At 35.7% G+C, this 60,948-nt stretch overlaps 1 protein-coding gene across 1 annotated transcript; it reads left to right on the forward strand.

Moving 5' to 3' along the window:
* Positions 1 to 47,876: 47,876 nt before the first annotated feature.
* Positions 47,877 to 60,695, forward strand: LOC136038965 (ets DNA-binding protein pokkuri-like). The gene is made up of 3 exons (XM_065722485.1): positions 47,877 to 48,142; positions 49,568 to 49,698; positions 57,662 to 60,695. Exons 2-3 carry the CDS (start codon positions 49,578 to 49,580, stop codon positions 57,877 to 57,879), a joined length of 339 nt encoding a protein of 112 aa, XP_065578557.1. The 5' UTR covers positions 47,877 to 48,142; positions 49,568 to 49,577; the 3' UTR covers positions 57,880 to 60,695.
* Positions 60,696 to 60,948: the final 253 nt, after the last annotated feature.

Consider the following 60,948-nt stretch of genomic DNA (forward strand, 5'->3'; position numbering starts at 1 on the left):
TTGAGGTCTTATTAATAGAAGTTTTCTTCGAAAATAAATTTGTGGCAATTTCAAACATAGCCAAGAGGCCCTAAAAATGGTCTTGAATAGCCAGAAAAACTGAACCATTTGTCAGCATATCTGGAAACCCTAAGAACTAAAGTCCTATAGATTTATAAACCCTAAGAATACCTGAGCAACAAGGAAAATCAATTTTCCGCATTTTTTCGGAAAAAATAAATGCGGAAACTATTTGAATTAGCATATCTGAAAACCCTAAGAACTGTAATCTTTATGAATTATAAGCCCTAAGAATTCCTTTAATAACAGGGAAAATCTATTTTCCGCATATTCATCTGAAAAAAGAATTCCTTCATTTGCGGTCTTATTAATGCAAGTTGTCTGGGAAAATAAATTTGTTATAATTTCAAACATTGCCAAGATGCCCTAAAATGGTGCTGAACGGCCATAAAAAATGAAACATTTAATCAGTATGTCTGGAAACCCTCAGATCTATAGTTCTATAAATTATAAACCCTAAGAGCTCCTTGAACAACAAGAAAAAAAAATCAGTTTTCTGCATTTTCCTTTGAAAAAAGAATTCCTTCAATTGTGGCCTTATTAATAGAAGTTTTCAACGAAAATAATTGTTTGCAATTTCTAACATTGCCGAGAGGCCCTAGAAAATAGAGTGGAATGGAAACAAAAACTGAACCGTTTCATTTAGTATATCTGAAAACTCTAGAACTATAGTCCTATAGAACTATAAACCCTAAGAATTCCTTGAGCAGCCAGGAAAATAAATTTTCAGTATTTTCCTCTGAAAAAAGAATTCCTTCAATAGTGGTCTTATTAATAGAAGTTTTCTGGGAAAATAAGTTTGTGGCAATTTCAAACATTGGCAAGAGGCCCTAGAAAATTGGTGTTGAATGGAAATAAAAACTGAACCATTTGAATTGGCATAACTGAAAACCCTAAGAACTATAGTCCTATAGAATTATAAACCACAGGTATTCCTTGAGCAACAAGGAAAATCAGATTTCCACTTTTTTGTCTGACAAAAGAATTCTAGCATTGCAAACATTGCCTAGAGGCCCTAGAAAATGGAGTGGAATGGAGACAAAAACTGAACTATTTGAATTAGCATATCTGAAAACCCTAATAACTATAGTCCTGCAGAATTATAAACCCTAAGAATTCCTTGAGCAAAAAGGAAAATAAATTTTCAGCATTTTCTCTGAAAAAAATTCCTTCAAATGTGGTTTATTTAGTTGATTTTTTTGCGAAATAAATTTGTGGCCATACCAAACATTACCAAGATCCCCTCAAAATGGTGTTGAATGGTCACAAAACTCAACTATTTAAATTGGCGTACCTGATAACCATAAGAACTATAGTCCTATAGAATTATAAACCCTGAGAATTCCTTGAGCAACAAGGAAAATCAATTTTCCGCATTTTCCCCCGAAAAAAATCATTCTTTCAATTGTGATTTTATTAGTAGAAGTTTCCTGCAAAAATAAATTTGTGGCAATTCCAAACATTGCCAAGAGGCCCTAGAAAATGGTATTGAATGGAAATAAAAATTGAACCATTTGAATTAGCATATCTGAAAATCCTATGAACTAAAGTCCTATAGAATTATAAACCCTAAGAATTCCTTGAGCAACAAGGAAATTCAATTTTCCGAATTTCCCTCTGAAAAATGAATTCCTTCAATTGTGGTTTATTTAGTGGAAGCTCTCTGCGAAATAAATTTGTGGTAATTTCAAAAATTGCCAAGAAACTCTATAAATGGTGTTGAATGGAAAGACAAACTGAACCATTTGAATTAGCATATCTGAAAACCCTAAGAACATTAGTGCTATAGAATTATAAACCCTAAGAATTCTTTGAGCAACAAGGAAAGTCAATTATCTGCATTTTTCTTCTGAAAAAAGAATTCTTTCAATTGCGGTGTTACTAATAGAAGTTTCCTAGGAAACTAAATTTGTGGCAATTTCAAACATTGCCAAGAGGCTCTAGAAAATGCTGTTGAGTGGAAACCAAATTGAACCATTTGAATCGGAATATCTGAAAACCCTTATAACTAAAGTCCTACAGAATTATAAACCCTAAGATTTCCTTTAGCAACCAGGAAAATAATTTTCCCTATTTTCCTCTGAAACAAAAATTCCTTCATCTGTGGTCTTATTAGTAGAAGTTCTCTGCGAATATTAATTTTTATCGATTTCAAACATTGCGAAGAGCCGCTAAAAATGGTGTTTAGTTGGCACAAAAAGAAGCCTTAGATTATAGTGTCGAACGGAAAAAAAACTTAACCATTTGAATTGGCATATCTGAAAACCCTAAAACATATATTCCAATAGAATTGTAAACCCTAAGCATTCCTTGAGCAACAACGAAAATTAATTTTCCGCATTTGTCCGAAAAAAGAATTCCTTCAGTTGTGCTCTTGTTGATAGAAGTTTTTTGAGAAACTAAATTGTTGGCAGTTTCAAACATTACCAAGAGACCCTAAAAATGGTCTTTAATAGAAACAAAAGCTGAACCATTTGAATGAACGTATCTGAAACCCTAAGAACTATAGTCCTACAGAATTATAAACCCTAAGGATTCCTTGAGCAACAAGGTAAACCAGTTTTCCACATTTTCCTTTGAAAAAAGAATTCTTTCAATTGTGGTCTTATTTATAGAAGTTTTCTGCGAAAATAAGCTTGTGGCAATTTCAAACATTTCGAAGAAGCCCTAGAAAATGGGGTTGAGTGGAATTATAAAGCCTAAGAATTCTTTGGGCAACACGAAAAATCAATGTTTTACTTTTTCTGGTTTTACTAAGGATCTCTTTTGCCGGGTTGATAATGCTCGGGCAATTACTTGTTGTCTAGCAATTACTTATCAGTATATACAGAGGTAGACAATGGAGTATTTTGCAATATTTCTAATAGTCCGGACACTCTTTTCGTCTATCAGTGGTAGTGAAAAGTATCTAATTAAGATACTAAAAATGTTGAAGAGCCATCGCCTTATAGAATGTTTTGTTAATTATAAAAAAAAGGAGATAGAGAATTTTTTTTTAAATGAGCAATTCAACAGTTTTCTATGATGTTCCAGTGCCCCCTAGCATTGGAGGGAAAACAGGAAGACAAAAAGAGGACAAATCACATGCAAAAATGTGGCGTTGCTTGTTGTTCAAGCCAAGGGACTGTGACTTTCCTTTACAGGGTTTTTGGCCATAAAGGTTTCAACGGTTTATTTTTTCTTTCGATCCAACGCCCTTTGGATAGGGGACGGGGATTTCAAAACTGTTTTTCAAAATTTCCATGAAATTTGTTTTTGAAATAACTTTTTACCATTAATATTAATCGAAATACCAGCTATCAATCTCGATTCAGCTAGAAATGGAATTTTCTTTTGTTTCTTTAAAACGTGTTTTTTGTTTCTAGTTTTTATTACCATTAGCCATGGTTCTTTCTTTACTAGGTTGCAGCAATCACTGCAACCATGATCATGCTAGAAGTTGAAGATCAAACTTTCTTTTGTTCGGAACAACCACACTAAGAACAAGAGCTAAGAGCTCATATGGCACTTGTGACGAGGCGGGAAGAGCTAAGAGCAAAGAGATCATATGGTATGAGCTCTAACAAAATTCTGTGAATCAATAGATTGATTTAAAAAGGAAAATAAGAGGCTTACTGCTGGCCAGGATTTAAAATAAGAGCTCTGAGTCACGATGTCCTTCTAAATATCAAAATTCATTAAGATCCGATCAGCCACTCGTAAGTTATAAATACCTAATTTTTCTAATTTTTCCTCTCCCTTTAGCCCCCCAGATGCTCGAATCTGGGAAAACGACTTTATCAAGTCAAATTGTGCAGCTCCCTGACACGCCTACCAATTTTCATCGTCCTAGCACGTCCAGAAGCACCAAACTCGCCAAATCACTGAACCCCTCCCCCAACTCCTCCAAAGAGAGCGAATCCGGTGCGATTCTGTCAATAACGTATCAAGGACATTTGTTTATTCTATCCACCAAGCTTCATCCCGATCCCTCCACTCCAAGTGTTTTTCCAACATTTCCCCTTCCAACTCCCACCAAAGTCAAAAGATCTGGTCGGGATTTGAAATAAGAGCTCTGAGACATGAATTCCTTCTAAAAATCAAATTTCATTAAGATCCGATCATCTATTCGTAAGATAAAACTACCCCAATTTTCCCGTTTTCCAAGAATTCCGGTTTCCCCCTCCAACTTTCCCCAATGTTACAGGATCTGGTCGGAACTTAAAATTAGCACTTTCAAGCACAAGCTCCTTCTAAATATCAAATTTCATTAAGATCTGGTCACCCTTTCGTAAGTTACAAATACCTCAATTTTCAAAATTACTCCCCTCCCAATTCCACCAAAGAGAGCAGATCCGGTCCGGTTTTGTCAGTCACGTATCTTACACAGGTTTCTATTCTTCCCATCCAGTTTCATCCTGATCTCACCGCTTTAAGTATTTTTTAAGATTTCCGGTCCCCCCAACTGTCCCTCCCCCCAATTACGCTTGATCCGGTTGAGATTTAAAATAAGAGATCTGAGTTACGAGTTACGAGGTCCTTCTAAATATGAAGTTTCATGAAGATCTGATCACTCCTACGTAAGTTAAAAATACATAATTTTTTCTTATTTTTCAGAATTAACCCCCCCCCCCCAATAGAGCGGATCCGTTCCAATTATGTAAATCACGTATGTAAGACTTCTGCTTATTTTTCCCAGAAAGTTTCATCCCGATCCCTCCAATCTAAGCGTTTTCCATGATTTTAGGTTCCCCCACCCCAAACTTCCCCCAATGCCACCAGATCCGGTCAGGATTTAAAATAAGTGTTTTGAGACACCATATCCTTCTAAATATCAAATTTCATTGAGATCCGATCACCCGTTCGTAAGTTAAAAATCCCTCATTTTTTTCTAATTTTTTCAGAATTAACCCCTCCCCCAACTACCCCAAAGAGAGCGGATCCGTTCCGGTTATGTCAATCGTGTATCGAGGACTTGTGCTTATTTTTCCCACCAAGTTTCATCCCGATCCCTCCACTCTAAGTGTTTTCCAAGTTTTAGGTTTCCCCCTCCCCCCCCCCAATGTCACCAGATCCGGTCGGGATTTAAAATATCAGATCGTGTCTCAGAGCTCTGAGACACGATATTCTTCTAAATATCAAATTTCATTGAGATCCGATCAACCGTTCGTAAGTTAAAAATACCTCATTTTTTTCTAATTTTTCAGAATTACAAACCAATAAAAACAGAAAAATATGTTAAGCGTGTCTGAGAAAGTTGAATATACCCAATAGTCCTGCTTCGGGCCCTCAATTTTATGTATAAAGAATCTTCGGAGAAAATTGGATGGAGATTGGCGTTGGGGAGAGGTGTGAGGCCTCATCCTCTGCCGTTCAATAGTAGAGGTGAAAATATTCATTTATGAGCATAATTTCAACCAGGCGCGTTACATCCACATTTTTCATAGTTAGGGCATTAGCGCTGCCTAAGCAAAGAGCGGTGTGGGCACAAGGTACTATTTATTTATTTATTTTTTTTGTTTAGACCAGTACATTTCGTATCGAAGGAATTGCCGTAGAAACATTAGAAAGGGCTAATTCGATTGAAAATTAAAAGGGCTAATGCCTTTTTTAATAGTCGAACTCCCCTGCCATACCCACCATTTCCCCAAACACATTCAATAAAAATTTTGAGATAGCCGATTTTTTCAGCGTAATTTAAAGATCCAAAAATTATGTCTTTGAGGATGAAAAAACTACCCCCTCACACACACTGCCCTCAGGGCAATGTTTCTTAGCTATGCCCCTGGGTGCATTTAACGTTTATATAGAAAGGCTGATCGCATAAACTTCGGAGGAGGCTAATTGGATTGCTAACCAGAAGTCTAAGTGCCCTTTTTGAGATTTAGAGTGATCGGGGGCCCATTTGTTGTCATAATAGCTTCAAAAAGATTCAATCGATTGAAAATTGAAAGGTTTAGTGCCCTTTTTGATAGTCAAAAGTGATTGGAGGGCAACTAACCTACCTCCCACGCCCACCGTTTTCCAAACCCGTCCAACTAAAACTATGCCATTTTGTTCACCGTAATTGAAAGGCCCGGAAATTATGTCTTTAAAAATGACAGCCCCCCCCCTACATCTCAAGGCAAGGGTTATAAGTTATGCCCTGGGGGCAAATAACGTAAATATAGAAAAGATGATCGTAAAACCTCTGGAGAGGGCTCATTTGAATGGAAAACAGATGTTCTAGTACCTTTTTTAAGATTCAGAGTCATCGGAGGGTGGATGTCCCTCCACATACCTCGTATTTTCCCGAAATGCGTCTGATAAAAATTTTGGGATGGTCATTTGTTGTCATAGAAACTTCAAAAATTGCTCATTCGATTGAAAATTATAAGGACTAGCGGTTTTTAATTTTCGGAAATGATTGGAGGGCAACTAACCCCTCTCCCATGCCCACCATTTCTCCAAAAACATCCAGTCAAAATTTTGAGATAGCCATTTTGTTCAACGTAGTTGAAAGGTCCGCAAATTCTCTTTTTTGGCGGACAGCCCCCTTACAGCCCTCAGGGAAGGGTTGTAAGTTATGCCCTGGGGAAGATAAGGCATATATACAAAGGATAATCGTATTAACTTTGGAGGGAGCTCATTGGATTGATAATCAGAAGTCCTAGTGACCTTTTTAAGATTCAGAGTGATTAGAGGGTGGATACTCCCCCCTCCGACACCTCGTATTTTCTTAAAATACAACTGGTAGAAATTCTGAGGTGGCCATTTGTTGTCATAGAAACTTCGATAAAGGTTCATTCGATTGGAAATTGAAAGGTCTATTTTTTAATGGTCAAAGTGATAGGAGAACAAATAACACCCCTCCCAGGCCCACCATCCCAAACACATCGATTCGAAACTTTGAGACAGTCATTTTGCTCAATGTCAAAATTGCTCAAAACAGCTCATTTGATTGAAGATTGAAAGGGCTAGTGCCCTTTTTTAAAAGCCCAAATTGACTGAAGGGCTACTAATGCACCTCCCACGCCTACCATTTCCCCAAACACATTCAGTCAAAATTTTAAGATGGCCATTTTATTCAACGTAATTGAAAGGATTCGAAATTATGCCGTTGAAGATGACAACCCTACCCCACAGCCCTCAAGGGAAGGTAAGTTATGCCTGTGGTCATATAATGTATATAGAAAGAGTGATCGTATAAACTTCAGAACGGGCTCGTTGGATTGGTAACCAGAAGGTCTAGCCCTTTTTAAGATTCAAAGACATGAGAGGGTGGATTCCCCCCCCCTCACACCTCGTATTACCAAAACGAGTCCGATAGAAAATTTGAGATTACCATTTGTTGTCGAAATAACTTCGAAAACAGCTCATCCGATTGGAAATTGAGATTGCCAGCGCCCTTTTTAACAGCGGAAAGCAATTGGAGGGCAACTAAACACCCTCCCGTGCCCACCGTTTCCCCATACACAGCCAATAAGAATTTTGAGATAACCATTTTGTTCAACGTAAAGGTCCAGAAATTATGTCTTTGAGGATGACAACTCCCCCACAACCCTCAGGGCAAGAGTTGTAAGTTATGCCTTGGGGGTATATAAAGTATACAGAAAGGGTAATAGTATAAGCTTCGGAGGGGCTCATTGGATTCGTAATCAAAAGTTCTAATGCCCTTTTTAAGGTTCAGAGTGATTGGAGGGTAGATAACCCCCCTCCCAACCTCGTATTTTCCCGTAATGAATCTGATATACTTTTTATAAGACCGTTTTTTGTCGTAGAAACTACAATAAATGCTCACTTGATTTGAAATTGAAAGGGCTAATGTCCTTTTTAAAAGTCAAAAGTGATTGGAGGGCACCAAGCCCCCCACCACGCCCATGTATTCCCAAAACACATCTAATCAAAATTTTGAGATAACTATTCTATTCAGTGTAGTTGAAAGGTCTCAAATTTGTCTTGAACAACCCCCATACTTTCTCAAGACCAGAACATAATTTATACTTTAATGAAAAATAAAAAATGGCTGTGGATTGTCAGTTTAGTATACATATACCGATATATATTCCTTCATTTTTTAACAATTTCGAATTTATTAAAGTTAAAAAAAAACGTTTTAGACGTATTTTGTTTATTTGAATTATATAATAAATAACCGAGTCAAATCAAAACCAGGAAAAATTAACATTAGTAAGGCTGATAACGCCAATGCCTTTTCAAGACAAGAACATAATTTGCACTTTACTGAAAAAAACACATTTCAAATATTTTCAGTTTCCTTTTACTTGCTTAAAATGTATTTACTAGATATATGAAGGGGAAAGTTCTCCCTCCTGCACTCCAATTACATTACGAGTGTCTGGCGTCTTTTTTAAGAGTGACAAGAGATTGGAGGGGAATCAGCCCTTCTTTCAATCCCATTTATTTTGTAAACGCATCCAATCAAAATTTTGAGACAGCCATTTTGTTCAGCATAGTAGACGGTCCAGCAACTATGTCTTTAAGGATATTAGGTATGTCAACCCCCCACAATTATGCAATTGGCTCATAATGCTTCAAAACTGAATTTTGCTTTAAAATAAATCAAAAGGCATTGTGTTAAATGGTTGCCGATAAGACACCTCAGCAGTATATCGAGAACGACTGGGGGTATCAATTTGAAACCTTTGGGGATACTGCTATTACTACCACCAAAAACAAAAAGAACAATAGGGAATTCTTTTCGCAAGACAGTGGGGCTGTAATTAAAATGAATATTTGGCTCCTTTGTCCAAGGGCCGTCATCAGCAAAACATAAATATATAGAAAAAGAAAAACTTACAACAAGTTACGACCCATATAACCAAATCGAATAATAAAAAAAAAAAAAAAAAAAAATCCCAGCATCCCTTCTTCAGCGAAGTTCAACCAGGACTAATAAATAAAGAGAGATGAAACGAGGCAATTCAGCAGCCATGTGTTTGTACATCCTAGCCACAAAATACTTCTTTGAAGAATCCACCATTATTAGCAATACCTAGGTATAAAGCAGGTAGTTCTAGAAGCAATTGAAATCAGACTTAAGATTAATAATAATATTTCCGTAAATAAGGATTTGGGAGAATATTCACTAAATGCTCCATACACAAATTTAATTGAAAACGATCTTACAAAATATTAAAAAAAAACAGAAGATATTAACAAAGAACCAGTCACAAATAGACCTTTGAGTTCAGCTGCCAAAAAAGCAAGATTGGTACTAAAAACGTGTTAATAATCAAACTCCTTTCATTTCATTTAATTGCCTCTTTTCATCTCACTTTATTTTTCAGCGCTGGTTGAACTTCGTTGAAGTAAGGGTGCTGGGACTGTTAAAAAAAAAACATTTTAGTTATATTGGTAATATCTTTCTTCTTCTATCTTTCTTCGTAAGTTTTTCTTTTTCTATATATTTATGTTTTGCCGAGGACAGCCCTTGGACATAGTGCTTAAATATTCATTGAAATATTAGATTGAAATATTCATTGAAATATATGAAATATTAGATTTCCAAAAGAGTGTAAAGAGTGAAAAGAGTGTAAGTGTATCCAGGTTGTTAAAGAGCATATATAGAATCTCTTAGGAATGATATCAAGTTTTATTTTGTAGGTTAACTTCAGAAGCTATAAAATTAAAATAAAAAAACACTGTCTGTGTCAGGATTAAAACATACAAATAGAAACCCAAGCTAAGGATTCTTATAGTCAAGCTAAGGATCACAATATTTTTTTTCCATGAAAAAGACTATGTCTATAAGAAACCTACAGATATTAATTAAAAAAACTTCTTCCACAAGATAAGTTTTTCAAAGAAAAGTAAAGAACTCCATTGAGCCAAGAAAAAGTGAAAATAAAGTCAAGCAATTTTCACTGCATAAAGCTACCACAAATTATAATCATTGAATAAATGAAACTATAAATGAACAGAAATTACAATAAATAGCCGTGTCACACTCAAAATAAGTAACAATTAACATGGGTAGGACTGATAAACCCGTATGCCTTCTCAAGACAAGAACACAAATTGTGCTTTACTGAATACAAAATATGTTTGAAATGCTTTCATCTTTCTTGCTTTCATAACTGAAAAATTATCAAAACCTTAACGAAGAAATGTCAGTATATGTCAACTTAAAGAAGAATCCCCAGTAATTTGTTAGTTTAAAAAAACAAATTTGAAAAAGTTTTTAAAAATATTTATATTAAAAAGAGGCGATTATGAAGTCTCTGTTTTATAAATTTTATTTTGTTTAATTTGAAACCCTTTCACATTGAGAAGGGCACATCATTTTATTCATGGAGGCACATCTCCTGGGCTTTTCAATTTCCATCTTTCTTTTTAATGTGAACCTTACTGTATTATCATATACAAGTTGACTTAACACACGATTGACGTCACATGTGGTAGGATTTGTCTATGGTGAAAGAATCAGATGAGCAATAAAGATTTTGTCTTGCAAAACACAGAAAATGACTAAGAAGGAACTAAGCAAATGAATCTCCTGCACACACACAAAAAAATTTAATACTCACAAAACCAATTACCGCGATACAGACTACCTCTAGCCAACCCATTACCGTAGACCAATACAAAAGTTGTTGAATTTTATGGACCCTTTGGTTAATACGGCTTTAAAGGCAACGCAATAAGGCAACGCAATTCATTAGTAGTTTTAAGTTCAGCCAACAATTAACAGCTATGCTACTTAGATAATTTCCTTAGTTCATAAATGTATGATGATAATATACCAAGTATTTGCATAGATTTTGGAAAGGAAAGAATTCACTTAATAGAACCAAATTGCTACAAGAAGAAAACTATGGAAACTGTTAAGAAAAAAATAGCTTCTGTTAGTTCTCAGTCGGCACGTTCAGTATGTAAAATTGGATCAAGCGGTTATCTATCAGGGTAAGAAATTTTGCCTATGGTCAAGCATATATCACATTAAGCAGATTGTGATCTTTAGAAGGATTGCAAATTAAAGAACGGGACTGTGACAACCTTCCAGGAAAAATACTTTGCAACAAAGAACCGAAAAACGAAATATATACAATCTGGAATTACAAAACTCAAAATTAAATATTATTGGTAACACTTTTGGTTTATTCTCTCTTGTTTCACCCACTGATTTTCTTCATTTTTTTTCTTTGATTCAGTATTATTTCTGTTTCTTTACTTTTTTCTATGTTTGTTAATTGTTTTTTTTTCCAATCTGTTTTTCCTGGACGGTCATATAGATTTACGGCCAATAGCTGCAACCTAGTAAAAAATAAAGCAGGGTCAATAGTAATCAACAATTAGAACATGAGTTTAAAGAACTGTCAAGTAGGAAATACTGTCATTTGTAGCTGATTCAGCAATGGTTACAATTATTTTGATTGGTCATAAAAACAAAATGTTATTTTTGAAACAAATCTGTAGGAATTTCGAAAAACAGCCTGAAATTCTTCGACAATGGTGCCTTGAAAAAAATTACTTATTTTCTCATTATTCTTTTTAATAATACTAGAAAATCCTGCGCCCCCTTCATGGAAGGTCTCTTCCCTCATGATAAATTACTCCATGGAAAGATCTTCCAACGAGACCCCTACCTCCGACAAATCGCGCCAAAGGTATGCCTCTCCTACCTTTGTGATTGCTGGTGACTTTAACCAAACAGCAGTGGGCTTCCAGTGTCTTGAATTTGCGGCAATTCGTCGTAATACTGACCCATCAGTGTCAGCATATTTGACTTGATCTTAACGAGCCTTAGTGACTTTTATGATGCACCGCGGTCCTCTCCAGAATTCTGCAGAACCTTGCCAGAATTGGAGAGTTATATTATTATTATTGGAGTTATTTCATAATTTTCTGGGTAGCAAATTTAGCCAGCCCCAAAACCGAAAATGTTGAAACTACTATAATACCATTAACAAGAGATTTGATTTCTTCATTCGGTCGTTGGATCGGCAAATACAATTTTGATAACATTTGATCCGAGCCGTACATCCACTTCAAGTCAGTAGGCTAGACAGCCAACTTCAGGAGAAGTTCCATGCTGGACTCCCGACTAATTACTGGTACAGATACTGATAAACCATGGATCACAAGTGACGTCAAGGACTTCATTTAGACTCGCAGCCACTTTCACAGCAACGGCGATTCAGTTGTTTCAGCCAAGTTACCGAGCCATATTGTCAAACTGAATTGGTGAGTGGAGAGATAATTTGTAAAAGATAAAATTATACCCTTACTTACGACAGATCTAGACAAATGGCATTAGTCAGCAAAAAGATTTGCTGGTGAAATGACACCCAGGGCCTTAAGGGCATTAAAGAGGATGGTACCTTGCTATCGGCGAAGGAAGTGAACTCATTTTTTGTTGGCAGCTGTACCGCTTTTCTGTCAGTCACCGGTCCATAAATTGAATCTCTCCTTATTGAAGGAGAGATTAATAACTTAGGTGAAATTTCTGAGTTGGCTGTTAACAAGGAACTTCAGAAGCTGAATAAGAACTGTGCGTCCTACACTGGTGAGCTACCTTTAAAGTTGTTACGTGAATTCCCTTTTTCCTTGTCAAGTCACTCGCCTCCATTTTTAACCGGTATTTCCTAAAGCTAGTACCGAGATATTAATCAGAAGAGAGCGTAAGTTCGCGTCATACCTAAAGTGAAAGTTCTCAAATCTTGAAACCAACTCCAACCTATCTCAATAACCCTGATATTGTAAAAGGTAGCAGAAACACTTATTCACCATGAGGTAATGTCACAGGTTTCTCCTTCTCTTGACCTAGATCAGTACCTATTCTTGAAAGGAGGCAGCACAACTGCTTAGTTAGTGAGAATCCATCACCTCATTATCGAGTGACTTGACTGTGGAAGTGTGATTGTGATATTCTCCTTGTAGATTACCAAAAAACCTTTTATTTTATTCACCAATTTCATAGCTATGAAAAATTTAGGCGTAATGAGAGTGTGCAAACATAATCTCCTTGAAATGATCTTTTTTTTTTGTAAGACCGTTTCCAGTGCCTAGAGCCTAGTTTCCACAGCCTTTTCCCTAAAGATACCTACTCCGAATGGGCTGAGCTCACGTGTAGTGCTCCACAAGGCGCAAAACTTGTTTAGCTGCTTTTATTTATAGCTGTTATAAACTTTGTCCTTTCTGAATTTGAGGACGGATTTAAGTACGTAGATGAAACGTCAGCTCTTCTGAAATATCTAATTTAAAACATTAAGGTGGCTCCCCAGTTCTGCGATACAATGATGAGCGATTTTAAAGACCAATGTACAATCAACAGCCTTCCAATCAAAGAAGAAAAAACCAAAATCCTTCGCTTTAATCTTCTTAAGAGGCACTTTGTCAGTCCTCCTCCTTATCCTAGTGTATCTTCGGCTCTTATTTACGGTGTCACTTTTAGCAGCTACTGCTCGTTTATCATTCATGTTGATGCAATCATTGAAAAGGCGAATGGTGCGATGCATACCCTTATCTTGCTACGTCGTTGAAGAAGCGAAAAAGGAGATTCAAACAATCTGGAGTTACAAGGCTCAAAACTAAATATTATCGGCAGCACTTTTGGTTTATTCTCTCTTGTTTCACGCTCTGATTGTCTTCATTATTATCTTTGTGTCAGTTTTAGTTCTCTTTCCCTACTGTTTTTTCTATGTTTGTTCATTATTTTTTTTCCCCGATGTGTTTTTCCTGGACAGCCATAGAGACTTACGGTCAATAGCTGCAACCTAGTAAAAAATAAATCGGGTCAATAGTAACCAACAATTAGAAAACGAGTTTAAAAATCTGTCAAGTGGGAATTATTGTCACTTATAGCTGATTGAAGAATGGCTACTATTATTTTGATTGGTCATAAAAAAAAATGTTACTTTTGAAACAAATTTGTAGGAATTTTGAAAAACAGCCTGAAATTCTTCGACAATGGTGTCAGATCAACTTGAAAATTACACCATTAAAACTCTCATCGCGCGCAATAGCAATTGTACGCTTAATGCTTGCGAAATGTCATTACAATGCTGAATGTTGAAAAATAGAACTATGTTTAATTTAACTGTAATTCTTATCTCTTAGAAACAAAATCGTAATACAGAAAATATATCACCAATAAGAATTCAACAAAATCGGTATTTGAAAGAAATTAGCTCCACTTAGCTTTTTTTTACGAGGGATTAGTAGAAAGAGCCATTAGAATGAACTCTTCTTGTAAAAATAGTTAATTTTGTTAAGTAAAAATGAAAAACACATCTGTAGCTCTAATGTCTTCTGCGGCATCTATCACAGCCGTTTATTACTTTGAACGGAAGAAAGGCTACGCCATTCTAGATTCTATTGAAGTTCTTTGGAATAAAGTCAAAGAAGGTTTCCAAGCTTCCAGGGCTGTTTTATTAGAGCCGTCACTGCATAAATTCAATTACCCAGATGAGGACCGACCTCAACAAGAAAACAAAGTTGAAGAAGACTTAAATATAGAAAATCCTAACGCAGACAAGGAAAAAAGCAAGCAGGTGATCATAAATGAAACGAAGGATGCTGAAAAGTTGGTCAAAGTAGTAATTAGTGATAAAAAAGGTTTTAACACTGATGAACGCTTGGAGCTAGAAAAAGTTGAAGAAAAAAGCAAGCAAGAAATGAAAAACAACGCTGAAAAAGATTTGGACCTACAAAACATTGATCCATATATTTTACCCTCTTCTCGTCCATCAGCTTCTCAGCTTTCCAATGAGCAGTCATCCTCTCAAGCCAAAAAATTTTCTCAACGTTGGCTAAAAGAAATTGGAGGCGAAAAAGGTAAACAATGGTGCAGGAAATTTATAATCAAAAATATCTTCAAAAAAAGAAGTCAGTTCATGCTCAGGCTACCAAACTAGCCTGTCTACCAGGCCAACCCCCAACCAAACCTCCCCAAACATATGCTCCACAAGCACAACCAACCATCCCCCTTTCTGGCCGTACTCCCCACAATTTCAAATACCAGGAAAGTCAATGATTTCAATGCCAAGAAAGGCATGGATGCTGTCATTGAAGAATTAAAAAAGAGATAGAACATGAAAAAAAGAACTAGTGAGGAAATGCTGCAGTCTTGGTTGTGTTGTTTGTTTTCTTAGTCGTCTTATTTGTAATTTTGTTGCATTGAGTTATTCGTAATGTTGTTTTTAATGTTATTAATGAAAACAAGTTTTTTGAAACTGAAAATAAAGAGCAACATTTAAACTTAAAACGAACAGAAATTACTCCTTATATGAAAGGGGGTGTTCCCTCCTCAACGCCCCACTCTTTACGCTAAAGTTTGACTATTTTTCTCAACTCTACTTTTTAAAACAGCAAAAACCTCTAGCGTTAAGAACGGGGCGTTGAGGAGGAAACATCCCCTTTCATATATGGAGTAATTTCTGTTCGTTTTAAGCTTTAATGTTGCTCCTTACTTTCAGTTAAAAAAACTTGTTTTTCCTTAATTTCTGAACATTTTTTAATTAATGCATGTTTTGATTTTGGCTCTCTACACATGAATAATTAAAACACAATTTGCATTAAAACACAATTTGCATATTTAATTTATTTTTTGGCTAAATGGCTTTCTCATAGTTTTGATCAAACGATATTGAGAAAAACAGGATCGTGGGAGGAGACCTAGTTACCCTCCAGTTCTTTGGTTACTTAAAAAGGCAACTAGAACTTTTAATTTTTTTAAACGGTTTTATTAGGAAAAATATACGTAACTTACGAACAACTTACGTAACAAACTTTTATATTCGTGTGTTTTTATCACGTACTAGCTGGGGCACGATGGCTTCGCCGCGGGGCCCCAGCACTCGGCACGTGGCAGGCTTCTATATATGGATTCTCATTGTCCCTTGTGTTCTAACCGCAGACAATTTGCTGTCTTTTCATATTGCAGTTTTTCAGAGATATTTGACTATTAAAGCAAGTCCAATTTCTAACAGTGATATCTAAGCAAGCCCAGGTTCGCGTTGCTCTTGTAATACATCGACACGCTTTCTTTTGGTAATTTCTTTCCGAGCCGCAAGCCTAACCCCTACCCCCTTCCGCTAAAGCAATACTTATGCAAGGTGCTAATTTTTAACTGCGTTAAAGTTGTTGTTATGCAACATTCTTCGCAGTCCCTTTGTCTGTGCAAATAAATAGATTGCCCGGTTTACCGACTCTTGAGCATACAGCATATAATTGTCCATAGGAAAAACGATCCGTATTAAGATCTAAACCACATTTTTCTAATGATTGCCCTTGAGCTTTGTTGATGGTGATTGCAAATGCTAATCAAATTGGGAATTCTATGAAATTGAAAAGGCAGATCTGTTGGAATCATGGGAATGCGAGGAAATAAGAACAGCCTCACCCTCGGAAGGCCCTGTCAAGATTGTTGCCTCTATTGCGTTTTCCATTGTTTTTTTTTGCGGCAAGTCGCGTGCCGTTGCAAAGCCTTGGTGGGTTAATATTTCGCAACAGTATTATTGGTATGCCTATTTTTAGTTGACCTCGGGAGAAATTTGGCAACTTGCATTCAATTCAGCATTGCTATCACTGATGCAATACAGTTACAAAAATTTGTGATGTCCAACTGAGAATGGTAGAAGGGAGCCTCCTCTATGATAGTTGCCATTTTTACTTTGAAAGTAGGTATAAAATGACCTTGATCTTCGATTTGGGCACCAAACGACGTCATTTGGAAACATGAGTTATATTTCCTGATGTTTGTTAAAAAACGCTTCGATTCAGACGTATACCCAGTAAGCAAAATGTTCAATGGTCCTGGTGGTGCAGCCAGTTGAGGAAGCTTAACTTTTCCTGAGGTGCAACACATTCCTATTGTTTCGCCTTTAAATTTCAAGGCCTTGTAATAGGGACAAATTTCAGACATAGCTCCGATTTGAACATCTCGATAATCATCGGAAGGGTAGTACTTGAATGCCAGGCGATTATACACACATTGCTTTTGTAATACATCGACACGCCTTCTTTTTTTGCTTTCTCTTTCAGCAGCAAGTCTGGTTTCGTGTTGTTCTTGTGGTTCCTTGACACACCTTCTTTTTTTTACTATCTCTGTCAACTGCAAGCCTGGTTTTGCGTTGCTCTGGTGAATCCTCGACACCTCTTCTTGTTTTACTTTCTCTATCAACCGCAAGTCTGGTTTTGCGTTGCTTTGGTGGTTCCTCGGCATGCCATCTTCATTTACTATCTCTGTCAACTGCAAGCCTGGTTTTGCGTTGCTCTGGTGAATCCTCGACACGCCTTCTTTTTTTACTTTCTCTTTCAACTGCAAGTCTGGTTTTGCGTTGCTCTGGTGGTTCCTCGACACGCCTTCGTTCACGTAAGTTGGACATTGCTAATCTGGCCCTTTTTCTTTGAGCCGTAAGCCTTGTTTTGCGTTTCTCTGGTGTTTCCTCCCGGTGTGCTCTTTTTGGTGCCATTGCAGGATTAGTGGTACTTTCTCTTTGAGCCGCAATCATTTATATTGAGTAAGACGTCATATTGAATAAGACGTCAAATTGAATAAGACGTCGTATTGAATAAGACGTCATATTGAATATGACGTCATGTATTCACATGAAAGCCTCCTTATATTGCAATGACGTATTTTTTAATATGACGTCATATATAGATTTTTTTTTGTTTTTTAATTTTTATTTATTTTTCTGAAATTTCTTTTTTGTTTTTTTAATTTTTTTGTTTTAGTTTTTTAGTTTTTTTAGTTTTTTCTTTATAAATATAAATATTATAATAAATATTATTTATATTTTAGATTTTTTTCCTCTTTTTATTTTTTTAGGTTTTTTGCCTTTTTTCTTTTTAGTTTTTTTAGTTTTTACCTTTAGATAGTGTAACGGACAGATGAACAGTGCATTTTTATTTATATAGAATAAGATATGAGGGGGTTTGCCCCCTCGTTAATACATATCCCTTTAAACTAAAGCTTAACTTTTATCCCAGTTCATTAAGAATGACCCCTGAATCACAAATGCCGTAGAATAAATAGTTGAAAATAATGAAAAATACTTTAGCGTAAAGAGCGAGGTATTAGGAGGAGGTGAACCCCTCATATGCGTAATAATTTCTGTTCGTTTTAAATTTTAATGTTGCTCCTTACTTTCAGTTGAAAAAAAATTCTATCTATTTTTTCATTGTTTTTTTTATAAATGCTAGAAAATCCTACACCCCTTCATGGAAATTCTCTTCCCCCACGACAAATTTTTCCATGTAAAGTCCCTCCACATAACCCCTCCCCTCAACCCCTCCCCTTCAACTAAAAAAAATATGAAAATGTCTGTACACTTCCCAATAACCATTACTATGTGGAAACACTAGTCACAGTCTGTAACTTGTAGCCCCACCCACGGGGACTGTGGGGGGTGTAAGTCGTCCCTTAAGACATAATTATTAGGTATCTCAGCTATGCTGAATAAAATGACCATCTCAGAGTTATGATCCGGTGACTTTGGGAAAAATGAGCGTGGGAAGTGTCATAGGGCCCCTCCAGTTTTTTAGTCACTTAAAAAGGGCACTAGAACTTTTAATTTCCGTTAAAATGAGCCCTCTTGCCATATTCTAGGACCACTGGGTCGATATGATGACGCCTGGGAAAACAAAAACAAAAAAACAAAAACAAATAAACACGCATCCGTGATTTGTTTTGTGGCAAAAAAAAAAAAATTCTATATTTTTGTAGATAGGAGCTTGAAGCTTCTACCATATGGTTCTCTGATACGCTAAATATGATAGTGTGATTGTCGTTAAGATTCTATGACTTTTAATGGGTATTTCCCCCTATATTCTAAAATAAGGTAAATTTTCTCAGGCTCGTAATTTTTGATAGATATAAATACACTTGATGAAACTTATATATTTAAAATCAGCATTAAAATGTGATTCTTTTGATGTAACTATTGATATCAACATTCCATTTTTTAGAGTTCCGGTTACTATTGAGCCGGGTAGCTCCTTACTACGGTTCGTTACCACGAACTGTTTGATTTGTAATGTGGCTGTAATAGTGCTTAGATGCATTATTTGTTGTCTTAGTAGCCTTAGCCGTATTGTTTGTTGTCTTATTTTTAATGCTGTTGTGTTGAGTTATTCGTAATGTTATTATTGATGCTATTTGTACCGTTGTGGTATTGTCTTATTTGTAATGTTGCTGTAATAGTGCTTAGTTGCATTATTTGTTGTCTTAGTAGTCTTAGCTGTATTATTTGTTGTCTTAGTTGTCTTACTTGTAATATTGTTGTATTGAGTTATTCGTAATGTTATTTGTGATATTATTTGTAAAGTTGTGGTATTATCTTATTTGTAATGTTGCTGTAATAGTGCACTATTTGTTTTCTTAGTCATATTATTTGTTCTTCTAGTTAGTAGACTTATTTGTAATATGTTTGTATTGATTAAGCCTCCTATAAGGTCAACTTTTGGGCCTGAAATATCAGTTGTATTTGTTCTCTTTTCTGTTTTTGTTTTTTATATTTTTGTTTTATCGTTTTATTCTTTCGTTTTATATGTATATTGTTTGTATAGTATGGCTTAGGTGTTTTTGTTTACCTGTGTGTGGTCGAACCGATGGGTACAATATGTCTGGTTAGGTGTGGTATTTGTAGTTAGGTGAGTGGATGTTTTGAATGGATATGTGGGGGTTTTGTGGGTAGGTAAGTTGCGCTAGGTTAGTTTGAGGTTTCTTGGGTGGGTTGATTAGATTAGGAAGGGGTTGGGCGGTTGGGTTTATAGGTTAGGTATGGCTAGGTTAGGCTGGGTTAGGATGGGGTTGGGCGGCTGGGTAGGTTAGGCTAGGCCTGGTAAGGCTAGTTTTAGTTAGGCTAGGTTAAGTTAGGTTATCTAGTAATAGCTGTTAGGTTAGTCTGGGTTAGGATAGGTGAGGCTAGGTCAAGTTAGATTGGTGTTGGGCTGGTGTTTAGGTTAGGATTGGGTTAGGTTAGGACGAGGCCGGGGTTTGCATGGATGGGTGTTTTGTAGATGTGTAGGTTAGGCCAGGTTAGATTGGGGTTATGTGGGAGGGTAGGCCAGGTTAAGATGGGGCGGGGGGGGGGGTAGGTTACTAGGTTAGACAAGGCTAGGCTAGGTTATTGTTTGGAGGGTCGGTAGGCTAGGCTTGGCTTAGCAAGGCTATGTTTAGTAAAGCTAGGTTTAGTTAGACTTTATTTGAGCGAGTGGGTAGGTTAGGGTGTTTTTTTTTTAATAAGTAAGGCTAGGTTTTGCGGGTGGGTAGGTTAGCTTACAATGGGGCTGGGTGGGTGGGTTCTTAGTTGGGTGGTTAGACTATGTTATGATGGTCTTGGGTGGCTGGGTAGATTAGGGTGGATTTTCAAGTCAGGTAGGGCTAGGTAAGGCTAGATTTTGAATAGTTCGGGTGGCTGGGTTTAGTTAAGTTTTTTTTTAGGATGGAGTTGTGTGGATGAGTATGTTAAGTTGGGTTTTTAAGGTTCGGTAAGGCTAGATTTTGCGAATGCGTATGATAGGCTAGGATAGAGTGAATTTATAAAACGCATTTCTTATTGCGTTTTTTCATAAACCGATACAAAACACTCCACTGAATCAAAAATACCGTTATCAGGTGATAATTCTCTAAGAAATAAATTAGAGTCCTGTTGTCCTGTGAGCTATCTGGCAAAACACTTTCGGCTCAGCCGAATTGGCATACGAAGTTGAATTGGGATCGTGCTAATGTCCCACTATACCTTGCTACGCTAACTGCTTTACTCTCGACCATAAAAGTGCCATATCACCTGCTGCAAACGTCAGTTTCCTCGCGTTCAAGTACAGTTGACCTAAATTTCCATTATTGTCAAATCGTCCATTGCCTTAAATCAGCTTCCAAAGCTGCAGTGCCTGTGGATAAAGTTAGGATTGGTACAAGAAAGCCTAATTGGAACGTTGATCCTGAAGTAAAACGTGCTAAGCAAAAAGCCAAATTTTGGCTACGTATATGGATATCATGTGACCGACCATCTTCCGGAGCTGTTTTCTCTGTGAAACAAAAGTGTAAACTTGAATATAAGGCCAGTTTGAAGAGGGCACGCTTGAATGCATGGCCAGGCCCCACCGATAAGGCCTCCTGGAATAAGGTTATTAATAGTGAGAAATGTTTCCCATCTACCCTATCTTGTCTCCAGCTAGCTAATTTTGTTGATCATTATAAGCGTGTATTCAGTGTATTTAATAGTTTTCTTCAGTCTTTTTATTATAAGTTGCTTAAACCGCTTTTACCATACCGTCTCCTGCAGGCTCATGTCCAGCCTGTAGCAATATCTGAAATTCGCCGGGCTTTAAGAAAAATTAAGCGTTCAAATAGCCTTGATGGTGACGGCCTTTCTTACCGATTTTTTGCTTATGATTGTCCTGCTCTACTTAACCATCTACAAATATTTTTCCAGTCTTGCTTAGCACAGTCGCTTGTTCCTGATAGTTTCCTTTGTGGCCGTGTAACGTCTATCCAAAAGCGAGGCAAGGACCCCATGTCATGTGTGAATTATCGTCCCATTACAGTATCGTGTTTCTTAAGTAAGTTGCTTGAACATTTGTTACTACCAGAAATTGAGTCGCTTATAGTTTTTTATACGCTTATAGTCTCTTTACGCTATAGTTTGACTCTTTCTCTCAACTCTTCTTTTTAAAACAGTAAAAAACTTTAGCGTAAAGAGCGGGGCGTTGATGAGGAAGCAGCCCCTTTCATATACGAAGTAATTTCTGTTCGTTTTAAGTTTTAATGTCGCTCCTTACTTTCAGTTGAAAAAACTTGTTTTTTTTATTTAATTTCTGAACATTTTTGAATCAATGCATGTTTTCATTTTGGCTCTCCGCAGAGAAATAATTAAAACGAAATTTGCATTTTTTTTTTTTTTTGGCTAAATGGCTTTCTCATAATTTTGATTGAATGATTTTGAGAAAAAAGAGCGGGGGAGGAAGCCTAGTTGCCCTCCAATTTTTTGGTTAATAAAAAAGGCAACTAGAACTTTTAATGTTTTACGAATCTTTTTATTAGTAAAAGATATACGTAACTTATAAACTAGCTTACGTAAAGAATTTTTTATTCTCATGTTTTTATTACACATGTGAGAGGGTTCGTCCCCTCGTCAGTACCTCTCTCTTTCCACTAAATCTTAAATTTTGGCCCAATTCATTAAGAAACATTACTAAAAATACTTTAGCGTAAAGAGCGAGGTATTAGGAGGAGGTTAGCCCCTCATATGGGTAATAATTTCTGTTCGTTTTAAGTTTTAATGCTGCTCCTTACTTCCAGCTGAAAACAACTTTTTCATATTTATTTTTTCATTGTTTTTTTTTTTTAAGAATAATGCTAGTAAATCCTGCGCTCCCTTCATGAAAATTTTCTTCTTCCATGACAAATTCCTCGATGAAAAGTCCCCCCAGTATATCCCCCTCTTTTCAACCCCTCCTCCAACCAAAAAATCCTCCTGAAAATACCTGTACACTTCCCAATAACCATTACTATATGTAAGCACTGGTCAAAGTTTGTAACTTGTAGCCCCTCCCACGAGGACTGTGGAGGAGTAAGTCGTCCCCAAAGACATAGTTATAAGGTTTTTCGACTACGCTGAATAAAATGGCTATCTCAGAATTTTGATCCGTTGACTTTGGGAAAATAATTAGCGTGGGAGGGGGCCTAGGTGCCCTCCAATTTTTTTGGTCATTTAAAAAAGGCACTAGAACTTTTCATTTCCGTTAGAATGAGCCCTCTCGCAAAATTCTAGGACAACTGGGTCGATACGATCACCCCTGGGAAAAAAAAAAAAAAAAAAAAAAAATAAAAATAAACACGCATCCGTGATCTGCCTTCTGGCAAAAAATACAAAATTCCACATTTTTGTAGATAGGAGCTTGAAACTTCTACAGTAAGGTTCTCTGATATGCTGAATTTGATGGTGTAATTTTCGTTAAGACTATGACTTTTAGGGGGTGTTCCCTCCTATTTTCTAAAATAACACAAATTTTCTCTGGCTCGTAACTTTTGGTGCGTAAGACTAAACTTGATCAAACTTATATATTTAAAATCAGCATTAAAATGCGATTCTTTTGATGTAGCTATTGGCATCAAAATTCTATTTTTTAGAGTTTTGGTTTCTATTGAGCCGGGTCGCTCCTTACTACAGTTCGTTACCACGAACTGTTTGATTTCTGGAGCTTTCGATAATATTGTGCACTCTCAGGCTCTATTTTCCCTTGCGTCTTCAGGTGTTAATCTTTCCGTACTAAGTTTATTGTCTTCTTGGTATTCAAAGTCTAAAATTCAAGTTACCTGGAATGGCCAAATATCTGACCCGGTAAAAATTAATAAGGGAATTCGGCAAGGTGCCGTATTGTCTCCTAGTATATTTAAATGCGTGCTTGCATCGTGCCTGCGCCCCCTTAGAAGTTCTGTTTTTTACGGTAATACTGGTTTGTCTTCTATTGCATATGCAGATGACGTTCTTCTTGTTGCCCGGACTCGCCGTGGATTGCTTTCTAATTTTACTGAATTAACCAATGAATTATCTAAGATTGGACTGTCAGTTAATGCGTCTAAATGCGAGTTTGTTTGTTTTAATAGCCCTTATGCGGTCGCTCCAGTCGTTGCTGGGACTGTAATTCTGCCATGTTCTTCTTTAGTTAGTTGGCTTGGTCTGTGTTTCGGCCCAACACTTTCCACTACCTGTTCATCCCTAGTGAATCAAGCCGTGAAAAACCTACGCGTCGCTTACGGAAAAATATCCCCAAACAAAAGCCGTTACAACCGCAACGGTTTGTGCATGATTTATAACGCTTATTGCGCCACTCTGCTGTTGTTTTTATCAGGCATGGCTCATCTGTTTCGTAAGAAAGATCGACATACTCTACGTACGGCTTATTTCAGATATTGCAAATTCCTCCTCCGGCTTCCTAGATGGCACCGAAACAAAAAAATAATTGCTCAATTTGGTATAGTAGATGTGCCTTCTCGGATTCGGTCTTCCAGTGACGATTTATGTAAAAAGACTGTCAACTTTATTCACGTTTATGACCCTCTGCAGCCTTTTTTCCATATTGTTACTGGTTGATTAGTCCATGTTGTCTTTTGTTAGTTTGAATTTTGTTTTTCTTCGCTGTTTATCGTATTTGTTTTTATTTATTTATTTATAATACTTCGTATTTTGTGTTTTTTATACTTTATGGGTAATAAAGTTCATTCATTCATTCATATGTAATTTAGGCTATTTACTTTAGGCTATATACTTGCGCTATACTTTACTACTAAAGTAAAGTGTACAAATTTGTTACTAAAGTAACAAAGAAGCCGGTTTGTTGAGTGAGTGGCGTGTAATACACAAGTATCGAAATTTTTCTTGGAGAGAGAGAGCCAGATTTCATGGTATTATTTAAAAACGATCAGATATTAAATTAAAAAAACAACATTCTTCAACTGGTATTAAGGAGCAACATCAGAACTTAAAACAAACAGAAATTATTACGTATTTGAAAGGAGTTTCCCCTTCCACAAAACCTTGCTCTTTACGCTAAATTTTTGAATTTTCGTTCTAATTTCTTAAGAACGATTTAAGTTCAAGCTTCATTTATCTCCATAAAATAGTAATAACAAAGAAATATCCTTAAGCGCCCAATGGCCCGTCATTTGGGAAACGACATGGAATAAAGAAAGAATGTTAAAACTTGGCCTAAACATACTAAACAATGTCTAAATATAAATCTATAAGGAAATAAAATTAATTCACTGACAGTCCCCATGAAACAGGGACCCTCCTATCACCCAACAATAAAAAACAATTAAAAAGTTCTCTACGTCGTCGAGGATCCAACTCCAAAAACCAACAACCCCAAAAAACTAAATAGTAAAACAACTAATATTTACTTTTAATAAGAAACTTTCAAGTCATTCTCGTAAGGAGCCAAGTGTTCATGACTGCCAGATCTCAGCAAGAGCCAATTTCCAAGCACGCCCCACGGTCACGGCCAGACCGAAGTTTGAACGAACCGAGGGAGTAACCGAAATCATTACATCTTCCCAGTTTCACTATGTACAAATTTATTTCTACTCCTAGCTTAGGTAGTCCAGAAAAGCAACATGGGAGATCCCCCGGGAGGTATTGAAATGCCAACGAAAATAGAGATAAAACATAAATATCTTTAATCTTAAGAAGGTCAACAGGAGTTTGCGTAGTCAGAGTTCAGAGTTTTATTCACCAATAAATTCAAAATGAAAATACAATACTCTTATTCCCCCTCGAAAGGCTCCATGGCCAGGAATACAAGGGGGATACAAAAAATACAATATAAGCGACAACCAAAAAAAGAACAATAGCCAAATAACATATAAGATGAAAAAGAGAAGATACCTGAGGCCTGGGAGTCAAAGCGCAGAGAGGACAACCATACACCATGAACAAACACTCAGGGGCCATCAGGACCTCAGAGGAAAAGGGAAAAAAAACAGCACAAAACAAAATGCTATTCTGTTTGATTCTTTAATAATGATCACTAAGAATCCTTTTAAAAGTCCCAAACTAGTGGCATCTCAACTGAAGAAGGTAGTAAATTCCAGACCTGTTAACAAGCAATGAGGGGATTGAATACAGATATTATATGAAGAGCGTAGGCTATGTGGAACTGAATCAGAAATAAACACAAGATTTTATTTGAAGAGATTTTGGAAGATTGCCGTGAAGCCGATGAAAGACAAAAGAAGCACAAGAAATAAATGTAAATAGACTGTAGACTTCAGAGCAGTGTTGGTGAGGAACGGTTGGTGTCCATAACCAGACGCCGTGCTTTATTATGCATGACAGAAAGTGACCGCAGTGTAGACGGAAAAGTAGACATCTACACAATAGGACAATAAGAAACATATGACTGGACACTACTACTACTACTATTACTACTAATAACTCACTGCAGCACCAAGCCGCCTGAGGCCAACGCAGCTACGCACGCTCCACTCCCAACCTAATCTATTCAAAGCCTTTCACTCGGAAATCAAACTGGAAATCATGCAAAAATTCTTTTGCATCCAGAAAACTAAGTAGCCTGGATAGCATAGTCGACTGGAGAACTCTTGCCGATTGCTCATGAAGATCGTGAATAGGAGCAAACACAGAAGAAAAAGTAGACATCCAGACAGACGAACAATAACATATATAAGGATAAATAAGAGAGAAATATAAAAGACGGAGGATAGGAAAAGGAAATAAACGCTTTAATTTTCGAATGGTTCCTAGTCTACAGGAAATTTTCACTCTTATTATTTGAACATGTCGCTTAAATGATAAATTTGTATATAAAAGACGGATGATAGGAAAAGGAAATAAACGCTTTAATTTTCGAATGGTTCCTAGTCCACGGGAAATTTTCACTCTTATTATTTGAACATGTCGCTTAAATGATAAATTTGTATCCAAAAGAACTCCCAGGAATCGCAAATATCGGTCCGGGATGCGACTTATGGAGCCTCTTGGTGTAGAAAGCTCAGTAATTGTGGGGCAGCTCACACCTGTACGAGAAAAATAAGAAGGTATGACTCTTTCACATTTGAAGCTGGTTGATTTATGTCAAACCAATTGAGTATCTTCTCGGTCATTGCTTGAAGTCAGCTTACATTCGGATCCGTTGCTCCATTCGCAAGTTATACTGAATTCAACAAAATCTCGATTTTTTTTCAGCACTTAAAACCCACTACCTCTCGTTCTATTTGACCTAGGGTTTTCATCTCAAAAGCTGATGCCTGTCATAGTCTTAGGCATCTTTGGTTTAGTTTTCATTGAAATCCATCACTCCATTCGCAAGTTACACTGAATTAAATGAAAAAATCAACTTTTTTAGCACTTAAAGCCCCCTCCCCTCGCTTTAATTAAGCTAAGGTCTTCATCTTCAAAAATCATGTGTCTTTTGGGTTTTTGGCATCTTTGGCTTAATTTTCATTGAGATCCATTACTTCATTCGCAAGTTAAACTGAGTTAAACGAAAAACTTAACTTTTTTAGAACTTAAAGCCCCCTACTCCTCGCCCTAATTAATCTAGGGTCTCCGTCCCAGAACTCAATGCGTATTATACTCTTAATCATCTTTATTCAATTTTAATCGAAATTCATCTCTCCATTCGCAAGTTACACTGAATATAAAAAGAAAATCAATTTTTTTTAACACTTAAAGCCCTCTACTCATCGCCCTAATTTAGCTCAATTTTAATCCAAATGGTTCAATTTTAATCCAAATCTGACCGGTGGTTCTCCCGCTATACTCGATTCCACAGACGGACGGGACTGACAGATGGATCTCAAAAACCTATGTTGATGGATTTTTTCGACCATCCAAATAGGTAATAATGCCTGGATGATTATGTGCTATTCTTTCCTTGTTTGAGATCCAGTGAGCCAACATGGCTGCCTAAGACGTCGCAAAATCTCTCTGTCCGTCTGTTTGTCTGTCCGTCTGTCTGTGTAATGAAATGAAAATTTAACCAAAGAGGCCTAAAAACATGACGCGTATCAATTTTTATGATGAAAACCCTAGCTCAAATTTAACAAGAGCTAAGAGCTTATATGGCACTTGTGACGAGGCCGGAAGAGCCAAGAGCCTCGAGCCAAGAGCTCGTATGATATGAGCTCTAGCAAAATTCTAAGAATCAATAGATTGATTTATAAGGAAAATCAGAGGCTTAATGCCGGTTGAGATTTAAAACAAGAGCTCTCCCTCTCCCTTCAGCCCTCCAGATGGTCGAATCGGGGAAAACGACTTTATCAAGTCAATTTGTGTAGCTCCCTGACACGCCCACCAATTTTCATCGTCCTAGGACGTCTAGAAGCACCAAACTCGCCAAAGCACTGAACCCCACCCCCTAACTCTCCCAAGCACCAGATCCAGTACGGTTACGTCAATCACGTATCTATAACATTTACCTCTTCTATCCAAAAAGTTCATCCCAAATCCTCCGCAATAAGCGTTTTCCAAGATTTCCTGTGTTCCCCTCCAACTCCCTCCCAATATCACCGGACCGGTCAGGATTTGAAATAATAGCTATGAGACACGATATCCTTCTAAATATCAAATTTTATTAAGAGACGATCTCCCGTTCGTAAGTTAAAAATACCTCGTTTGTTCTAATTTTTCGATTTAACTGTCCCTCCACTCTCCCCCAGAGAGCCGAATCAGGGAAACAACAATTTCTAAGTTAATTTGGTTTGGTTTTGTTACGCCTGCCAAATTTCATCGTCCTAGCTTACCTGGAAGTGCCTAAACTAGCAAAACCGGGACAGACACACAGACCGACCGACAAACGGACAGAATTTGTGATCACTATATGTCACTTGGTAGATCCCAAGTGCTATACAAAAAAAAGGGGGGGGGGGTTATTTGCTGAAATTTGTTTTTCTATTTTCTATTTAATTTAGTATAGCTTGCGAAAGGGCCACCAGATCTGAATGAAAGCTAAAGCAAAGATGCCTAAGATCAGGGCTCATATCAATTTTTGGTATCACAAACCCTATCTGAAATAGGGCAAGGGGGGGGGGGTTTCAAGTTTTAAGAAAACTGAGCTTTCCTTTAATTTAGTAGGGCCTATAACTTATGAATGGAGTGACAAATCTGAAGTCAGATTCATCTGAAAACCTGAATTGGCCGGAATGAATTGGACAAAATGCCACTGCATTGGATCCAGCTAGAATTCCCCAGACTGGTTTATTGCAGACAACACTTAGATGGGTAAAGATTCATAGCTTCAGTAGTTTTACCAATAATATGGTCCTAAGGACGATGAAATGGTTGAAATCTGGTTAAGTTGACAAGATGACAAAACTTAAACACTAAAAATGTTAGAAACATAAGTGCAAATGGACTACAGTATGCAACATTTAGCATAAAACAAGGAATGTTAGCTCACTGTTGACCAGTGAAAAATTAAACCAAGTGATAATCATACTATTATTTTTTTCGTCATAAGCAAATACCTTATTTCACATCCAAAAATAGGACATGGACCTATATCTGAGTACTCTAAATCCAAAGGTGATGTTTCCTTGTACATTGTCAAAGCACACGCACAAAAAATATTCGTGTCAAAGGTAAAGTATTTGAAAAACAAGTACATTATCAGTATCTTAAGCAATAAATATCTCGTAATCTTAATTAAGCATCAAGTAATAAGTACACTTTAGAGTTTTTACTTAAGTACAAGTACAACTAATGGAATATTTTACTTAAGTAGTACTTCAAGTAAAAGTACTTCAAGTAAGTGAAAGCACTGTCAATAACTGATACTTTTCCACGTATATCTTAGATTACCAACACAAACCATAATTCAGAACAGATACAAGAAAATAGGGTCCGAAGCCGGGCGTAAGGTTTGTTTGCTGGGACGTTTAGCCTTTCTTCTATTTCTATAGATGACCGCGAACTTAATATCCCTGTAGTAGTACTTCTGACTATAGTTTGTCAGATTTTTCTGACAAAAAATCATTAACGGTTTCTTGAATATTCTCATTTTCCTTGTTAGGAATTCCAAGGACAAGAAGATTCTTCCGTTTAACGTACAATTTTGTTCTTAAATACTGGTCTTTAACTGCCACAAGAGCAAATTTCTAGCCGCTGTTCTCTTGTTTTAACGCTGCACTCTCCCTATGAAGATTTTCGATCAGTTGCTTTAAGTCGTCCATACGCTCATTGAAATAATTTTTCGTGACAGACTTCACTAATTATATTGTATCGGTAATTAATATATCGCTAAATATACAGTACGCTCGCTTCTTTCCTCAACTCATCAAACTGACATTTCAAAGAAACTGACTGGCATGGGGCCCTTTCTTCATAAAATCCAAATATGAGGGGTCCCCGAATTAACAGTGCAGTAACTGATATAAAACTGAATTTCGCAGTTAAGAGAACTCAAATGAAAAGAGATGACTTGGCTTGACCAGCGTTAGTCAAACCCTTAATCACATTAACGTTGTTATTTTTAGCGTTATTGCCTTAGCTTTAGTCAATTCCTTAAACACAATTGCCGTTTATTTTCAAAAATAAGCTATTGTTATAAAATTTTATAAGAAAATTTTAGTGTACAGAGCGAGGTCTTGAGGAGGAGGCAACACCTTTCATATACGTAATAATTTCTGTTCGTTTTAAGGTTTGATGTTGCTGTTTAATTTCAGTGGATAAAACTTGTTCGTTTTTTTCATTCTGATCGTTTCTGAATAATACTGGGAAATCCGACTCTCTCTCCATAAAAACCTCCGGCACTTGTGTATTATACGCCACTCACTGAAGTCTGAGATGCGTAAAACTCGAGTACAAACTGGTTTCTTCGTTATTTTCTTCGTTACTTCAGAAACAAATTTGGGCTATATATTTGCTCATTAGGAGGGGGGTCTAGGTATCGCAGGTCTACATGCAAAATGTGTTAGGTACAATTATTTTGCACAATTATTCATGCAAATTATTTTTGCACGAAGTAAGAATTGTTTAACATGTCCAAATACTTATTTGCAAATATATAGCCAAAAATATATGCAAAGTTCAAATCCCTGGATTCTTTTGAATAATATTATCTGTCAGTTGCCCAGAATAGGAAGATCAAAATAGGATTTAGCTTGCAAGTTTACTTATTGTAAAACAACCATTGCTCAGCAGCGAGACTTTAACTTATTGAAAATTATACTATAGGCAAATCTAAGCAACTGTAATTATGGGAACGAACACAGACCATTCATCTGAAAAAAAAGAAAGAGAAAAGAAACCCAAACAATATTTCTCATAAAATTCAAGTTCAGCTACTTTTTTCTATCTTGAAAAGGGGTTAGGTTAGGAAAACGGGGAGGGGGCTACAGCCTTGCCATAGGAAGATATTTTGAAGCTTGTACCAGGCTTATTGTATCAGTATTTAGGGAAATAACTGTAAATCAATGTACTCGGGTCTAAAAGAAACCCTGTATTCTCAATTGATTGCTACATTGGTATCTGAATTTAATTAGTAATCTAGAATAGAACCACTAAAATTCTCAGACGGTTGGATAATGGCAAATTTTTTAAAGCTTTTGTTTGAAAAAGTTTTGCACGAAAACTAGTTATGAAATTTGAATACTTGCACATAAAGTTAACAATTTAAGTTGGAGAGGGAAAGTTTCTGATAGCAAAGAAGGAGGAAAGTCAGTAGGTACCCAGAAATTTTCAGAACGTTCTTCTATATAAAACATTTATTGTTCATATGTTTTATTTTTTACTATATTATAGAGAGAATAAAAGCAAAAAAATAATTGACCATTAAAGAATACTTAGATAGATTATTTGATTCTATTTTTGGCTAGTTGAATTCTTTACTTTGCTTTAAAACACTTGTTTTATGTAAAATGTTTTTTCTATCGTCATGGAGCGTCATAACTATGGTTTTCTAGCATCAATATGGAAGGGGTAGGGGTATAATATAGGCGAGTTAAATTTAAGTGGGGCACGTCTTGAAAATAAGATCTAGTTTTTCACTTCATGGAAAAGTAAAATTTAATTTCTTTTGAATGAAAATTCTGACCTTCCTCCCCCAGAAAGGGTGAGGGTACACAACGTTAGGGCTTCAACTCCCAACCCCTAAGGCAAGAATGCTGACCCATCTTTGTTCCGCATGCAAGAAGGTGAAGTCGCAGGGCTTCAAGACCCACACCTTATGACAGTGAATCTGCCAGGCATTCTACGCTTCCTATGCAAGGCCATGATGTGGGGGCTTCTATGGCCAATATACAAGGTGGAGCTTTCCATTTTAATGTAACTGTGAATTTATTGATATTTCTCAAAAAACGTATTTGTTTTCTAACTAATGTATACTCATGTTGAGGCTAATACTTTAATGTTAGAATCTAGCGCAAGGCAAGAACCTGAGATAGTAGGACAATGAGAAAGCCCTTGTTCGATGCCTCTGACAGAGGTATGTAATGGTTGCCTATCCTAAAATAGTTCATTCATTTCTGGCATTTAGGGAGCTTTTCACTAAAAACTAAATTTTTCTGGGAGATTTCAAGAACATTGATAATATTATACATCTTTAAAAAGTAACGTATTCCTTTTAGTTTACTATAGGCCCCCCTATAGATGTTGCTCTTGGCGGCCCTAAGAGAGAAATCTCCGCCTCGATATGGAATTTTTGGACCATCTGTTAAACCAAGGCCCATCTAGCGAGGTTGAGAGGGTGCTAGAAGATACAGTGCCAGCCCCTCAAAGCGATATGGATGAACCACAACAAAGGGGTGCCGGCTCACCCCATGTATTGCCTGAATTTTCGCTTGCGAACTCCGCTTTGCGCAATATTTATGTTTTTAGAGGCTGAGCTTGAACACCTATTTAATACTCTTAGAAGTATTAGTATCCATACGGATCTGGTAGACATAGCGCACTCATATGTCAGTAAGACCGGGAACTTCTCGAAAAACACATTCGGGAGGCAGGAGACTAGGATAGCATTAAAGCATCCGTCACTCAAAAAAATACTTTTTAAAAAATGAATAGTCGGGGGATGTAAACTCGCATTATCTGAAAACGGAAATGCAGACACTTTACCCAAACTTTCATAATTTGGAGTTTTTTCGGATTGGGTGGATGGTATTTTTAAAAGTGTGGAATATCATAATGAAAATGGGAGCGGATCAATAGCTTTTTTATAGAAAGGTTAGATTTAAATGTCAAAATTTTTAAAAAAGAATTTTTTTTAAGAAGCCAGAAGGGGAGAGAGATGTAAAATATAATTCAACTTTAAAGGGTTGTAATGGTGTTCAACACTTTTGCTTTGATACGGGTTTAGAGAGCTTTAAGTACGCGGTCCTTGTCGCAGACAAAAACCCCTTCAAAACGATGCCAGTAAGACATATTTGGAAATTTTGACATTTAATGGAGATGAGGAGAAGAAAGAAATTCTTAAAGTAGATTTTAACTGTTTCAAGGGGCAATATTCTGTAACACTTAATGGCATAGGAAATTTTGAGATGGTTAACCAGGGGGATCAGTGTTACAGCATGATACAGGGTATGAAGAGGGAAACTTAAAGAAAAAAGAGGTAATATATTCAATAAGGGCTCTGTCCACTGAATCAGTTAAACATTGGGTATAGCTTCTTTACGAGCCTGTCAAAGACTCTGATTCAATCGGACATTTCTTTCGAACTATTTATAATAGTCGGGTTTTAAACGAAGGCAAAAATTATAATATGGAGAAGACATGCTATTATTACCCATTGCGTTTATCTAAATTTTATGCTGAATTAAAAATAAAACATCCCTTTTGACACTTCAAGCGTCACGGATACCAGTTTTTTGGGATAGTTTTGGGCGATAATGCCATCTTAAAGTTCAAAAAATTTCAGAATTTGATCTTCCAGAGCAAAGGGGTGGCATTAGATATCGAAGCTAAACTCATGGCCCTCAATTTTACGGTACACAACGAAACTACCCAAAGACTCTATCACCAGAAGACGAGTTTACAATTAAAATAAAGATTTTGTGGACATAGATTGTGCAGGGTAAGAAAAAACTTGTTGATGATAGTTGGGATATGTCATTCAGTTACCATGGTCACTTAAGTACTCCAATTTAATCTGGAGGGAGTAAATTTTGGGATTTGGCACATATATCTTGTACGGTAAATGTTAGACAGCAATTCTTTCTACAGGATTACATACACAATTCCAACTATGATTTGAAATTCATTTTACCAGCGTTGGTGCGTTCACAGAAAAATGAAGTTGTACATGGCGCATGGGTAGATGAGTCTTTTTTAAATAACACCATACCCAAGTCATCTGAGAAATTTCTCCTCTTTGAATTCAAATAGAAAATTATTGAATGTGGTAACATCTACTTAAATAAATGCGTTTTTTAGATTCCTACAGCTTCTTCCCCAAATCCTTAAGTCAACACTTTCAAGCACGAAAAAGCAACGATTTTAGTACTTTTCCCCTTCTTTATCTGCGCTTTCCAGACGATGAAATATATGATTAATTAATGTGTAAGGGAATATACCCATATGGGTACTACAAATCCATCTCGAGGCTACGTGAGGAAATATAACGCTTCGGCGTTACATGATTCACTTCAAGATCGTCACTGTACCACTGCCGACTCTAAATTTGCTATAAACGTTTGGGCTAAGAGAGGGTGTAAAAATGGGAAGGATTACCCTAAAATGTACTTGGCAAGTGATGTATTGACGTTGTTGGATACTGTCTGCAAAAATATCTTGAAAATATATGAGGAATTTGGGTTGGAATTGGGTATTATTTTTCAACTCCTCATCTGGTAATGGACTTATTTATTAAAATCAGTGATACAAAAATAGGTCTAATAAACGGTGTGGATTAGCACTTGTTTGTAGAGCTATCCATGCGGGGAGGGTATGTTTTTCATGGGGATCGTATCACGGGGATGTCCCGTTGCACATATTACAAGTAGATCTTTTAACTGTAGACGAGATTCAAAGACGTCATAATACACACTACTATTATATTTTAATTGTAATCAGTGTTTTTAGTCGCTATTTTTAGTCGTACCATTCCGTTGCGGTCAAAGACAGGCGATGAATTTGCTGCAGCTTCCAAGTATGTCTTTGAACAATATTCATATATAAAAATTCAGACAGATTGGGGAAGTGAATTTGTTAATCCATATGTAAAAGATATTTCATTGAAAAGCAATATAGTCACTGTCCAATAAAGGAGGCATTGGCTGAACGTCTGATAAAAAGAATTGGATTTTTGTCTCGACATATTGTACATTGAAAAATACTGCTGCTTTTACTCAAGGTATAAATAAAATCCTATTGAATTATAATCAACGTCTTCATCGATCACTGTAGAATCATAGCCCTCTTAAAGTTCATCACGATAATAAAACATTTGACATTTTCTGGAAAAATATTCCAATAAAAAGACTATGAAGAAAAAATTTAATGTTGATGATAAAGTTCAAATCAATCGAGATTCTAATATTTTTGAAAAAGAGAATTCATTGTGGTCCACTGAATTTTTTAAAGTGTCAAAAATCCTAGACATGAAACCTATAGCGTATCGTCTACATGATATCAAAGATGAAGAGATTCTCGGATTTATTTACGAATATGAATTGCAAAAATTTAAAACCACTGGAATGCAAGAAATTGCAAAGATATTAAAATACTCGTAGTCGCAAGGGAAAGAGACAGTTGCGTGTTCGCTGCTTAGGATACAACTCTGATTTTGATTATTGGGTTGCCATTGAGGATGTTCACAATATCTAATGATTTTGACGTGACATTCTCATCCAATGTCTCCGACCCCCTCTCTGATTATTTGAATAAAACAAGTCAGTTTTTGACAAAAATACCCCCCCCCATCAAAGTCAAGGGAAGATATGAAATTCCTCTTGTTGATTGTATTCTTAAAAATTTATATGATATCCTGAGAAAGGATCGTACATATGAGAATAAGGTAAGGCCCTTTGAATTCTCCAACGAAGTTTTGGTGGCAAATTTTGCCTCTGATGGTTACTGCTTTGCCAACAAACCCTACGAGGAATACAAGAAAATGCATAAGCTGTGTTATCAACAAAAAATTACGATTCGGCAAAAGGGTGGCTTCACATTATTTTATTCAACGGAAAAGAGGAGAATTTACCTTATCAATCCATTTGAGAATGAAATAATTTTCCTCAATAAGGATTTACATGAGTTTCTTGGTTTTAAAGATCGTATTATTAGAGCAAAAAGTTTCAGTGGTCAGGACCATGTTATCTAAACAGACTGTGCAACCGGCTTTTCTCGGACAATTGTATATTTCCTTAGGCATCCCTTGTCGAGACGTAAAAATGCGGTAACAGCAATGCCCCCTTCTACGTATTCTTGAACCAAAAACTAGTCCCGAGAACATGCAACACTATAATATACAGCAACTTCAATATATTCCAGTCAAAAATACGCATTTGGAGCTCTGTCAGTTAACATTTAGAAGTGAATAGGGCGATCTTTTAGCAATAACAAAATATTTGACTGTGATTACATGTCGTTTTCGACCTATTCAGTGAGATGGCTAATAGAAAAAATAGTTTTGTTTGTCCTGATATTGATTGCCGCGTTGCTACTCTTAGACCACGACAATTGGGTCATGGAATGGACTATTACAGGGGTCGTTCGGCAATGTCCAGTTACGGTCTCGGCAACTGGTTTGCAAAATTTGTTCGCTCTTCTCTATCCCTAGCTAAAAACTATATTGTACTGGCTGCCGCAGACTTTTCATCCTCTGCACTACATGATTGGGGCTCTGAGAAGGATCTGAAAGAAAGTGTTTTGCAACATCTCTAGTCCAATGCACGATCCCTCGGCGAGCGATCGAAATGATGACAAGGCGGAAAGGTTTAAAAAGGGCCCGAAACTGCTATCATTGTCACTATTGTATTGTCTATTGTCAAAGAAGAAAAATAAACCAAAATTAAAATTGTTAGATTGATAAAATTTCTTTTCCCCGAAATGGAATATTCACCACATAGAGAATCTCATCCTTTACTCAACTCATCTCTAAATATATTCAATGTAGAAAATGTCAATTTTGAGTTTAAGACATGGTTACTTTGAACAATTTTATACGCAGTAACCGCTCTATGAAAACGTACATTTTCAAATTTAGTGCAGTGAAGATTATTTTGTAGATTTGACTTTCACATTTACAGAGTTGGATTTTATTGTAAAAATATCTAATATTGAGAAATCAAGTACAGTCGTTGGGTTATCCAATGAAAATTGTATACTACAAAATTTGTTTAGACCAATACGTGTCTAAATAAATGGAACGCTGGTGAGCATAAGCAACAATATTTTATATTATGCAATTTATATACAATTCGTGTTAATTATTCTAATGTCCTAAAAGCTTTTGAGAGGTATGAACATTGGATATGAATATAAAACGGTAACTGACACAACCAATATGTTTGGAGATGCGAGAACTAAAGATTTACACTTTGTTGGGAAAATAAATCACGGGATATTTAATATACATCAATGGTTGCCCCCTCCCCTAATATTAAGATTGATATACAGCTACAACCTGCTCTATCCAATTATACTTTTGCAAAAAGAAGTTGGCACTTCAACCGATGTGACAGTCTCTCTCACCTCGGAAATACTTCATTTACGATAAACAACAAGTTATGAGTTCTGTTGCTTTGGCTATTGAGAAGTTAGAAGCTAGTAGAACAAATAACAAACTGCTTGTTCCTCATGCAATCAACAATCAATGACATATTGCTGCGCGTACACGTATCTACACCGTTTCATCATTTACTAACGGTGAAATTCCTTCAAAACTTATCCTAGTGAAAAGTTTCGGTGCCGTTGGATCATTGATAAATTCTCCTCATAATTTTGAAATGTTTGAACTTTCATCTCTTGTATGTAAAGTTAATGGAATTCTACTCTACAATGTGTTCTTTGATAAATCCTGCAGGACCCGAAAATGGCAAAGAATGAATAGACAGTGTGATATATGAATTGACAATGCCCGACAAATAAATGAATTGACAATGCAATCCCTAGATCGGGATTCGCAATCATTTGAAAATAGTATAGCCAAAGAAGTGTCTGCAAAAACTCATGGTATCATTGTATTGAATTTGTCCGGTACTCAAGACATGCCCATTGTCTGAACGGGCATACTATGTTTAGAGTGCACCTTCGCCGAACCACTGGAGGAGAATTTTTCAATCCTCTCACTAAATTAATATCACCATGAACACAAATCAAATAATAAATGTATTCAATTTAGATCCATACATGACCAAATACAAATCATATTACATACCTTCCGATTTCCTTGAACGAATTCAAAGTGTTAACAATACCATTATCACTGTTAACAATAGTCAATCAACTGTAAAGACAGAACATTGGCTATGCATCTTTCAAATAGCGAAAAATATTGAATTGTTTGATCTTGTTGTTCTAAAGTATACATCCTACATACTTCACATTAGAAACTTTTTTGGGCAAAGTTGAAAATCCATTATTCGAAATCAGAACTAAGTAAACGATTTATCAGTCAAAAGTTTCGGTTTTCATGCACAACAGTATTCTGTTTTCAATATCGTGGATATACTTACAGTGAAATTCTTAGAATTCATTGTGGTAATCCTCGATTGAATGAGTTTTTAATTGAAAATACCCTTTCTGCCTGTATAATATACATTTTAGTGTCCTAAGAGTGAAAAGCTATAAAAAAGTTCGTGAATTTGTTTATTAATAAAACTTGTATGGGCAACGCTCTATGTTCTTTAGATTTTTTTTCCATGTATAGGTAACCATCGCTAATAATAGGTGGCGGGAGTTTTTCAGGATTCAACTTGTATTCATCTTGGGATGCAAAGTCAGGGTCACATTTTCTACAATATAATGTAACTTTATTTTTATTATATCTCTTCATAAAGTCAATAATACTATTTCGTTTCATAACATATAATTCACGTGGTTCAATTTACTTGTTTGAAGGAATGTGACACATGGTATTCTCATATGAACAATCACTTTCTGTAAGAGTCAAATAAAACTTAATATGCTTATAAGCCCGTATCCTTACACCGATTTCGTAAGAACGAGACTCTCTTATTATCTTAGCAATTGAAGCGTAGATGTAATATTCTTGATGTTGACACAATGAACTGTTTTTCAATACTGAAGCAAATCTAGAAACCTATGCAAAATTTTGTTACCCTCAACTCCAATGACGTAAGAGAAACCTCTGCTTCTTAAAAACCATTACCTATTACGTAACATCGAAAACCCTATGATGAAACAGCCAAAGAAATCCTGATTTGGCGGGTACCCTCGTAAGTTTTTTGAAAGAACAATCTTGGAAGTCCTGGAGTAAAGAAACCCTGAATGTTTTTTTTTTTTAAAGAAGCAAAGAAACAATTAGGTAAAATCCAAAGAAATGCTGATTTGGTGGGCTCCCTGAAGGTTTTCTTAAGAAAATAAAACTATTACGTAACAAGCAAATCTTATTCCATAGCATTCACCCACAACGTTTAGAAAACATGTACTATCACGTAAAAGCCAAACCCTATTAGGTAACATGCACTTGCGTCTTGAGGGGATGGAAGGGATACGTGGACACTTGTATGGAGGCCCTAAGGGTACTGGCCGCTTGTATTGCGGGGCTGCTGGTCGCTTAAAAGCAGAGGGCCGTCAGTACTGACATTAGCTCACAAAATATGAAGTTTAGTTTTTACAGTTTCAGAGATTGGATACTCTTTTTGAGCGCTTAGTTATATCTGCAATTATTACTATCATACTGAAAGGGAGTCGTTTGTGATTTTCCAAGTAGAACTGAACTATTGAGTACTAGATCCGTTTACAACGCCTCAGCAGTAATCAAACTTTTGGGCCCCATGGTTTGGCTTGTCCTTGTTCTAGTATTAATTAAAAAAAAACTTTCTGTAAAGAATTTTTTCAAAAAAATTAACAGCCATATTAGACTCTCGATCAGAAGATACAAATACCTTTTAAAATTCAAACTAGAAACGACAAGAAATTACTATTAAAGGGTAAATGAAACTCAAAACGAACAGAAATTAAATAAACAATCATAGAAAGAAAACATACAACAAATACTAATGTAAATGAATAAGTTAAATGAAATTACTATTAAAGAATTAATAAAAACGAATAAATAAATCTTAAAACGAGTGAAACTTAATTGAATAGACAAATGAAGCTTGGAACGAACAAAAATCACTGCAAACAAGAGTTCGGATTTTGCCTCCTTCTCTCACTGTAAAAGTGTAAATACTACTGCGTCATTGGAGCTTTACTGAAAACAAATTATATTAATTTTTTTTCTTTTGTACTTAGTACAACATTGAGAATAAACATAAAAATTAAAACAGAATTAAATTTTGAAGTGATGAACTTTCAGCAACTAATATCATTATATGTCAAGTATTCAGTTTAATTTTATTAGTTCTTTCCAAGAGTGTTCAAAGAAAATATAGTTTAATTGCAAACAAGAGTTTTCATGCTGCCCCCTTGCTTCGCTTTAACAGTCTAAAGCCTACTCCGTCATTGACGCTTCACTGAAAACGAATTTTATTGTAAATATTTTCTTTTCCAGTTATTACAATATTAAAAATGAAAATAAAAATTACAGCGAAATAGAATTTCGAACTAATTATCTTTCAATAATCGATATCATTACAGATCAAATATTCAATTTTATTTTAGTTGTACTTTCCAAGACTGTTCAAGATACATATAGTTTTAAGTAAAGGGCCAATGACGCAGTAGTATTTAAACTTTTATAGGGAGAGCACAACCCAAACTCTTGTTTGCAGTAATTTTTGTTCGTTTCAAGCTGATTTGAATGTTCCATTTTAGTTTCATTCGTTTTAAGATTTACCTATTCATTTATATTAGTACCAGCTATATGTTTGTTTGCTACGATTTTTTATTTAATTTCTGTTTGTTTTTGGTTTCATTTATTCTTTAAGAGTAATTTCTTGTCATTTATTCATTTATATTACTACTTGTTGTGTATTTTTTTTTGTTATTATTGTTTATTTCATTTCTGTTTGTTTTGGGTTTCATTTATTCTTTAACAGTAATTTCTTTTCATTTCTAGTTTGAATTTTAGCAGGTATTTGTAACTGCTGATTTAAAGTTCAATATGGCCTTTACTTTTCTTTGAAAGACATCTTTTTCGAAATTTTTTTAAAGCCCCGCTCTTTACGCTAAAGTTTGACTCTTTCTCTCAAACCTTATTTTTAAAACAATAAGAAACTTTAGCGTAAAGAGCGAGGCGTTGAGGAGGGAAGAGCCTCTTTAATATACGGAGTAATTTCTGTTTGTTTTAAGTTTTAATGGCACTCCTTACTTTCAGTTAAAAAAACTTGTTTTTTTATTTAATTTCTGAACGTTTTGAATTAATGCGTGTTTTGAGTTTGGCTCTCCGCACATGAATACTTAGAACGAAATTTGCGTATATTTTTTTGGTTGAATGGCTTTTTATTAGTTTGGATCGGACGATTTAGAGAAAAAAAGGAGTGGGGGAGGAGGCATGGTTGCCTTTCAATCTTTTGGTTACTTCATAAGGCAACTAGAACTTTTAATTTCTCACGAACGTTTTTATCAATAAAAAATATACGTAACCTCCGAATTAATTTCGTAACGAACTTCTATATTCGTATATTTTTATTACGTATATGAGGGGGTTTGCCCCTTCTTTAATACCTTGCTCTTTACACTAAAGCATGAATTTCACTCTAAATCTTTAAGAATGACCCCTGAATCACAAAGGCCATAGAAGAAACAGTTTAAATTACTAAGAATACTTTAGCGTAAAGAGCAGGTATTTAGGAGGAGATGAACCTCTCATATGCGTAATAGTTTGCGTTCGTTTTGTTTTAATGCTGCTCCTTACTTTCAGTTGAAAAAGCTTTTGCATATTTATCTTTTCAATGTTTTTTGTTTAGATAATATTAGAAAATCCTGCACCTCCTTCATGGAAATTATCTCTTCCCATGACAAATTCCTCTATGGAAAGATCCTCCCATGCAACCCCCTCCCCTCAACCCCCTCCCCTCAACCCCCTCCCTATCCAAGAAAATATTCCCCTGAAACCTTCTGAACACTTCCCAATAACCGTTACTATATGTAAACACTGGTCAAAGTTTGTAACTTGTAGCTCCTCCCCCGGGGACTGTGAGGGAATAAGTTGTCCCTAAAGACATAGTTATTAGGTTTTTCAACTATGTTGAACAAAATGGCTATCTCAGAATTTTGACCCGTTGAATTCGGGAAAAAATAAGCGTGGGAGGGGGTCTAGGTGCCCTCCAATATTTTTGGTCACTTAAAAAGGGCACTAGAACTTTTAATTTTCGGTAGAATGAGCCTTGCCGAAACATTCTAGGACCACTGGATCGATATGATCATCCCTGGGAAAAAAACAACAACAAAAAGAAAAAACAACAAATAAACACGCACCCGTAATCGGTCTTCTGGCAAAAAATACGAAATTCCACATTTTTGTAGATACTAGCTTGAAAATTCTACAGTGGGGTTCTCTAATACAGTGAATGCGATGGTGTGATTTTCGTTAAGATTCTATGACTTTTAAGGGGTGTTTTCCCCTATTTTCCAAAATAAGCCAAATTTTCTCAGGCTCGTAACTTTTGATAAGTAAGACTAAATTTGATGAAACTTATATATTTTAAATCAGCATAAAAATCCAATTCTTTTGATTTAACTATTAGTATCAGAATTCCATTTTTTAAAGATATGTTTACTCTTGAGCCGGATCACTCCCTACTACAGTTCGTTACCACGAACTGTTTGATACGAGCATACCTTCTACAAGAGCTATTTATGTCCCAGCGCATGACTTTCAAAGCTTGCAACCGGGCAATGGGGGTTTTTGTTACATAATCTTCAAACTACTTTTAATAAAATGGCAATCTCAAAACTTTTTCGGATTTATTTGGGAAAAAAGGGCGTAAGGGGGAGGAACTAGTTGGCCTCTGATTTCTTTTGACTCTTAAAAAGTGAAAAAAAAACTCAATTTCCAATCAAATGAGCCATCTCTGAAGTTTACACAAGCATCCCTTCTATAAGAACCATACATGCCCCCTGGACATAACTTACATCACCTCTTCCCGGGTCCTGGGAGGTTTTGTCGACCCTGTAGTTTTATTATATGATGTCTGAACTATTTTTAACAAAATGGCTATCTCTAAATTTTATCGGTTCGGTTTGGGAAGAAAAAACGTGTAGCCCTCTGATCCTTTTTGACTCTTAAAAAGTGCACTACAACTTTCAATTTCTGATCAAATGACCCCTCTCTGAAGTTTACACGAGTATTCCTTCCAAAAGAACCATGTATGCTCCCAGGGTATAACTTACAACGTCCTCCCGGGCCCTGGGAGGTTGTGTTGGCCCGAGAATTTTTTATATGATGTTTAAACGATTTTTAATAAAATGGATATCTCAAAATTTTATCGGGTGCATCTGGGGAAAAAAGGGCCTGGGGTGGGGCTAGTGGCCCTTGGACCCCTCTTGATTCTTAGAAAGTGAAAAAGAACTTTGAATTTACAATCAAATTAGCCCTCTCTAAAGTTTATACGAGCAAACCTCTAAAAACCATATATGTCCCGAGGTCATAACTTAAAACGCCTACCCCGAGGTCCTTGGGGGTTTAGTCGACCTTGGAGTTTTATTATCGGATGTTTTTACTATATTTAACATAATGGCTGTCTTAAATTTTTATCGGATGGGTTTGGGGAAAAAGGACGTAAGGGGGGATAGTTGCCCTCTGATCTCTTTTGACTCCTAAAAAATGATATATAAAAAATTACAACTTTCAATTTCCAATCAAATGAGCCCTCTATGAATTTTATACAAACATCCCTTCTATAAGAACCATATATGCCCCCAGGGAATAACTTACAAAGCCTGCCCCCGGGTCCTGAGGAGTTGTGTCGACTTCGAAGTTTTTGTAATATGATCTTTTAACCTTTTTTTTTTAACAAAATTGTTATTTTAAAATTTTATTGGATGCATTTGGACAAAAAAGAGTATGTGGGGGCTAGTTGCCCTACGATCACTTTTGAATCTTAAAAAGGCACTAGAACTTCCAATTTCCAATTAAATGAGCCCCCTCTGAAGTTTAAGCAACGACCCCTTACATATAAAGTGCCTCTAGAAAATAAATAAATAAATATATGAATAATAAAACACTGGAACTGTATGGCCTTTAGTATAACCAATGCTATAATTTTGCCTCCGATATAAGTTCTAGCTACAAACTTAAGAGGCAAGGGTTCTGCTTGGTTAGTTCCCTGTAACTTGTGGTCCGTAGTGTCTTTGGTTGTAATTTTTCTTGCGTATTTCTAACCTCTGAGCTCACCTCTAGCCTCTGACGCCAAATTCAGCGTCCACTTCTTACGACGGAGGCTCTGTGACGCAACTGAGTAAGTCTAATTGTACAAGTATTCTGTTATTTTCTTTTTTTTCTTTTAAAAGTCATTATTTTATTACTGTTTTTTGCGTTTTATTTGCTATAATTTTGCCTCCGATATAAGTTCTAGCTACAAACTTAAGAGGCAAGGGTTCTGCTTGGTTAGTTCCCTGTAACTTGTGGTCCGTAGTGTCTTTGGTTGTAACTTTTTTTTGCGTATTTCTAACCTCTGAGTTCACCTCTAGCCTCTGACGCCAAATTCGGCGTCCACTTCTTACGACGGAGGCTCTGTGACGCAATTGAGTAAGTCTAATTGTACAAGTATTCTGTTATTTTCTTTTTTTTCTTTTAAAAGTCATTATTTTATTACTGTTTTTTTTTGCGTTTTATTTTCTTCTTCGTTGCTGTCTTCTTTTTTTAGCTCTGTCACTGTACACTTCTTTTAATTGAAAGGTTGTCAAATATATTATAGCTATCATGTTGTTTTTCCTCTAAACACAAAACAAAAAAAAACATAAAAAACACAAGAAAACACAGAGGAAGCTGGAGCTATGGCGACTTTGCAATCTTTGTTTTGACAATATAAAGTATCTTGTCCCATTATGGGTAGTGAACTCACATGGAAACACTCAGAAAATAGATTGCTTACATGTATGAAATAATTATAAGTTAAAAACATGTCTCTGCTTCACACATAAGGAGTTGTCAGTAGGATCAGTAAACAATTTGCAATACCCTCAGATCAAAGAAAGGCTGAGGGTCGAGTCAAGTTACATTTCAAATCCTTAAGGAAAATTAAAAAAAAATCCTGATAAAATGGCCGCAGTAGAATATACCATATTAATCTAGATGTCTTGTCTGGGACGTTTGTCGAAGTTATGGCAAGCAGATGGCATAACAAAAGTCGCGTATTCAAGCTCAAATATGGGTACAGAGAGGGTTACAAGTTATGTTCTCAAAGCTGACCAGCACCCGCAAAAGGGTAGTATGGTTGTCTATTTGGACACACCTAAATTCAAACATTTCGTTATGTCCTCATTATTAATCCTGCCAGTAACCAATGTACCAATTGCATAAATCACAATCCTTGCCATGGGGCTGTGGGGCCTATTTCATCCATGGAGACATAGCTAGTAGAACTTTTGACTTGTTTGACTAAAATAAATGTTTCAAGATTTCGATTAGTGTTGAGGAGAGGGGCACCTAAAATGTGCGAGGAGGATGGGAGAGGCTGGTTACTCTCCTACCACTCTTCAACGATCCCTCAACATACCCTGGAATTTAAAACTTAATACCCTCAGCTGTTCTTCAGATTTTGCTGATACTCCATATTGACACTCAGCAAGCACATGGTGTATATTGCTTATATTCGACATCCCTCTCAACATTTTCTTAAGGTTTCGCCTTAATGCATTAAGCTCTTTTGGAGAACCAGAATCAAACAGGCCCTCTTTTTCCAATAAAAAAAAAAGTTATATGTTAACAATAGGCAACTTGTACAACTTGCAACCTTTTTCCTGGGGACTTAGGGCACTTATGTAAACCCTGGAGGAATAGTTATTTGATCTTTGGACTATTTTGAACAAAATGGATGTCCCAAGACTTTTATCAGATGCGTTAAGGAGTGTAAGGCCGGGGCTGGTTGGTCCCTGATCACTTTTGACTCTTAAACAGGGTACCAGATTTTTTCATTTCCATCCAAATGAACCTCCTTCCAAAGTTTATACGACCACCCATTCCGTATGAAGTTCCATCTGGGAAATAATAATCATATTTAATAATGCCTAGAATATTAATTGTTCTTTACTATTGTCAACGCTATAGCCTTGCCACTGATTTGCTTTAGATTTCAGCGTTTTCAGCTCAAACGTTTTAAAAGACGATAGATACATAAAACTCTAGCAAGTGATTTTAGGAATATTTCTGTTATTTTTACGTTTTAGGGCCGCTATTTAATTTTATTTGCCAAAAAATCCTTCTTAGTTTAGGTTTATTATCAATTAGTTTGTGGTAACGATTTGTAGTAAGGAGCGAACCAGCTCAATAGTAACCGAAACTCTAAAAAACGGAATTTTGATACCAAGATTTACATCAAAAGAATTGAATTTTAATGCTGATTTTAAGTATTTAAGTTTCTACAAGTTTAGTCTTACCCATCAAAAGTTACGAGCCTGAGAAAATTTGCCTTATTTTAGAAAATAGGGTGAAACACCCCTTAAAAGTCATAGAATCTTAACGAAAATCCCACCATCAGATTCAACGTATCAGAGAACCCTACTGTAGGAGTTTCAGAAACGGGGAATTTTGTATTTTTTGCCAGAATACAGATCACGGATGCGTGTTTATTTGTTTGTTGTATTTTTCCCAAGGGTGATCGTATCGACCCAGTGGTCCTAGAATGGCCCCCTCGCGCACTTTTTTTTCTCAAAGTCACCGGATGAAAATCTTGATATAGCCGTTTTATTCAACATAGTAAAAAAGCCTAATAACTATGTCCTTGGGGACAACTTAATCTCCCAGAGTCCAGGGGGATGGGCTGCAAATTACAAACTTTGACCATTGTTTACATATAGTAACGGTTATTGGGAACTGTACAGGCGTTTTCAGGGAGACTTTTGAAATTAAAATTTCTAGTGCCCTTATTAAATAACCAAAAAATGGGGGACACCTAGGCCCCCTCGCGCACTTTTTTTTCTCAAAGTCACCGGATGAAAACCTTGATATAGCCGTTTTATTCAACATAGTAAAAAAGCCTAATAACTATGTCCTTGGGGACAACTTAATCTCCCAGAGTCCAGGGGGATGGGCTGCAAATTACAAACTTTGACCATTGTTTACATATAGTAACGGTTATTGGGAACTGTACAGGCGTTTTCAGGGAGACTTTTTCGCACTGGAGTGGGGGTGGGTCAGGGGAGGGGGTTACGTGGGAAGATATTTCCATGGAGGAATTTACCATGAGGGAAGAGAATTTTCATGAAGGTGGCCCAGGATTTTTTAGCATTATTAAAAAAAACAATGAGAAAATAAGTTAAAAACAAGTTTTTCAACTGGAAGCAAGGAGCAGCATTAAAACTTAAAACGAACAAAGGATATTATGCATATAAGAGGGGTCGTCTCCTCCACAATACATTGCTCTTTAACGCTAAAAGATTTTTAGTAATTTCAACTATTTATTCTACGACCTTTGTGATTCAGGGGCCATTTTTAAAGAAATGGAACGAAATTCAAGCTTTAGTGTAAAGAACAAGGGATTGACGAGGGGGTGGACCCCCTTATATACATAATGAAAATGTACAAACATAGTAGTTCGTTACGTAAGTTACGTATATTTATTACTAATTAATACGTTCTTACAAAAAATAAAAAGTTCTGGTTGTATTTTTAAGTAACCAAAAATGGGAGGGCAACTAGTCCTCCTCCCCATCTCTTTTCCTAATCAAAATCGTCCAATAAAAACTATGAGAAAGTCATTTAGCAAAAAAAACATTAATATGGTAATTTGTTTTAATTATCATGTGCGGTGAGCCAAAACCAAAAGATGCATTAATTCAAAAACATTCAAAAATTAAATAAAAAACAAGTTTTCTAACTGCAAATAAGGAGCGAAATTAAAACTTAAAACGAACAGAAACTATCCCGTATGTGAAAGGGGCTGTCCCCTTTAGCGTAAAGAGCGAGGCGCTGAGGAGGGGACAACCCTTTTATATACAGAGTAATTTCTGTTTATTTTAATGTCGTTCCTTACTTGCAGATAAAAAACTTGTTTTTTTTTTATTTAATACAGACGAGAGACTGTTCTGCCTAACCTGTTTTATCATATAGTTCTTTTGTTTCAAACGCAAATAATACCACTTTTTTTAAACTTACGAAAAAACTAGTAATCAATACATTCCATTAAAGTGTGGTGTGTTCTATGTTCAGTACGTGAATTGAGTTCTCATTTTGTGGTTGGCACTTCCCCTCTGCTGACTTCCTTATAGGCTATTTTTGTATCTCTAATCCATTTTGTGAGTCCACATTGACCGGATGGAGATGTCTGGAACACGAGCAGCCAATACAAGACAAGCAGGAAAAGGAAGAGAAAAAAGGAAGAGGCGTAAGAACGAGATGCAAGAAGAGAACATGCCAGTTGCATTTCGGCAGTCAATGAGTTAGGATATAATTAGCACTGGTAAGAGACTTTGAACGTAATTGTGCAACCATGTTTGATATAGTACCAATCTTGTACTTAAAGCAAAACATATTTCTTTGATAGTGATTCATGGCTGAGTAGAGTTTTGCTAGTTTACGAGAGAATTGTTTTACAGTAGAAGATTTTACCTCAATGAGCAGCTGCCTAGAATCCAGGGAAGCTAATTCACAAAAATTGGTAAAGGTCTAGAATAACGGCTCTTCGGAGTGAGACTTGCTGTTACAAAAAGAGAGACATTTTTGGATTGCTAATTTTATTCTCATTGAAATAGTTTTTTCACGTTTTAGACAATTCATTCCCAATCCCCTCTAATGGCCTCATATAACCCTAGGCTATATAAAAAAAGCTTACCAAAAAATTATGGAATTTTTACTTATAAGAATAAGATGCAGAAAATGTCCATGAATCATAATTCGTTTTCCCCCATTTTTATATGTTTTTTAATCAGCTTTCATTAAGTATTATGTTAGTTATTTTTATATAGTCCAGGGCTACATAATACCTTTAAAAGGGAGGAAAGGGCTAGGTATGAATTGCCAAAAAAAAGAACAAATCCATACAAATGAACATAAAATAAGCAATCTAAAATGCCTTTCTTCCAGTTCTAGCATCTCTTATTCTAAAGAATAGCCTTTCCAAACCTTTACCCAAAAAGGAAGGGGAGAGGGACAAGGAGTTAAAGCTTAAGAATAATGATTCATCAGAAGGCGTCATGCTAGAACAAAAGAGATATATTTTAGGATTGCTACTTTTATGCTAATTTTAATAGTTTTGTTCCCGTTTTTGACAATTCATCTCGATTCCCCTCAAATAATCCCATATAACCCTTGGAGAGCCAGTGTTTACTCTCCCGTAAACAACACCCTAGAAAACACCCCCCCCCCACAGAAAATTCATATTTTTCATGTTAGCTTTTCACAGTCCAGTTTTCTAATTCGTAATCCTTCTAAATATCACAATCTGATCAATTTGACCTATGTTTGACCTGTTTAAAAAGTTCCTTACCCAGATAGATAATTGCTCGATTGAATATATATACTTGCATTTTGTCAAAGAATTAATGGCAGTTGCCTTCTCTCAATGCAGTTTTCATTTCGATTTGACACCATATTAGTGGGGTTAAAAGCGATTTTACGAAATTCCCATAAGTTGGTTTTTGCAATGAACTTTTTTCCTTCATATTAATAGAAATAATAATTGTCTTTCCTAGATTAGATTCAAATGGCGATACTTCCTCACTGGATATTTTTTTTTTCAAAGCTTGGTTTTAAATTTTTCTGTTACTAGGCTAGGTTTCGTTCTTTACTGGATGTCCCTAAGTGGGAAATCATGATTTGGAGAGATAATTAGACTAATACAGATTAAGCTTTGCAATCTGATATATGGCTTTATATTTCATTTCAGAAAATTAGAAATGAGGAATCCATGTCTGATTCAACGATCATCGGCTCTGCCCTGTTGGTTTCATGTACCCCAGGGGACCGAAGTATCATTGCAGTCTTTGGATATACAAAATGATTCACCTTTACCAGCTGGTAAGCCACTTTTCAAGATACCATATTGTCTAATATCCATCTAACTTCTGTTTCTAAACATCGTATTTTTTGGGCTCTCTTGTATAGATCTAAAAACGAAATAGCTAGTTTCTTTAGGAGTTAAAAAAAAGTGTTGCCCACTTTAAGAATGGTGTTGCCTGTTCAATATATGCCAAAGTGAGCCATGCCTAGTACATAGTGCCAAACATCAGCATTCTGTGAGTGGCTCCAAGTGTGCAGTGTGAGGAAGAACTGGTACTTCAAGATGTATAGTTGGTGGCACACAGGCTAAATTCCAGAACTGCACAAATAGCGGCACTTTACGGCACTTTTACTTGTACACTGCTTGCTCTCCACATTACTACTTTTAATGTCCCTTCTACCATGGGCCTATCCAGGAATCGGTCTGGATCGGGATAACAATAAAAAATTGCCGTTTTGAAGATTAATTAAATAAAGCTTTCTGAAAAAGAAGTTTTACAAACAAAAGTAAAGGCTGTAATAAACTTAATATCAGCAAAAATAAAATCAAGAGATTACTGTTAAATAAGAAATGAAATCCAAAATGAACAGGAATTAAATAAATAATCATAGTAAACAAACATATAACAGGTACTAATTTAAATGAATATATAGATCTTAAAACAAATAAAACTTATATCGAACATAAGAATCATGCTTAAAATGAACAAAAAATCACTACAAACAAGACTTTAGCTACTGTCCACTTCCTTAACTATAAAAGTCTAAAGCCTACTGCGTCACTGGCACTTTACTGAAAATGAACTATATTACAAATACTTCCTTTTGTACTTTTTGCAGTATTAAAAATAAAATGAAAATTATAGTGTGATAAAATCTTGAACTGAAAAGCTTTCAGCAATTAATATTATTATATATCAAATGCTCAGTTTAATTTGTTAGTTTTGTCCAAAAAAAACTACATATATTGTTTTACAGCATAAACTACAGCCTTTGCTCCTTCCCAAGCTCCTTCCTTCCGGTGAATTCTTCAATACGAAATACCTTGGTAAAAAAAAAAAAAAACACACATTTTGCCAATTTTGCTCTTTACTTAGGCAGTGCATTTCCGCTGCCTATAATTTGCCAAATACCTAAGGCCCATTCGCAATGAGATTAAACTAAATTAGAGTTTCGTAAATGACAAAACTTGGTTTTAGTTAATGCTAGTGATGGAATTTTGGCGTTCACGGGGTATAATTTCAAAAAATGATCCGATTGGCTGGTTCCAATTACTTCAGACGGAAATGTTCACCACAAAATTTTCAAGCTGAAATTCAAGGTGGTGGAGAGAGAATTCACTTGACTGTAACAGATTTCAAATAAGTTAAATTTGAGTTCTGGTTTTAAATGACTATAAATACTAGCTAGATCTTCATTGTGAATGCATCTAATGAATGTATCTAAATTTCCAAAACTACCGATGGAAAAATGACCAGTAGCCCTGTTATTCAAATCTACTCGTAATAAGCCTATATTCATTTAAAGGTTCCATATCCATCTCGAAATTCTCATGCTTTTCTAGAGTTCTAATTATTTTCCGGAAACCCTGATAACGGATTCCAAATTTGTTTAAAAAGGAAACAGTACCGTATAAATAAGGCTAAAGATCCGGCTACATTCATTGAATATTTGTTGTCTTATCCGCTACAAAATGATTATTTCCTTCTGATTCCTTATTTCCTGGTAACTTGAGGAAAAACAAACAACCGTAAATAATTGATTGACATTGTTTTTAATTTATATCTTGCTTGAACGGCTGCCCGATTTCAAGAGTCGTTTACATCGTCTGATTTAAGCCACTCGTGGTCATAGTTTAAGTCTAGTGGTTCAAGTTTGCCATAAGTCGCGTTAGGAGCCATGGTAAAAGTTAGCCATGCATGATAGAGCAATAGCCCTCGTTAATGCACAGCAGGTATTGGATCTCTGCTAATCCTTTGATTTTTTCAGCATAAATTATCTGAACAACAGCTTAAGGTCAAAATATTTATGGATCTTAGTTTTTAATTAGTCAAGGCAATTGAGGATGATTCACAAGGAACTTTAAAGTGTAAGGGGGATTTTTACTTAGAAACACAGACAAAGTAGATTAAAGATAGCTTTGTCTTTTCCCTTTTCTATGAACTACAATCAGTTGGTCCTTTCCCATTCTAAATGACATTAAATGTATTTTATGCTGATTTAGCTATTAAATTTGATTGATTTACCTACATTTACCTACAAAGGGATTTTTTCAGGGAAAAGAGGGTAGGCTACAAAAAAGACAAAAAAAAAAAACTATGAAAATTTGTTTACGTTCGTATTTTATACTTTTTTACGAGTCAGAAAAACAGTTCGGGGGGGAGGGGATTCAAACCCCCACCTCCTAGATACGGCCTTGTAAATATATATATATATATATATATATATATATATATATCAAAATATTTATGGATCCTAGTTTTTAATTAGTCAAGGCAATTGAGGATGATTCACAAGGAACTTTAAAGTGTAAGGGGGATTTTTACTTAGAAACACAGACAAAGTAGATTAAAGATAGCTTTGTCTTTTCCCTTTTCTATGAACTACAATCAGTTGGTCCTTTCCCATTCTAAATGTCATTAAATGTATTTTATGCTGATTTAGCTATTAAAATTGATTGATTTACCTACATTTACCTACAAAGGGATTTTTTAAGGGAAAAGAGGGTAGGCTACAAAAAAGACAAAAAAAAACTATGAAAATTTGTTTATGTTCGTATTTTATACTTTTTTAAGAGTCAGACAAACAGTTCGGGGGGAGGGGATTCAAACCCCCACCCCCTAGATACGGCCTTGTAAATATATATATATATATATATATATATATATATATATATATATATATATATATATATATATATATATATATGTAAAAATTTCCTCCTATTCCCGTCACTACTTCGCTGATTTATGCTAACAAGCTAACTCCAACCACCCTTAATGATGGTTGCAAGTTCAATTAGTTATAAAACATGCAAAGAAATGGTTAAGCTATTTCATTTATATAGATATTTCCCTTTTCAAAAGTGATATACGATCTCCATATATCGAAGTTTGTTTTAAAAATGGCATTTGAAAAGTTGCTGCTTAATCCCACAAAAGGCAAAAAAAGGGTAAAGAATGCGGCATTAGACTTTGTAGTCCCTACCGGCGGTTCTGATAGCCGTTATTTGGCCCTTCATCCAGGAAGAGCAATGGGGGGGATGGGGGCCAAACATCCTGTGCTTTCGCACACCCTTCCTGTTTACCTTCCCCAGATTTCTCAAGGTACCCATCTAGAGCTGGGTCAACTCTGGCTGAGCTTACAGAGTCACGCCACTGACCCCGTCCCAAACTAAATAATTGGGTTCACTAGGATTCGAACCCTGGCCCTCTCAGACAAAGGATCCTGAAACCAGCGCACCAATCCACCCAGCCATAATCCCATACGGTTATTAAAATCTGCCGTTTCAGCTGAAATTGGAGTCGTGATGACAAAACCTTTTGAGAGCCAGTGTTCAAGCGGGGAATACCCCCTTATGAGTTACCGCCTGAGCAGAGCCTGTTGACTAGGCCTACATCCTTGTACTAAAATGAGTTTACTGAACCCTTACACAAAGGATGAAGTAATTTACTTAAAAGGAAGTTAAGCGGGAGCAAGTAACAGAACTGACCGCACAAGGCTGTTTAGTCTGAGAAAATTCTCCGTTAAGCATTTCCTATTTCCTTTACTTAATTCTCATGTTTTAACCAAAAAAATTTGGTTCGTGTGGTTATTGAAATTCTGCATCAGTGCACTGTGTTTTTTCACGGTTAAAGACACTGTGGATTTTGAAGGAACCATTTTGAAGGAACCACTGTAGAACCATTTTGAAGGAACTGAAATATTTTTAAAACGTATTAAATTGCAGAAACGCCAGCAGATATATGAGGTATCAACTTTGCTGGATTTTACTGATTTGAACAAATCTATAACGGAAATATAGTTGAGAAGAGCATACTGGCTTTTCCATCGTTTTATTGAAGAAATAAAAACAACGGGGCTAATCTTTCCCAAGATAGTGGAATAACAAGAGAAAAAAAAACCTGTCAAACATTTTGATATTAACGGCAGCTGTCAAGAGGCTATTTGGATCAACAACCCCTGTACAGATTTTTATCTCTCCTTTCCCCAGGATTTTGCTATATTAGTTTTTCGGTTTTTAGTTGAAAAATTATCCCCCCAACCCTGCATAGATTATGAAAGATGCCTTTTTTGTACCTTTGTTTCCAAAATATCCTTACGTTTTTGTGAATTGGCACCCCTGTTACAGGAATATTGTTGTCGGTTCTAAAGACTCTCCTTAGTACTAGTGAAAGATCACCGACCTCAATTGAATATCTTAATTAGCCTGCTGGAAAATCGACCGATACTAACCATTCAAAAAGGCATAGACTCCAAATAGCCTTTGTTTAGGACCGAGCAGTATCATCGTCTCTAAAATTGGAAAGTCGTCTGAATGTTTTTTTTTCTATGTTTGTAATCTGAGAATTTATGTAGTTACATCTAAAATAACTTCAAAAATTCCTAAAATTCCTTCTACTTACCAAAAATATCGACCTGAAATACCTTCTATTTACCAAAAACATTGACCTAAAATACCTTCTACTTCCCAAAAATACTTACACGTGGTTCGAATTCAAATCCATCGAAAAAAAAAACATGAACTCACCACAAAATGTATGTCAATAGATAGCAAGCAAACAAGAACAAAAATATAAAACAAGAAATGAAAACAAAGAGAAAAAATCGTGAAAAATGTAGAATAATAATGGAGAAAAATGGAGAAAAGTCAAAGAAAAGTATTACAAGAAAGTAAGAATAAGGTATAGTTATCTAAAGCGTCGCATCTCATCATTTTCTCAGGGGTTCTTAATATCCAAGGAATCAACACTTTAGCTTTGTGTGGGGAAAGAACTTTCATCCCTTAAAACCTCCATGTAGCCTATGTTGATACCTAAAATGCATTCATGGAAACTTCAATACCTTAACCCCATTCTCCGTTTTGGTCGGTAATGACATAAAAAGCCGTTTTTGAAAAGTTATGCAATATATCATGAGTGCTACACGTTTTAATTCTGGTCTTAGAAATTTTTGATTTTTTGGGGGGTGAGGTACGTCAAAAAACTTATTTTTACTTTGTAGTGCAGTTGGAAATAAAATCACTTTTTTAAAAACACTTTAAACTCTTTTTAGTCTTTGCTAAATCTTTCAGGACAGAAAAATAATCTTTCATGTTTCATCCCAACGTAGTTCTAGCAAATTATGGGCTATAAAATAAGTTTCGTTTATAAAATTTTATAGGGAAAACACGACCACCTCTCCGTCTAGAACCGATAGTCGTAACTACCTATGCTGGAAACCATACCTAAAATTGATTTTTACTTTCTTTTAACGTTTGGTCTTCGTAAATCGATGCCTTAAAAAGACCAAGTTAAATAAAAACAAAACAAAAAAAAATCAATATTAAGGTATGAAATAGCAGCACAGAAAAAAACTGAGCAGCTTTTGCCCACCAGGACGCTTTTTTACACTACATTTATTGTATATGCTTAATATTTACGTTTAATTACATTTCTGGCCCATGGAAGTACGCAAGGGGGGGGGGCTGAAGGTTCATTCCCCCAAAGTCCGAAATTTTCTAAAATTTCTGGGCACTTTTTATTCAAATTATCAAATATCTTTTTATTTATTGGATTCCTGATTTTTTTTTATTGATTTCCCTCTAAAAACAATTCTTGCAGATTTGCCTGATCGAACAATAATTCCGTGTATACACACGTGCCTAAACCGACATCCACGCTTAGGAATAAAAATTGTTAGGTTACACCTACATGTTAACTACTTCAGTTACAAATATTTTACTGTTAACTGTTTCCATATAGTTACATTTTACTAATCGCAGAAACATCGACCAGGTCTAGTTCCAGCCATGACCAAAGTTGAACATATTTAAACTTAATTAAAACTGATCAGTTATAACGTTACTCTTAAAATTCGTATTTCCCAGCATCTTCGGAGCACGGTAAGAACTTATCGTGTCAACTCTTTAAAAATATAAATAAAAATTAGAATCTCGTAGCTATGGAAATATGGTTTTAGAAAATTCAAATGTCATCTTGAATGACATCTTACAAAACCTACTAATAGGTTATATACACTGAACATGCTCTAACGATCTTCGAAGGGTGCAATGAAGAAACCAATTATTTTTAACTATGATTATTATCTTAATCTTAATATGGCTCTCAAGTTCTGCCATTTACGTGCTCGTATTAAGCAAAACCTGTTAACGCTTTATCCCTTTCTGTAATTATAATACAAAGGATTGACCATTTTTTTATTATATGATGTTATGAAGCCAAAATAATGGCAAATAATTAATTTTAATTAATTATAATTGCCTTCTGGCAAGACACCCAAATATCAGCTGCGTTAACTAAATAGACTGTATATTTCATAAAATGAATTTTACAGGAGCGTGGAAAAACGAGTTTCGGCATATATTCCGCTTCTATTACAGACCCCTCCTCGGAAACAAGAAGAAATTAAATAATATATAAGGCTCAATGAGACTAAGAAAATTTGAGTAAATTGCCACATTTTCTGAGATTTTCTAAGAAACTACAGATTTGAAATTTCTAAGATATAATTCTGATTTGAAAAGCTCCGCGCATCAACAAGTTCATCGAGGGATAACACTGGTGTCAATTTACAAAACTCCAGAAGGATGGTGGGCAAAATATATTTTTCAGACTCACATTTTTCATACAATATTGCTTGACTTTTGGGCAGTATTTCTCCTCTTTTTCAAAAACTAGGCAAATTTTCCAGTGCTCCTAGATTTTGATGGGTATGACTAAACTTAATGAATCTTATAATTTTGGAATCAGCATAATAAGCCAATTCTTCTGGTATATCTATTGATATCAAAATTCTGTTTTTAAAGTTTCAGTTACTATTGAGCTGCGTAGCTCCTTGCAGTTTGTATTTTATTTTCTGTAATTCTCCGATTTTGAAGGTTAATAAGATGTTTGAATTGAGCTGCAGATGGACCTTATCACGAATGAATAACCAATGTTGCTACCATAGCTTTACATGCGATTCACAAATTGTAAGGTCAATTTCCCCAGCCCCTTCATTTTTATAGCCCCTTCCCAAGTTTTAGAGTAATCTGTTGCGATATTTTCATTGAAAAACTACTTTTTTGTTTCTCCAGGGAAACAAAAGTTGGAGAAAACAACAAATTTGTTCTCGATTTGGAAATACATTTTTCGTCCCTATGTTTTTCTAAATTTATGCCGCTGTTTACAAGGTATTTTTATTGATTTGCCATATTGGTTTCAGCGAGTCTGTAGGCAAGCATCCTATTTAGAGTAAATGGGAAATGATGATAGCTGCTATATGGTAACGGCAATGGTAAATGGTAATAACTGACACATGGAAAAAACTGCAATCATTCATTATATCAATTTAATATTAAGCTTAAATGGTTGCTGTTAAAGTTGAAGATGGAAAAATGAAATCCTAATTCGCGTGTAAGTCAGATTTATCTAAGAAAACCCTAGAACAATTCAGTTAAGTTTGGCTACGTACTCGCATAGCGAATGAGAGCTATTTATTTTCTCCATTAATCTATGCATCCACAATCGCTTAAATCTCTTTAATTACTTGGCAAATGACGAAAAGTATTTGAAATATGAGCATAAGTTACGTAACCAAACTTGAGCCCCCCCCCCCACCTAAGGCTTTTCTCTCTTCTCTTTGTATAGATCCCGCAAATCGTCCCCAACTAGACTACACATTGTTTATTGACATTAATCAGTTAAAGCGGAAATTATGAGTCTGCTAATTATATCCTGTTATTGTCACACTTTAGACTTGAACAAAGCCTATTTTTCAGATCCTCGTCTATGGTCGCGTGCCCATGTTTCCCTCTGGCTGGTGGAAATGGCCAAGAAACACAATCTACCGGATGTCAAAGTCGAAAGATTCCCGATGAATGGAAAGGCGCTATGCTTAATGACTGTTGATATGTTTATCTCTCGCGTTCCAGTTGGTGGAAAACTGCTTTTTAAAGATTTCCAGTGCCGATTAGCTACAGCAATTTATTCATTATGACAACAGTTGGAGGTCAGTAGTGTGCTCCTTATGTCAATGAATTACTTATAGGATAAACAGTATTACCATGTCTCAGCCAACAAGATTGACTTCGATTAACATCTACCTGCTGCACAATTCTGTTGAAAGAGAATTTACCTTTTAAAATTATTCATAATCAAAGATTCATCCAAAATGTATTTACTAATTCAAACTAGTAATCCCTGGAGATCGAGAACAAGCTCAGAATTTAGTATCATGAACATCAGCAAGACCATTGAAAAATAAATCAATTCAGCCAGAATCACGGCTCTAGCTTTTTGTGAAGTAGGATGGCCAAAGCCAATCCTAATATGCTGCAGAGGAAAATTTGAGCCCCTACCAAAGAATTCTGAAAGGGATCTATATTTATGTTTATTATATCCAAACTGGATCATATTCATATGATCAGCTATAGACCCCTTCTCCTCTGAAAAAATAAGACCTATTGAAACAGAGGCTGGGCTAGTTTAACAGGATTTTGATTATTCCATGCCTAACGGTCAACATTTTCCCCCATAAATAAAGTTACTTGACACGCCCAACATTTCCAAACCCAGGCATGTACAACAAGAATATCAGATATCACCCCTCGGAGCCACAGTGATTTGTTTTGCAAAAATTTTCTATGTTAATTTATCGCCGCCGCTTATTTACTTAGAAATGTAATGATTTAATAATGGGCAGACGACCTTGGAACCTATCGTCCACCAAGCCAAAAATATTCAAGTAGAAGAACTGAAAGACAATGCCATGGAAAAGTGGTAATATACCATAGTGATCAAGTGATATACCATTGTGATACATCAAGAGGTAAAAGTCTAGCCTTATATGGGCAGCCGGCCTATCAGCTGTCGTGAATACAGTTAAACTTGGACATGTAATTAAATAATAGGGGCAATCAAAGAGGATTATCCATACACTCTGGGTTCAATTGGTAGAATTTGATGCTGAAGGAGAAAAACAACAACAGTTTGACTTATTTCATAGTTTTATAGATGTTGACAAAAGTCTGTAAAACACAATGAATTAACAAAAGAGGAAACTCTTCGCATATTCTGTTGCAGAAAATATTCCAAATTTTAATCGAAAAAGGAGAAAAATTAAAAAAGAATAGAGATGTGGTTGGTAGCTTCGTATCAGGGACCATGAATATGGATGGAAATGGGAAAGGGGTTGAGGTATCTATGATATTTTATTTGTTGTTACGATACGGGTAGATAACCCATACCATCTTCTTCAATTCTTAGAATATCCTAGTTCTTCTAGAATCTCGGCTCTTACATTAAAAAATAAAATCCAGCAAAAAAATGATCAGATTAAGCTCATAATAGATTTTTACAACTCTATAAATTTCATTAATAAAATTGCATTACTAATAGCGGAAGCAACTATTCAGAGCTAAAATACCAGATTTTAGATGGATGGAATCAGGAATGAGGCTTTCGTCACAAGATTTACTTTAATGGGTGAGGAGGCTTTTTATATTCTCATGTATTTTAATGTGTGATTCATTAATATTTTAATAGGAGGCCTTGGGCTAATTAGAAGGTAGTCCCAGCCTGCTTTTATAAACTGCTCTTTTCTTTTATTTATTATGTGTTTGACGGGTTTTAAAGTATTGCTCTTTTGTCTAGTTTAGAAGTGTATATTGTCTAATAAATATTTAATTCTAGAATGAACCGTATTCTAGTTTTTGGTTGTATTGCTTTATTTTTTCTTGAATTGTGATAAATGTATTTCTTATCCACAAGGGTGTCAATGGAGAGGGGAGGAGGGGGATTGTACCCCTAGATTTTGAGGAAATTATTTTGTGTTCTATTCCATTGAAGAAATTGAAAAAGATAAGAACATTTTGTTTTTTATCTTCGTTTAAAAATTGAAACAATCCTTCCCCCTATATGTTCATGAATTGGGGCCATGTTTGTTCAGAGAATTAGGGTTCAGGGCAGATATTAACAATCTCCAGGACAATTACAGGCTGAGGAGACTGATACCAAGTTTATTAAGAATTTATTTTCAAATCTAATGTAAAGGAAATGCTATAAGCCCTATTATATCTTTTTTTGTCGCAAATTTTATAAAAAGCTTTCGGTAAGATGACGATATACCCATAGTTAAATGGTGTCGCTTGTGATAACTGAATATATTTTAGATTACTTTTGTTTTAGGCAATTTTTCATACAATTAATACAGTGGTGTATTCCCTTTACAGTATGACATTGCGTGTGCCCGCTTTCAATATCTTGTATTAAGAAAATATTGAAGGGGAAGGGATTATTTTATCACCTTCAACATTATAACCCTAATAATTCAGAGAAACAAACAAACTTACGAAGATCCTTTTACGACCTAAACGGCCTAAGAACTGAAGAGAGATTTCCGATCTAAGATCAAGAAGACAGCCCCCTCCTCCCAATATAAAATTTATCAATATATTTCTAATGTTTTTACCTCTTACTCTTATAATTTGATATTTATTTATGATGTAAAACACTATTGTTTTTTGGTAAACCGATATTATTCGTAAAAAGCTACAAAAATGTAGTAAATGTTAAAATAAGGTGCATTGGATGCCGCTCTTTCTCCCAATATGGGCCCCCATTTTGCAGCTTCTCTTTCCCCTCTCTAGATTTGGAAAGTCTTCTTGCTAAAAAAATATATTTCCATTTACAAATTTTTATCTATTGCTTGTGAAAATGAACTCACCAACTATATGAAATCGTTTCACACGAGGTTGTCATTTCGATGACCTTGGCAAATTGTAAAAACAAAATTTTGTAAAAAACTGTTTTTTACAGTTTTTTGTTTTTGTAAAAAACAAAAAAAATTGTAAAAAACAATTTTGTAAAAACAAAATCGCAGGATGGTTCAGCGACTTAACGACATTCGAGTATAACATACATATAAGAAAACTGGTATAATGTAGAGACATAATAGAGTTTAAATTCTATGCCGATTTTAGAGAAAATTTGAGTTTTCGAGTAACTGTTGCATGAATTCACTTGATTATATTTCTGAAATAAACGGCTCATGCAGAGGGAGGGTTTT

The sequence above is a fragment of the Artemia franciscana genome, chromosome 18, assembly GCF_032884065.1.
Source record: "Artemia franciscana chromosome 18, ASM3288406v1, whole genome shotgun sequence".
Taxonomy (NCBI): domain Eukaryota; kingdom Metazoa; phylum Arthropoda; class Branchiopoda; order Anostraca; family Artemiidae; genus Artemia; species Artemia franciscana.

Excerpts from the sequence above, each read along its gene's own strand:
- LOC136038965 (XM_065722485.1), top strand. The coding sequence starts at position 49,578 with ATGAGGAATCCATGTCTGATTCAACGATCATCGGCTCTGCCCTGTTGG. Across the intron at positions 49,699-57,661 it reads TGATTCACCTTTACCAGCTG|ATCCTCGTCTATGGTCGCGT; the intron begins GTAAGCCACTTT and ends CCTATTTTTCAG.